The sequence below is a fragment of the Lethenteron reissneri genome, chromosome 61 (genome assembly GCF_015708825.2).
Source record: "Lethenteron reissneri isolate LAM-NWPU_2019-01 chromosome 61, ASM1570882v1, whole genome shotgun sequence".
Lineage (NCBI taxonomy): Eukaryota > Metazoa > Chordata > Hyperoartia > Petromyzontiformes > Petromyzontidae > Lethenteron > Lethenteron reissneri.
This window is the reverse complement of record NC_083839.1, coordinates 6,406,096-6,468,417: the sequence shown is the minus strand read 5'-3', so window position 1 is coordinate 6,468,417 and position 62,322 is coordinate 6,406,096. Positions and strand designations below refer to the sequence as shown.

The window sequence follows — 62,322 nt, the reverse complement described above, 5'->3', positions numbered from 1 at the left end:
CACGCCACTTGAAATGGAGTCACGCCTTGCTGATGCTGATGCTGCTGATGATGCTGCTGGTGATGCTGCTGCTGCTGTTGGTGGTGGTGATGCAGCTGGTGCTGATATCGGCTGGAGTCCCTCGTCGGTGCCATTGCGTTGGCGCCAGACATCTGCACAGCGAGCAGCACGCGTTAGTGGCCACGTTTGTACGTTGTGTTTAACCGAAGACCTTGCGCCATGGGCGGCGAATTACTTGGTGCACTCATTATTGGGAGGTGATATGTGTCAGCTTCGAGGTACTATCTCGAGTTCGCTCCATCGGCATGCTCTCTCATGAAGCCCTCCGTGTGCGACTGTGGTCATCCAGGACAGGCCGTACAACGTACCACGACGCAATGCCCGATCCACGAATACGAAGGGGACTATCCCGTTTGACCACCGCGACTATCCCGTTTGACCACCTGAATGTGACATTGAAGTCGTTGCTCTGCATCTACCGCCACTCTCCCTGTCGAATGAAATGACCGTACACACAGTACTGCATTGTACTGCATGGTGTTGTACTGCATGGTGGTACATTGTTGCATTCCATGCTATGGAATGGTACTACATTGCCCTGGGTGGTATTGCACTGCATCGCACTGTGTGACACTGCGTTGTATTCCATTGCGTGGCACAGCGTGTCACTGCGTGGCACAACGTGGTACAGAGTGGCACTGTATCAATGCGTGTCAGCGTGGCTCTGCGTGGTATTTCGTGTCACTGCGTGTCACTGTGTGGTATTTCGTGTCACTGCGTGTCACTGTGTGGTATTTCGTGTCACTGCATGTCACAGCGTGTCACTGCGTGTCACTGCGTGGCACAACGTGGTATAGAGTGGCACTGTATCACTGCGTGTCAGCGTGGCTCTGCGTGGTATTTCGTGTCACAACGTGTCACTGTGTGGTATTTCGTGTCACTCCGTGTCACTGCATGGCACAACGTGGTACAGAGTGGCACTGTATCACTGCGTGTCAGCGTGGCTCTGCGTGGTATTTCGTGTCACAACGTGTCACTGTGTGGTATTTCGTGTCACTCCGTGTCACTGCGTGGCACAACGTGGTACAGAGTGGCACTGTATCACTGCGTGTCAGCGTGGCTCTGCGTGGTATTTCGTGTCACTGCGTGTCATAGTGTGGCACTGCGTGTCACTGCGTGTCACTGTGTGGTATTTCGTGTCACTGCGTGGCTCTGCGTGGTATTTCGTGTCACTGCGTGTCATAGTGTGGCACTGCGTGTCACTGCGTGTCACTGTGTGGTATTTCGTGTCACTGCGTGGCTCTGCGTGGTATTTCGTGTCACTGCGTGTCACAGCGTGGCACTGCGTGGTAACTGCGTGGTACTGCGTGGCTCTGCGTGTCACTTCGTGGTATTTCGTGTCACTGCGTGTCACTGTGTGGTATTTCATGTCACAGCGTGTCACTGCGTGTCACTGCGTGGCACAACGTGGTACAGAGTGGCACTGTATCACTGCGTGTCAGCGTGGCTCTGCGTGGTATTTCGTGTCACTGTGTGTCACGTTTCGTTATTTCGTGTCACTGCGTGTCACTTGGTGGTATTTCGTGTCACTGCGTGTCACTGCGTGTCACTTGGTGGTATTTCGTGTCACTGCGTCCCCTGTGGGGGCCCTCCCTCGCGCACCGGCCCGCGTCTCCGACGCTCGTGTCCACGAATGGGAAGAGCTCCTCCAGCAGCTGCATGCAGTCCTCCAGGCAGGGCAGCGGCCGGGCCGGGGGTGGCGCTGCGTGGCCTCTGCGAGGTGCAGTGTGGGATGGGGGGTGGGAGTGGGGTGGGGGACGTGAGGGTGGCATCCTGGACCTCCGGGTCGTCGTCGGCTGTGAGATCTTCGTGTGTGGGAGGTGGCGCGGGTGGGTTTGCGGGGACGGGTCAGCGCGCTGCGCTACGAACCCGCCGCCCGAGTTGGATTCCCGCTCACGGCCAACACCGTTGACGATTATCTCTCCCGGTCTTGGGCCTCCCCTAGGTCGACTCAGCCTCAAATGAGAGTCAAAGGCGGCCGGGCGTGGTGCTGGCCACCCACCCCCTCGTGTGCCCTTACTGACCTCCGTCGTGCTACCCGCTAACAGCACTTGCCCCAACAGTGTGTTCAGGCTACACGGGGCGTGTGTATGATTGTGTGTTTGTGTGCGAACGGGAGATTGTGTCGATTCAATTTATCGTGGTAACAACAACGAGATCCGCTCTCGCCGATGCTGCCACGCGAGATGCACTGACACTGTTTTTGTGCGTTAATTATGGCGCTGTCAGATGGCTGTCACGAGTCCGCATGGAGGGCTCGTTAATTAAACGAGGGCTGACAGTGGGGGTTGTGACACGTGCGACACAGCCGTATAGCGCGTTCCCCGCTTCTCATCGCTGCATTGGTTCACGGTTCTAACCCGGCGGCCCGCCCTGGATATTACCGCGGTATCAACCTTAAAGAACTACTCTGGTAAGTCCTCGCTTAACGCCTGGTGTTCACACTATAACGCGTTTTGGCTGGAACGCGGTTTTTCCGTTCGGGAACGCTTTTCGTACAACACGGAAGGCGCGGAGTGATGCAGCAACGTGGCCGCGTACCCTCAGTTATTGCTACACCGTATCTCGCCACACTTTATCACTATATTATGTATGGAGAAATAGTTTTTTCTGAACGCTTTTTTCGCGTTAAACGATGGACTTTAATGATTTCACTGCACTACTACGAGCCGTCTCCTTCAAGGTGGAAGTTAAAACGTGCCGTGATGCCATTTGCAAGAGTAATCCATCATGTGCCTGCGTCACTGGTCACACATTTGGAATAATGACACCGCAAATGCAGTGGCGGCTCCTGCAAAATCTCTCAGGGGGGGGGGGGCAAATGTCTGGATGATTGATAAGGATAAGGTCCACCCATGCAATGGATAAATTAACAGCTTAAGCATGTAAAGGCAACTTCACTTCTTTAATATTAATGAAAAATAAAGTGACTCTTACAATACATCTTGTTTGTTTCTATACTCACTATTATTACAATCCACTCAGTATCTTTTATTAAAGATTCCACTTGGTAGCGACAAATAATATTGTTGACTGAAACGTGCTTACGTATGATGATATAAGCACGTTAGTGCGAGCCCTCCCGGAAGCCATAGAGAATGCATTGCAGCGCCCGCCGTTCGAAAAAAAACATCTTGAATGTAAGTCTATGGGGCCACTCGGGGCGATTCTCAGCCAGAGTGAAATCGCCCAAAAAGAGGCGCCACTCCACAGAACGTGACATGACGCTGATTGGACTATATCCAGAGGCACAGTAACGGCTGAGATTGGTGGTGCGTCGCCCAATCGCCCTAAAGAAGAAACCGCCCCTGAGCAAATGACTCGACGTTGACTACACGTGGCAACTTCGCCTCCCGTGCGCCGTCCTTCACATGCGCTCGCTTACAGCACTTGCCCCAACAGTCTCTTGTTGAAGGCTACGCGGTGGATATTTGTGTCGTGACAGAATCGGTCACGTGGTAGCACAACGCTGGCTGCTGGCAGGGGATCTGCAGCTGAGAGCAGCCCTGACTGACAGCAGGCCACGTGACAGGGTCGTGCTGGACGATTAATTGATTTCAAATTGAAATCGCAATTTGAAACAATGCGATTACCAAATCGCAAAGCCTGCGATTTTAAAAAGTCCTCTTACTTCTTGGAATTATTTCATTTTTATTATCATAACTTGTCTTATTTAACTTAACAATTGTTCTATGTTTAATTGTTCTATTTCAATTAAATGTTTTAATAAATAGATGTTGTATGCAATTCATATCTTTTAAGTTCTTATCCTTGCATTAGAATATATAGAGCAGGTCAAATTTTGATGGTATCATGTGGTTCCATCAAAATATTGAACTGAAGCTTGACCTTAAAAAATGTGATCGCAAATCAAATCAAATCGCAATATCTGTCAGAAGAATCGCAATTTGATATTTTCCCCAAATCGTTCAGCCCGAATCTAGGGGCAAGGTCACAGAAGGGGCACATCCGGGAATCCGCTGGAAGGTTCCAGAAGGGGGCGTAGCCAGGGCGGAGTCAGGCCACGCCCTCCAGTAGAAGAGGGGTCCCGGGAGGGGACCTCGGGGCTGTCGGCTGGAGTGGGATTCTCGCCGTCGTTGCTGCTGAAGATCGTCACCGTCGTCATCGTCACCGTCGTCATCGTCATCATCATCATCATCGTCACCGTCGTCACCGTCGTCATCGTCATCATCGTCACCGTCGTCATCGTCACCGTCGTCATCGTCATCATCGTCGTCATCGTCATCATCGTCACCGTCGTCATCGTCACCGTCGTCATCGTCATCGTCGTCACCGTCGTCATCATCGTCACCGTCGTCATCGTCATCATCGTCACCGTCGTCATCGTCATCATCGTCACCGTCGTCACCGTCGTCACCGTCATCATCGTCACCGTCGTCACCGTCATCATCGTCACCGTCGTCACCGTCGTCATCGTCATCATCGTCACCGTCGTCATCGTCATCATCGTCACCGTCGTCACCGTCATCGTCGTCACCGTCGTCATCGTCGTCACCGTCATCATCGTCACCAGCGTCATCGTCATCATCGTCATGGTCGTCATCGTCGTCACTGTCGTCATCGTCATCATCGTCACCGTCGTCATCGTCGTCATCGTCGTCACTGTCGTCATCATCGTCACCGTCGTCATCGTCATCATCGTCACCGTCATCATCATCACCGTCGTCATTGTCATCATCGTCACCATCGTCATCGTCGTCACCGTCGTCATCGTCACCGTCGTCATCGTCATCATCGTCACCGTCGTCATCGTCATCATCGTCACCGTCGTCATCATCGTCACCATCGTCATCGTCATCATCGTCACCGTCGTCATCGTCGTCATCGTCAACGTCGTCATCATCGTCACCGTCATCATCGTCATCATCGTCACCGTCGTCATCGTCACCGTCGTCATCATCGTCACCGTCGTCATCGTCATCATCGTCACCGTCGTCATCGTCACCGTCGTCATCGTCATCATCGTCACCATCGTCATCATCGTCACCGTCGTCATCGTCATCATCGTCACCGTCGTCATCGTCACCATCGTCATCGTCATCGTCGTCATCATCGTCACCGTCGTCATCGTCATCATCGTCACCGTCGTCACCGTCGTCATCGTCATCGTCGTCACCGTCGTCATCGTCACCGTCGTCATCGTCATCATCGTCACCATCGTCATCATCGTCACCGTCGTCATCGTCACCATCGTCATCGTCATCATCGTCACCGTCGTCATCGTCACCGTCGTCATCGTCACCATCGTCATCGTCATTATCGTCACCGTCGTCATCGTCATCATCGTCACCGTCGTCACCGTCGTCATCGTCATCGTCGTCACCGTCGTCATCGTCATCGTCGTCACCGTCATCATCGTCACCGTCGTCATCGTAATCATCGTCACCGTCGTCATCGTCATCATCGTCACCGTCGTCATCGTCATCATCGTCACCGTCGTCATCGTCGTCATCGTCAACGTCGTCATCATCGTCACCGTCGTCATCGTCACCGTCGTCAACGTCGTCATCATCGTCACCGTCATCATCGTCATCATCGTCAACGTCGTCATCATCGTCACCGTCGTCACCGTCATCAATCGTCACCGTCGTCATCGTCGTCATCGTCAACGTCGTCATCATCGTCACCGTCGTCATCGTCACCGTCGTCAACGTCATCATCGTCACGGTCGTCATCGTCGTCACTGTCGTCATCGTCATCATCGTCACCGTCGTCATCGTCGTCATCGTCGTCACTGTCGTCATCATCGTCACCGTCGTCATCGTCATCATCGTCACCATCATCATCGTCACCGTCGTCATCGTCATCGTCGTCACCATCGTCATCGTCGTCACCGTCGTCATCGTCACCGTCGTCATCGTCATCATCGTCACCGTCGTCATCGTCATCATCGTCACCGTCGTCATCATCGTCACCATCGTCATCGTCATCATCGTCACCGTTGTCATCGTCAACGTCGTCATTGTCGTCGTTGGCGTCACCGTCGTCATCGTCACCGTTGTCATCGTCAACGTCGTCATCGTCACCGTTGTCATCGTCATCATCGTCACCATCGTCATCATCGTCACCATCGTCATCGTCATCATCGTCACCGTCGTCATCGTCACCGTCGTCATCATCGTCACCGTCGTCATCGTCATCATCGTCACCGTCGTCATCGTCAACGTCGTCATCGTCACCGTTGTCATCGTCAACGTCGTCATCGTCACCGTTGTCATCGTCATCATCGTCACCATCGTCATCGTTGTCACCATCGTCATCGTCATCATCGTCACCGTCGTCATCGTCACCGTCGTCATCATCGTCACCGTCGTCATCGTCATCATCGTCACCGTCGTCATCGTCACCGTCGTCATCGTCATCATCGTCACCATCGTCATCGTCGTCACCGTCGTCATCGTCATCATCGTCACCGTCGTCACCGTCGTTATCGTCATCGTCGTCACCGTCGTCATCGTCATCGTCGTCATCGTAATCATCGTCACCGTCGTCATCGTCATCATCGTCACCATCGTCATCGTCATCATCGTCACCGTCGTCATCGTCACCGTCGTCATCATCGTCACCGTCGTCATCGTCATCATCGTCACCGTCGTCATCGTCACCGTCGTCATCGTCATCATCGTCACCATCGTCATCATCGTCACCGTCGTCATCGTCATCATCGTCACCGTCGTCACCGTCGTTATCGTCATCGTCGTCACCGTCGTCATCGTCATCGTCGTCATCGTAATCATCGTCACCGTCGTCATCGTCATCATCGTCACCGTCGTCATCGTCATCATCGTCACCGTCGTCATCGTCGTCATCGTCAACGTCGTCATCATCGTCACCGTCGTCATCGTCACCGTCGTCAACGTCGTCATCATCGTCACCGTCGTCATCGTCATCATCGTCAACGTCGTCATCATCGTCACCGTCGTCACCGTCATCATCGTCACCGTCGTCATCGTCGTCATCGTCAACGTCGTCATCATCGTCACCGTCGTCATCGTCACCGTCGTCAACGTCGTCATCATCATCACCGTCGTCATCGTCATCATCGTCACCGTCGTCATCGTCATCGTCGTCACCGTCGTCATCGTCACCGTCGTCATCGTAATCATCGTCACCGTCGTCATCGTCATCATCGTCACCGTCGTCATCGTCATCATCGTCACCGTCGTCATCGTCGTCATCGTCAACGTCGTCATCATCGTCACCGTCGTCATCGTCACCGTCGTCAACATCGTCATCATCGTCACCGTCGTCATCGTCATCATTGTCAACGTCGTCATCATCGTCACCGTCGTCATCGTCACCGTCGTCAACATCGTCATCATCGTCACCGTCGTCATCGTCATCATCGTCAACGTCGTCATCATCGTCACCGTCGTCACCGTCATCATCGTCACCGTCGTCATCGTCGTCATCGTCAACGTCGTCATCATCGTCACCGTCGTCATCGTCACCGTCGTCAACGTCGTCATCATCATCACCGTCGTCATCGTCATCATCGTCAACGTCGTCATCATCGTCACCGTCGTCACCGTCGTCATCGTCATCGTCGTCACCGTCGTCATCGTCACCGTAGTCATCGTAATCATCGTCACCATCGTCATCATCGTCACCGTCGTCATCGTCACCGTCGTCATCATCGTCACCGTCGTCATCGTCGTCATCGTCAACGTCGTCATCATCGTCACCGTCGTCATCGTCACCGTCGTCAACGTCGTCATCATCGTCACCGTCATCATCGTCATCATCGTCAACGTCGTCATCATCGTCACCGTCGTCACCGTCATCATCGTCACCGTCGTCATCGTCGTCATCGTCAACGTCGTCATCATCGTCACCGTCGTCATCGTCACCGTCGTCAACGTCATCATCGTCACGGTCGTCATCGTCGTCACTGTCGTCATCGTCATCATCGTCACCGTCGTCATCGTCGTCATCGTCGTCACTGTCGTCATCATCGTCACCGTCGTCATCGTCATCATCGTCACCGTCATCATCGTCACCGTCGTCATCGTCATCGTCGTCACCATCGTCATCGTCGTCACCGTCGTCATCGTCACCGTCGTCATCGTCATCATCGTCACCGTCGTCATCGTCATCATCGTCACCGTCGTCATCATCGTCACCATCGTCATCGTCATCATCGTCACCGTCGTCATCGTCACCGTCGTCATCATCGTCACCGTCGTCATCGTCATCGTCGTCACCGTCGTCATCGTCACCGTTGTCATCGTCATCATCGTCACCATCGTCATCATCGTCACCATCGTCATCGTCATCATCGTCACCGTCGTCATCGTCACCGTCGTCATCATCGTCACCGTCGTCATCGTCATCATCGTCACCGTCGTCATCGTCACCATCGTCATCGTCATCATCGTCACCGTCGTCATCGTCACCGTTGTCATCGTCATCATCGTCACCATCGTCATCATCGTCACCATCGTCATCGTCATCATCGTCACCGTCGTCATCGTCACCGTCGTCATCATCGTCACCGTCGTCATCGTCATCATCGTCACCGTCGTCATCGTCACCGTCGTCATCGTCATCATCGTCACCATCGTCATCGTCGTCACCGTCGTCATCGTCATCATCGTCACCGTCGTCACCGTCGTTATCGTCATCGTCGTCACCGTCGTCATCGTCATCGTCGTCATCGTAATCATCGTCACCGTCGTCATCGTCATCATCGTCACCATCGTCATCGTCATCATCGTCACCGTCGTCATCGTCACCGTCGTCATCATCGTCACCGTCGTCATCGTCATCATCGTCACCGTCGTCATCGTCACCGTCGTCATCGTCATCATCGTCACCATCGTCATCATCGTCACCGTCGTCATCGTCATCATCGTCACCGTCGTCACCGTCGTTATCGTCATCGTCGTCACCGTCGTCATCGTCATCGTCGTCATCGTAATCATCGTCACCGTCGTCATCGTCATCATCGTCACCGTCGTCATCGTCATCATCGTCACCGTCGTCATCGTCGTCATCGTCAACGTCGTCATCATCGTCACCGTCGTCATCGTCACCGTCGTCAACGTCGTCATCATCGTCACCGTCGTCATCGTCATCATCGTCAACGTCGTCATCATCGTCACCGTCGTCACCCGTCATCATCGTCACCGTCGTCATCGTCGTCATCGTCAACGTCGTCATCATCGTCACCGTCGTCATCGTCACCGTCGTCAACGTCGTCATCATCATCACCGTCGTCATCGTCATCATCGTCACCGTCGTCATCGTCATCGTCGTCACCGTCGTCATCGTCACCGTCGTCATCGTAATCATCGTCACCGTCGTCATCGTCATCATCGTCACCGTCGTCATCGTCATCATCGTCACCGTCGTCATCGTCGTCATCGTCAACGTCGTCATCATCGTCACCGTCGTCATCGTCACCGTCGTCAACATCGTCATCATCGTCACCGTCGTCATCGTCATCATTGTCAACGTCGTCATCATCGTCACCGTCGTCATCGTCACCGTCGTCAACATCGTCATCATCGTCACCGTCGTCATCGTCATCATCGTCAACGTCGTCATCATCGTCACCGTCGTCACCGTCATCATCGTCACCGTCGTCATCGTCATCATCGTCAACGTCGTCATCATCGTCACCGTCGTCACCCGTCATCATCGTCACCGTCGTCATCGTCGTCATCGTCAACGTCGTCATCATCGTCACCGTCGTCATCGTCACCGTCGTCAACGTCGTCATCATCATCACCGTCGTCATCGTCATCATCGTCAACGTCGTCATCATCGTCACCGTCGTCACCGTCGTCATCGTCATCGTCGTCACCGTCGTCATCGTCACCGTAGTCATCGTAATCATCGTCACCATCGTCATCATCGTCACCGTCGTCATCGTCACCGTCGTCATCATCGTCACCGTCGTCATCGTCATCATCGTCACCGTCGTCACCGTCGTCATCGTCATCGTCGTCACCGTCGTCATCGTCATCATCGTCACCGTCATCATCGTCACCGTCGTCATCGTAATCATCGTCACCATCGTCATCATCGTCACCGTCGTCATCGTCACCGTCGTCATCATCGTCACCATCGTCATCGTCATCATCGTCACCGTCGTCACCGTCGTCATCGTCATCGTCGTCACCGTCGTCACCGTCGTCACCGTCGTCATCGTCATCATCGTCACCATCGTCATCATCGTCACCGTCGTCATCGTCACCATCGTCATCGTCATCATCGTCACCGTCGTCATCGTCACCGTCGTCATCGTCACCGTCGTCACCGTCATCGTCATCATCGTCACCGTCGTCACCGTCGTCATCGTCATCGTCGTCACCGTCGTCATCGTCATCGTCGTCACCGTCGTCATCGTCACCGTCGTCATCGTCATCATCGTCACCGTCATCATCGTCACCGTCGTCATCATAAGGGTAAAGAACCAATTATCATATTTTTACTGGCAAATGAGGTCCCCATAGTGAGATCATAATCATCGTCACCGTCGTCATCGTCATCGTCACCGTCGTCATCGTCGTCATCGTCAACGTCGTCATCATCGTCACCGTCGTCATCGTCACCATCGTCAACGTCGTCATCATCGTCACCGTCGTCATCGTCATCATCGTCAACGTCGTCATCATCGTCACCGTCGTCATCGTAATCATCGTCACCGTCGTCATCGTCATCATCGTCACCGTCGTCATCGTCATCATCGTCACCGTCGTCATCGTCGTCACCGTCGTCATCGTCACCGTCGTCAACGTCGTCATCATCGTCACCGTCGTCATCGTCGTCATCGTCAACGTCGTCATCATCGTCACCGTCGTCATCGTCACCGTCGTCAACGTCGTCATCATCGTCACCGTCGTCATCGTCACCGTCGTCATCGTCACCGTCGTCATCGTCATCATCGTCACCGTCGTCATCGTCATCATCGTCACCGTCGTCACCGTCGTCATCGTCCACCGTCGTCACCGTCGTCATCGTCATCGTCGTCACCGTCGTCATCGTCACCGTCGTCATCGTCATCATCGTCACCATCGTCATCATCGTCACCGTCGTCATCGTCACCATCGTCATCGTCATCATCGTCACCGTCGTCATCGTCACCGTCGTCATCGTCGTCACCATCGTCATTGTCATCGTCGTCACCGTCGTCATCGTCACCGTCGTCATTGTCATCATCGTCACCGTCATCATCGTCACCGTCGTCATCATAATCATCGTCACCGTCGTCATCGTCATCATCGTCATCATCGTCACCGTCGTCATCGTCATCATCGTCACCGTCGTCATCGTTGTCATCGTCAACGTCGTCATCATCGTCACCGTCGTCATCGTCACCGTCGTCAACGTCGTCATCATCGTCACCGTCGTCATCGTCATCATCGTCAACGTCGTCATCATCGTCACCGTCGTCATCGTAATCATCGTCACCGTCGTCATCGTCATCGTCGTCACCGTCGTCGTTGTCATCGTCACCGTCGTCATCGTCACCGTCGTCATCGTCAACGTCGTCATCGTCACCGTCGTCATCGTCATCATCGTCACCGTCGTCACCGTCATCATCGTCACCGTCGTCGTCATCGTCACCGTCGTCGTCATCGTCACCGTCGTCACCGTCGTCATCGTCACCGTCGTCATCGTCACCGTCGTCACCGTCGTCATCGTCACCATCGTCACCGTCGTCACCGTCGTCATCGTCACCGTCGTCATCGTCACCATCGTCACCGTCGTCATCGTCATCATCGTCACCGTCGTCATCGTCGTCGCTGTCGTCTCGCCGCCTTCGTCGCTGTCGCCGTCACTTGAGACATTGCGCTGTTGGACGGGAGTTGGCTGTCTTCGTTCAGCGCCGTCAGTGTCAGACGGCGAGCGTTATGTGCAGGCTGGCGACCTCAGCAGAGTGGCGTATAAGCGAGAGACGGAGGAGTGTGTAAGCGTGTAGGATGTGTTTTGTACAAAGTGTGCTCGGTGTTGATTAAAGAACTGCCTCCAAGGACTTAGTCACGACATTTGTGTGATCAGCGCGCTGCGCTACGAACCCGGCGACTCGGGTTAGATTCCCGCTCATGGTCACCACCAGTGACGATTATGTGAACCTCGTCCTGGGTCTCCCCTAGGTCGACTCAGCCTCAAATCAGTACCTGGTGGGGTGTATAACACATCAGCATTGGGGAGACAAAGGCGGCCAAAAGTGGATCTGCGCCGTACACCCCTCCGAGGCGGGTTCTCGCGAACGGCAAAGTCCGTTTAACATCCTTACGGGGATCTTTGTTTTGTGCCTCGCATAATGATTTGGTCATTTGAATATGTTCATTAATGTAACGATCACTCCGCCACTACGTCTCCTCCCCCACTCCTCTCCCCTTCACCACTCAACCATCCACCCACCCCTCAACTGGCCAGCGCTCCGCTAGATAATTAATGATCGGCAATGCAATACCTCTTCTCAGAGCCACGGAGAAGAGAAATCCGTGGAAGCCGAATTATCCCCGTGAATTAAAATGTTATTTATTTATACACTCAAATATAATACAGGCTACGACAAATTGTCATCATCCTTCGGCCCCGGTCAATCCACTGCTGGATGAGCGTCATCCAAACCGTTGCCACCGCATGTATGTTGAACTTCTGTCGCACCGTACGTAGCCAAACCGTGCTCATCGCGATGAACATTCACTTCATCGCCTGCACTCGAACTGCTTTCCGTGATTCGTCTCGACCACCACGCCATCGGTCCCTTTTGCCCAAGGCCTCGCTCGCTCCTCTCAAAGCCTCATCACAGCGGAGGGTGGGTGGGTGGTGGTGGTGGTGGTGGCCCCCGCCCCCACCCTGTGTTGAACCCCCACCTCCGAGCCCAGGTAGAGAAACATTTCTCCCTCGTGCCAAGCGAGCATGAGTCAGCGAAACCCCGGGGAGAATGTGGACACCAATAAAAGTGCCAATCAAGTGGTGGCGAGTGGAGGGGGAGGGTGGGGGCAGAGGGGGGGGCGGGGGTTGTGTGGTCGAAAGTGAAAGTTTTGTATTTAAAGACTCCATAGACACTTGAGCATAGATAAAAGTCCTCCGTATAACCTTTTAAAGACTGCCAGGGGCAAGTGCTGTTCACGAGTAGCGCATATGAAGGCCGGTACGGCGCATGTGGAGGTGCGTGAGTAGCCAGAACTACGCCCGATGGACAGGCGTGGTGAAGTATGGTCACGAACCTCCTCTCATAACCGCTAACCACTGCACCACCGCTCCCCACACAGGGTAACAATATCCCCCATATAGCCTGGACGGACTGTAAGGGGCTAGTGCTGTGAGCGAGCATCTATGAAGGCCATCACGGCACACGATGGGGGGGGGGGGGTTGTCTAGGAACTGATGTAAGGTTGAGTCGACGTACGGGGGAGGCTCCATGACTGGATAAGATATTTGCTTTCACTGTTATTGGTCGTGAACACGTCTGGAACGCGGGTGGCCAGGTTCGTAGAGCGCAGTGCGCTAACAACTACACTACCACTCCCCACCATCAAGACACACCAATACCAATATCCGCCATTCACCACTAAGTGATGGTGGCATCGCTACGGCGCCTGTGCAAGGCCAGATGCACTTTGAAACCACGTGAAGTGTCGAAGGCTCGCTGACAGGTATCGGGACAGACCCTGGTACCATGGGTTGGCTGACTGAGATGACTGGTAGATGCACCAGCTGTACCCTCTACTGTGCTAACTTGCTGGATTTTAGCCACCCGCCACCTCCGCTCATTGTTGTGAGCGTCGCTCCTCCGCCCTCCGTTGTTGCTGGAGGGCGACTGCCTCCAACTGCCCAGTAGCGTCCTTCACGAGGCTCCTCCATAGAGGCCGATCTTGACAACGCTGGTACCAGTCGTTGGCAAGAACCACTCAGCTCCACATCCTCCCGTACCGCATCAGTCCATCTCTTTTCCAGCCCATGTCGTGCCCGTTTAGCCCCCTCTATGCGGCCAAACAGAAGCTCCTTGGGCAGGCAGTGGCTGGAAATGCAGGCTACATGACCCAGCCAACGCAGCCTTGCCTGCCAGAGGAGGTCACTGATGGGAATGTGTCTAGATCTTTCAAGGATTTGTGAGCTCCTCACACAATCCAGCCTGATTAAACCCAGGGTGGATCGTAGGCATGCCAACCTGAATGTTTCTAACTGGCACCGATGTCCCATTAGAGGGGTCACGTTTCGCAAGCGTAGAGAAGGGAGGGCATGGCTGTGGCTGAGAAGACCCGAAGCTTCGTGCGGAGCGACAGACCAGGTAGCTTCCACACACCATTGTACAGCCGATGAAAAGAAAATGCCGCCCGACTGATTCGGAGTGAGACCTCTAATGTCAAACCAGAGCTGGTCATAAGCACACTGCCCAGGTATGAAAAACTCTAAATTCTCTCCACAACTGCTCCATCACTAATGGGGAGCTGAGAGGGTGGAGTGTTTGGTGGCACAAAATATCGTAATTACAAGCCCATGGGCTGCACGAAGTCTAGCAACCTCCTTCCGTTATTATTGAGCTGATCTGGCCCATGCCTTCCAATCACTCCAACCCAGGTGTCAGCGTCATGACCCACTCGGGCATTAAAGTCACCTAACAGGATGACTATCCCGAGGGGCCACTTTAGCTTGCACCTGGGAGAGGAGGTTATAGAAGGCATCTGACTCATCGACCTTGTCAGCATCCCTCCATCGATTGGGCCGGAGGATGACATCATGGCCAAAAGGGACGATATTCCGATTCACGAAACCAGTGATGGGAATGCCAGTTGGAGTAGAAAGAAGAGTTTTCGGGAAGGACACCTGCCGTGGAGACAGAGCGAGGAATTTGAACTCTGGTCAAACTCGATGACTAGCGGCTTTTGGCTGCTAGTCATCAAGACTGTCAAGACTGTCATCGCGTCGCGCACTTTTGAATGTGCTTCTGCGGCCATCTGGAACACTCTTCTTTCCGATATTAGGGAGGCACTGGAGCTATGCACGTTTTAAACTAGACTGAAAGCCCTTTTCTTTAGAAACTATTTTTTGCGTTTAGTTTATTGTCCTTTCCCCACACGTCCGATTAGCACAGTTGGTTAAGTACTGTGCGGAAGAAGTTCAACATATGTACATGGTTATGTTTAGATCTATTTCCCAACAATTATTTTCATGTGTTCAGCGAAACTTTTTGTACAATATTTTATGTTGTGTTAATGTTCTCAAATTCATCCTGAGCCCCGCGTTGCAGCCTTCTCTGTGATGTTCTGTAATCGTTGCCTGCAGTTCATTACCAATTGTCATCACAATCACTGTGGACGCCAGCAAACTGAGATGCTTAAACCTCTATTCATACGTGTTAAATTAAAGCGAAAACATTTTTAATCCTTTATATTAAGTTCGCTTGCTTGCTTGCGTGCTTGCGTGCTTGCTTACGACCGTGCAAATCTTTCGGTCGTTTTTTAACCCACTTCCCGTGATCCAATCGAGCTGACATTTTGCACACAGACTCGTTGTGCGAGACAATTAATGTTCGTGAAAATTTTTTTCCAAAATTTTACACTGTTTAGGGAAAACAAATTAAATATTTAATTACCAATTGCTTAATACTGGCAGACAATCATCTGACCCATAGGTGGCAGCCATCTCAAGCCAGAGGACGAGAGGACTCTAGCCGCCACGCATATACAGGATTTATAGTGAAAAACTTTGTTTTTACGGGTTATACTTGCTATTTTACCATGTAAGGCCCACTGAGTGAAATATCTCTTTATCAGAAGTGACTTAGCCACAAATGATAGCTCAATGAAGTGGCTTGTCACATGGAAATGTATAGCAGCCAAAAACTCGTTGATTTTAAATGTGGAGGGAAAAACCAGAGGACCTAGAGAAATGTCCACGCGACCACGGCCTTGATTATTGTAATCTTAATGATAATAATGACGATTCTACTACTGATGCTGTTGTTGCTGCTGATGTGACAATGATGTTGCTCATATTGATGATGATGCTGCTTTTGCTGATAACGATTGTCTCAACTCTGAGCATTGCGTGCGCGTGCAGACACTCCTACTTCAAGCTGCTGCTGTTGCTGATGCTGATGATGATGTTGCTGCTGCTGCTGATGATGTTGTTAATGACGATGCCCTCTCACCTTGGGGGGCAGGCTGCCCGTGCCCACGCTCAGCTCGTCTGGGGGCAGCGCCTCCCCCGTCTCCCCGTCCACGGCTCCCTGCTCCCCTCCCTCTTCCCCCTCCTCCCCCTCTCTCTTCTCACTGCGGGGCCCAGGGCAGTGGCAGGCGCAGGGGCACGGCCCGAGGCAGTCGAAGGGGCAGGGCCCACCGGGGCACGGACCGCCGGTGACAGCCCGCAGCGCTGCGGCCCCCCCCACGATGGGAGGAGGGCGCTTGCGAAGCGGAAGGGTGGCGCGGGGTTTGGGGCCCCCGTGAAACAGGTCTCGGTTCGCGCCCAAGTCCTCGTCTTGCCTCCACAGCACATCCGTCAGCAGCTCCATCGCCTGCGAGGCACACCCCCCCCCCCCACACACACCATCATCGCCAACAGCAGCAGTGGTAGTATCATCAGCAGGAGGAGCAGCAGCAGTAGGAGCAGCAGTAGCAGCAGCAGTAATAGCATCATCATCATCATAAGGTTACACACAAAGTGCTTGCCATACAAGAACCACAATACCTTGCCGATCTCGTCAAGGAGCGTAACCATCATGCAAGCTCCGGTCACACTCGCAGCAGCGGATTTTGGCTAACCATCAAACGAAGACGTTTACCACATGATGCGCTCTGCGGCCGTCTGGAACGCTCTGCTGACACGAGGAAGCCACTGGAGCTATGCACTTTTAAATCGTCGAGATTGAAACTGCTTTTTGTGCTTCGTCTGTTGTCCTTCCCCGCACCTCCGATGACCACGGTTGGCTATGTACGCTACGAAAGAAGTTCAACATATGATAATTGGTTCTTTACCCTTCTATCTGGCAACAAAACTGACACCTTTTTACAAGGAGTCATGTTTGCATAGACCGCAATACCTGCAGTCATAAATACAAACAAAAGACATAACTCTGACAGTGCACATTATCAGAGTTATGTCTTTTGTTTGTATTTATGACTGCAGGTATTGCGGTCTATGCAAACATGACTCCTTGTAAAAAGGTGTCAGTTTTGTTGCCAGATAGAAGGGTAAAGAACCAATTATCATATTTTTACTGGCAAATGAGGTCCCCATAGTGTAGAAGTTCAACATAGAGCAGCAGTCAGAGTAGCATCAGCCGCAGCAGTAGTAGTAGTAGCATCAGCGGCAGTACCATCATCAGCAGTTGTAGTAGCATCATCAACAACAGCAGCACCATCTGCTTCATCGTCATCATCATCCTGAGCATCAGCATTGTCAGTATTGGCTGAATCTCCGTCCTCATCAATAACAGCACCCGTGTTATTATACACCCGCCCCATAGCAATGACACACCACCATCAGCATAAGAAGTGGCAGTGACAGCAGCAGCGGCAACATCATCATCCATCATCAAGAGCAGATGACATCACGGCCGTCGTCATCCATGTTCGATCCACTGCTGGATGAATGTTTCTGTCTCATCTTCACGGATCTCACCTTAGCATTGGCCAACCCATGACATCATCATAAACGCGAGCCCGTGTCCTCTGCGTCTGCCGCTCCATGCAGAAATCTGTGAGACACCAGATTAGATATTTATTTTTAAACTTCATTTTACCTTTTTTTTTACCTTCCCATTATTTTATTCCAACTGCGCCCTTCGACCTTCGTGTCACGAGACGAAGAATCCATCCGGAACTCTCGCGGACCAGTGTATTATTGCCACGTCACAGAAATGGCCCGTGGAAGTGGATAACGCAGAAGCACTTCTGAGGTCCCTTACCAAAGTGTCCCTGTTTATTCCACACGCTAGGAGGCGCGGCGCTTTCCCCGCTAGCGCTGCTTCAGAGAGAAATGCTCGTGGCACTGAGCCAGTGATATACATTCCACATTCCTATGGCGGGGGTGGGGAGGGTGGGTATATTTATATCGGTCAACAACAGCGTACACAACGCGTAAACATTTCACGAGGATCGAACGAGCAACCGGCCTGTTGCGGATGAATGCTTTTAAGCAGCAAATCTCTCGACCGGTCTCGTCAGCAGGGTTGTAACCCGTTGTGCAAACTCTGCTGGGTTTATAAGGTTACACTCGTTACACACAACGTGCTTGCCACAAATGAACCCCAATACCTTTGCTGACCTCGTCCAGGAGCTGAAACTATCACCACGCGAACTCCGGGCATCCTCACAGCGGATTGTGGCAAGTCTTCTTGGTTCTTTCGGTAAAGTCACGTAGAAGGGAAGTAATAAAATAATAAAAATAAAACATAATAAAATAAAATAATTCTCACGACGTTTCACCTGAGGACGGCTGCTTGCGTTGTGGCCGAAACGTCGTGAGAATTATTTTATTTTATTATGTTTTATTTTTATTATTTTATTACTTCCCTTCTACGTGACTTTACCGAAAGAACCAAGAAGATGAATCCCTGCAGTCACGAAAGCTTTAAATCGAAATGTGGCAAGTCATCGAACGAAGACGGTTACCGCATCGCGCTGCGCTTTCAGACGCGCTTCTGCGGCCGTCTGGAACGCTCTTCCTTCCGATATTCGTAAGCCACCGGAGCTGTGAACTTTTAAATCATCTCGATTGAAGACTAATTTCTATCGAACTGCTTATTGTGTGTATTTAGTTGTCCTTCCCCCGCACCTTCGATGAGCATGGTTGGATAAGTGCGGTGCGAAAGAAGTTTAACATACGTACATGCAGCGGACTCAAATACGTTATTCAATCCATCAATGATTCGATTCCACCATTCCACCCTCACGACGCAATCATAGTAGCCACGCCTCCTCCTCGCTTTTGACATTCCACCTCAAAGACACTGGTGGTGGAACCGTCAACCACATCATCAGAACATCACCACCAGGCCGATGATGCACCTAAACTCCTTCATTGATTGAACATGGAAGATGCAGCCACAGTGGTGCCATGCAACCAAAACGATGGACCCATTTATTAAACCCAAAGAGATACATAGAGACTCATAGAGATATATAGAGACTCATAGAGATACATAGAGACTCATATAGATACATAGAGACTCATAGAGATACATAGAGACTCATAGAGATACATAGAGACTCATAGAGATACATGGAGACTCATAGAGATACACAGAGACCTATAGAGATACATAGAGACTCAGAGATGCACAAGGCGCCCAGCTTATATATATGCTCCAAGCTCGTGTGCTGTTTCATTCAGACGCTGTCGCCTCGACGGACCTGGTTTTCACTTGAGGACGGCTGCTTGCGTTGTGGCCGAAACGTCGTGAGAATTATTTTATTGTGTTTTATTTTTATTATTTTATTATTTCCCTTCTACGTGACTTTACCGAAAGAACCAAGAAGACGAATCCCTGCAGTCACGAAAGCTTTAAATCGAAATGTAACAATTTTTGTTAACTAATATAGGTAACATATACGTGTCTAGCGACTGTTAGCTCATGTGCTGTCACGTAAATAGGTGTGTGTGTGTGTGTGTCATTAGGCAATGCGGTACGGTACTCACATTCTCACTTCTGTGCCTTGTAAGCGGCTGTACGAGTCCGAGGTGACGTTGAGCCCCACGCAGTCAAAGTCTTGCAGTGACTGCCGGGGCAAGTGCTGTTAGCGAGCACCTATTGATGCGCCAACAGAACTCGCGGTACGTAATGGACACACGGCCACGCAATCTCCGCACGCTCACACGCACGTGCGCACGGAAACCACAAGGAGAGAAGTCGCCCCGTAAAGAGTGTTGAGAGGCTGTGATGGGGCAAGTGCTGTGGATGTCGCACGGCTCGAGATGGAGGTGGCGTGGCCAACGTCACGCCCCGGTCGCCTTCGTCTCCCGCAGTGCTGACGCTTACAGATCGCACTCATTGATGGCACACACACATACACACACATACACACATACACACATATACACATATACACACATACATACACACATACATACATACATACACACACACACATACACACATACATACACACACACACACATACACACACATACACACACACATACACACACACACATACACACATACATACACACATACATACACACATACATACATACACACATACATACACACATACATACACACATACACACACACATACACACACATACACACATACACACATACACACACATACACACACACATACACACACATACACACACACATACACACACATACACACACACATACACACACATACACACATACACACACACACATACACACACATACACACAACAACAACCGCCATTCGCCACTAAGTGGCGGTGACGTCACCACGATGCTTGTGCCAGGCCAAGTGCACCTTGAGGCCACGTGAAGTGTCGAAAGCCCGCTGGCAGGAGGTCACGGGGCAGACCCAGGTGCCACGGGTCGACTGACCGAGATGACCGAGATGACTGGCTGATGCACCACCTGTGCCCCCTACTGTACCAACTTGCTGTGCTTTAGACACCCGGCGCTCTGCTCGTTGTTGTGAGCGTCGCTCACAACAACGAGGGCGACTGCCTCCAACTGCCCAGTAGCGTCCTTCACGAGCCTCCTCCACAGAGGCCGATCTTGACACCGCTGGTACCAGTCATCGGCAAGTCCACTCAGCTCCACGTCCTCCTGTACCACATCACTCCATCTCTTCTCTAGCCCGTGCCACGCCCGTTTAGCCCCCTCGATCCGGCCGAACAAAAGCTGTTTAGGCATGCGGTGGCTGGGCATGCGGGCTACATGACCCAGCCAATGCAGCCTTGCCTGCCGGAGGAGCTCACCGATGGGACTTTGCCCAGATCTTTCTAGGATTTGTGAGCTCCTCACACAATCTAGCCTGGTTAAACCCAGGATGGATCGTAGGCAGGCCAGCCTAAATGTTTCCAACCGACGAAGATGCTCCATTAGGGGGATCCACGTTTCGCAAGCGTAGAGAAGGGAGGGAATGGCTGTGGCCGAGAAGACCTGAAGCTTCGTGCGGAGCGACAGACCAGGTAGCTTCCACACAGCGTTAACAAATACACCCACATACACACCTGCAAAGACAAGCACACGTACGCTACATGTATATAGATGCTGTACACATACGAAGACAAATATTCCCCGTGTAGTCTTAACAAACTTTTGAGGCAAGTGCTGTTAGCGAGCACCTATGCAGGCTGGAAAGGCACACGCGGGGGTGGGCTAACATTACGCCCGGCCGCCTTTGTCTCCCCAGTGGCGATGTTTTTACACACAACAGGTACTCATTTGAGGTTGAGACGACCCAGGGGACGCCCAGCACTGGTTCAGAAAATCGTCACCGGTTGTTGACCGAACGGGAATCGAACTTGGGTCGCCGGGGTGCATAGCGCAGCACGCTAACCGCCGCTCCCCCACACGTACACACGCACTGACACATACACACGGACACACCGCTACACACGCACAAAGCACTTCCATGCCCCAGGTTCCTCTCTGTGTCGCTTGCAACAGAGCGACGTTGAAGGGTCAGACACTCCAGAAAACCACAGCCCAGGGTTCGAGTTCTCCTTTGGGGCTCCCCCGTCCTACAAAGTCCGGCCACACCACGAGCAGGTGGTGCCGTGCGTGAGGCAGTACAGCAACTAGGTTGTTGAGGTGTGGCACCTGCATACCGAGGTTGAGTGAAAACCGCCCAACGCCGCGTCCTTCCACCTCCGTACTTTCACCCCAAGATCAAAATAAATGTATTGCTTTCCAAACTAAAACTATTTTTTTTAATAAAGGAATTAGACAAATTTTCCAAGAAGACATCAGGATCCTCGTGAAAATTAGGCTAGAGGGAGAAAAAGGGCAATTTCCCGAAACGCCGCCAACTCTATACTATATAGATTTCGTTTAAAGGTCACAGGCGTGCTACTGATGAACGTGGATTTGGAGAATTACACCGACAGAGAGAGGGGCACACGTATGGGTGAGCACACACAGGTTGAGACAGCCACATCATCTTCACGTGGCAAGAAGCGTGAGTGAGTGAGCTTGGGGTATGCCCCGTCGTGAGAAGGGACGAGGAGGCCCTGTGACCGAGACGTCGTGAGAAGGGACGAGGAGGCCCTGTGACCGAAACGTCGTGAGAAGGGACGGGGAGGCCATGTGACCGAGACGTCGTGAGAAGGACGGGGAGGCCATGTGACCGAGACGTCGTGAGAAGGACGGGGAGGCCATGTGACCGAAACGTCGTGAGAAGGGACGGGGAGGCCATGTGACCGAGACGTCGTGAGAAGGACGGGGAGGCCATGTGACCGAGACGAACGCTGGAGTGGCAGCCAAAGTCGGGAAACATGCCAGAGAGAGTTTGGCCACCGCAGAGATGAAGCGATGAAATCAGCCGGTGTCGAGCAGCGAAATTGATCATTACATGGCGAGATCATGCGAGATGGCTAGGGGAGGTGTTAATTCAGCAAGTTCAATAATGGCTTGATAGTTGCTGATAACGCTGATGCTGCTGCTGATGTATGGAATGCTCGACTTTCATCCGGAAGCTTGTGAGTTTAAATCCCAGTTAGGGGTGTTAACCCAACCCACCATTCCACTATGGTCGCTAAAACGATTACCACTTTTTTTGCACATTCTTTTTGTTAAGGCGCTCTTCCACCTCCAACCCAGCTTATATATAAGCTCCTAGCTTGGCAGTGTCTCATTCTTCACCTGAAGACGGCTGCTTGCGTTGTAGCCGAAACGTCGTGAGAATTATTTTATTATGTTTTATTTTTATTATTTTATTACTTCCCTTCTACGTGACTTTACCGAAAGAACCAAGAAGATGAATCCCTGCAGTCACGAAAGCTTTAAATCGAGATTACCACTTTACCATAGCAAGGTTCTTTTCATTTTGTTGGACGGTGGGTTCGTGATTACAGCCACCGAACCAGCATCGCTGAGATCCTGGGTTGGAATCCGGATTTCAATCGCTCGTGATTCAACCGGCTTCTCAAGTGTATAGCGAGTTGATGGCTACAGTCATATCGGACCGATCATCTTTGAGAACGTTACCATGGCCTCCCCAGTTACGGACTCAACTCGTGCATGATCGCTTCAACTCTTCATTTTTTTTAACAATGAAAAGCGATTGTCCTCAATAGTCCGCTTGGTTGTAAGAGAGACGCCGCGGTGCCTAGATGTTCACTACCTCGCCTGGTACACAAGAGGACACAGGAGGTCACAGGAGGACACAGGAGGTCACAGGAGGTCATCGGATCGATCCCGACCCTAACGCCTGCTGCTAGATATATTTGGAGTCTGTGTGCGTTGCGAGTATTTCCACGTGATAAGCCACTTCGTGGCCAGGTCGCATCTGAGAAAGAGCGATGCAGCTCAGTGGGATTTAGTTGGCAAAATACAAATATTTGAGAGTTGTAGATTCACCGCTCCGCATCTCAGTCCCCACACCCCACCCTGCCCTGGGAACGTGGAATTTACACCGCTCTCTCTCTCTCTGAGTCAGGTAGACAGACCACTGCGACTTGACTCTGGTTACTGCAGTAATTCAACGCTGCCGGTGCGTCATGGTGAGCGCACTCCACTCGCAAGTGCAGAGGTTACCGGTTCGATTCTACCTCCCGGCGCGGCAGTTGAAACAGCTGTGCAAGGTCCCTTAAACCCCCGCCGCCTCTGTCCGCCCGACATTGTAAATGGGTTCACCGGAGTTAGTCCATCGCCAGGGTCGTGGGGTAAAGTGTGGGTACACGTGGGTACACGTGGGTACACGTGGGTACACGTGGGTACACGTGGGTAAAGTGTGGGTACACGTGGGTACACGTGGGTAAAGTGTGGGTACACGTGGGTACACGTGGGTACACGTGGGTACACGTGGGTAAAGTGTGGGTACACGTGGGTACACGTGGGTAAAGTGTGGGTACACGTGGGGTAAAGTGTGGGTACACGTGGGTACACGTGGGTACACGTGTGTACACGTGGGTACACGTGGGTACACGTGGGTACACGTGGGTACACGTGGGTAAAGTGTGGGTACACGTGGGTACACGTGGGTACACGTGGGGTAAAGTGTGGGTACACGTGTGTACACGTGGGTACACGTGGGTACACGTGGGTAAAGTGTGGGTACACGTGGGTACACGTGGGGTAAAGTGTGGGTACACGTGGGTACACGTGGGTACACGTGTGTACACGTGGGTACACGTGGGTACACGTGGGGTACACGTGGGTACACGTGGGGTACACGTGGGTACATGTGGGTACACGTGGGTACACGTGGGTACGTGTGTACGTCGTATTGCGTTTTTTGTTTGAACGGGGCGTGCCTCCATGGTTTAACGGAGTGCTGTAACGAACATCATCTGGATTGTGTTTAACATGCCACGCACTGCTGAGGAGACCCAGAACATCTATTTTACATGTTTATTTTTTGTCATTTGATTACCTTTCCTATACATTGAACTCAAATAGTTGTTTTGTATTGTTTGTTGTCATTTTCTGACCCACCCCGAAGGACATCAGTGAAAAACTGCTTCATACCTCATCGGATCGAGTCTCTAGGGGCAGTCTATGGAGAGCGTCTTTAGCAGTGGTTCTCCACCTAGAGCTCCCTCTAAATGGAGCCGGCTTCCGCCAAGCAGTGGCGTGAGCAGGCAATTGCAGGGCCGCGCCTTGACCCAGTGATTGGACGCAATCCGCGGTGCGGTCTGCATGGGCCGCTCTCTACTACCGTCATTGCGGGGAGGGGGGGGGGCATCACAGAGCTGCGGTGTAGAGAACGGGCCGAGCAGATGAGCGCCTCTGTAGGAATACCGACGATGATAATAATTATTTCATTAAACTAAGGGCAGAGAAAAGGAGAACTCTTGTCAGCTTCCTTGCGTTATCTTCAGGATACATGGTGATGCATGGTTTGTCCCAATCACTGCCCCAGAGACGCATCCACTCCCCACTGTGTGTGTACGCATGTGTGTTTACGTATGTATGTGTGTAGGTGTGTGTGTATGTGTCCTCAAGGTGCACATGGCCTGGCACAAGCGTCGTGGTGACGTCACCGCCACTTAGTGGCGAATGGCGGTTGTTGTTCTGTATGTGTGTAGGTGTGTGTGTGTGTTTACGTGTGTATGCGTGTGTATATGTGTGTAGGTGTATGTGTGTTTACGTGTGTATGCGTATGTATATGTGTGTACGTGTGTGTGTGTTTACGTGTGTATGTATATATGTGTGTAGGTGTGTGTGTGTTTACGTGTGCATGTATATGTTTATAGGTGTGTGTGTGTAGGTGTGTGTGTGTTTACGTGTGTATGCGTGTGTATATGTGTGTAGGTGTATGTGTGTTTACGTGTGTATGCGTATGTATATGTGTGTACGTGTGTGTGTGTTTACGTGTGTATGTATATATGTGTGTAGGTGTGTGTGTGTTTACGTGTGCATGTATATGTTTATAGGTGTGTGTGTGTAGGTGTGTGTGTGTTTACGTGTGTATGTGTATGTATATATGTGTGTTGGTGTGTGTGTGTTTACGTGTGTATGTGTGTATGTGTATGTATATATGTGTGTTGGTGTGTGTGTGTTTACGTGTGTATGTATATGTGTTGTAGGTGTGTGTTTTGACGTGTGTATGTATATATGTGTGTTGGTGTGTGTGTGTATGTGTGTATGTGTATATATATGTGTGTAGGTGTGTGTATGTATATGTGTGTATGTATATGTGTGTAGGTGTGTGTGTGTGTTTACGTGTGTATGTATATGTGTGTAGGTGTGTGTGTGTTGGTGTGTGTGTGTTTACGTGTGTATGTATATGTGTGTAGGTGTGTGTGTTTACGCGTGTATGTGTATGTATATATGTGTAGGTGTGTGTGTGTTTACGTGTGTATGTATATATGTGTGTAGGTGTGTGTATGTATATGTGTGTATGTATATGTGTGTAGGTGTGTGTGTCTATAGCAAAGGCGACCAGGCATGTTGCTGGCCACCTACCCCCATGTGTGCCGAGGCGGCCTTTATCGGTGCTACTCGTTAACATCACTTGCCCCAACAGTCTGCCAATGTTACTCGGGGCATCGTTGTCTTGTCTATAAGAGCGGTGGTGGAGCGGGTTGCGTGCTATGCTGCCAACTCGGCGAACCAAGTTCGAGCCCCGTTCGTGGCCACCAACACCAGTGACGATTACCTTGGTTCTTTCTACCTTAACCGGCCCTGGGCCTGCCCTAGGTCGAGTCAGCCTCAAATGAGTACTTGGTACGATGTGTAACACACCGCCAGTCAGGAGACAAAAGCGGCCAGGCGTGGTGCTGGCCACCCACCCCATCGTGAACCGTTCCGGCCTTCGTAGGTGTTCGCTAACCGCACTTGCCCTAAAAGTCCATTAAGGCTACAAGGGGAATATTTGTCTTGTGTGTTTACATGTTGTGTACTTGTGTGCTACATGTTGTGTACTTGTGTGTGTACGTGTTGTGTGTACGTGTTGTGTGTATTTGTGTGTGTACATGTGTGTTTGTGTTGCTTGAAGGAACTGGACTGGTAAGGGAATGGCAGCCAAAGGAGGGAACGCGTTCCAGGGAGTGGTGACGGTGGTGGTGGTGGTGACGGTGACGGTGGTGACGGTGGTGGTGGTGACGGTGATGGTGGTGACGGTGGTGGTGGTGACGGTGATGGCGGTGACGGTGACGGCGGTGACAGTGATGGTGGTGACGGCTGTTGGCGATGGTCGGGATGATGACGACGATCACGTGCCGTTGTTGTTCGCACACAAAGCGGGAAGGCAGCAGCAGCCAGGCGGTGGTGCGCCGGCGCTACCAACAATTGCCCAAGCTCTGCGGTCCGCTATATATTCAGATGTTTTCAATCATTTAATGAGCGTTTAAAACTGGGATTATATTTGTATGACGGCCTTGTTGGTGGTCATAGTAGTCGTGATAATGACGATATACTTGATGATGACAACACATTAACTACAAAGTAACCTATGAAGGCCGGCACAGCGCACGAGGGGGTGATTGGACAGCACCACGCCCGGCCGCCTTCGTCTCCCTAGTGACGGTGTTTACACACCAGGTACTCATTTGACGCTAAGTCGACCTAGCGGAGGCCTAGGACAGGTTAAAATATCCACAACTGTTCATTGGTTGTGAGCGGTGTCTGTGTTGCTCACGCAGCGCGCTAACCACTTGCACCGCACAACACAAAGATGATGCCGCGTACTGTGGGGCAAGGGCTGCCGGAAAGTAGCACACGAGGTGGATAGGTGGGTGGTCAGCATCACGCCCGGCCGCCTTTGTCTCCCTAATGGTGGGCTCAGTGTCCCCCCCCCCCACCTTGTACCTGGGCGCCCGTGGCCGCATATTTGCGTCTAATGGCGAGAGCGGCACAAGGGGGGGCATTGTGAGCAGAGGCTCCCACTGGGGGAGGGGGCGCGGGGGGTGGAGAGGGGGGTCAAGGGGAGGGGCTGTGGGGGGATATAAAACATGGGCAGGACCACAGATGGCTGTTATTTATTTATTTGTCTGTCCTATGGAAGGCAGCGACGTGGTTCTTCTTGAGAAATGCGTTGAGGTTTTCGACAAAGAGGGGGGGGGGGTAAGAAGGAAGTTTGGAGGCCTCGTGTAAGGCCGCGGCTTGCTCCTTGTTGTTCATCAGGGACACTATTATGATTTCGCTCGTTTACCAAGGAAAGCCTCACTGAGTCTCAGGGCTCATTTTCAGGAGGGTCCTGCCCAGATTTCCCAGACAGGGGAGGGGGTTGACGTTGCTGCTACTTTTCTGTGCGTAAATCCCAATGAAGAGATTTGCTGGGGAATTTTTCAGAATTATTTGGCCAATAACAGTTTTCAATACCAGTTACCAATACCAGTTCCATAGTGTGGTTGTGTTTGTAGATCTGGGAGCAGGACACCGGAGGGAAACCAGGGGAAACCAACACACACAAACACGGGGAGAACAAACCCCGCGCGGAAGGCGCCCGAGTCGCGATTCGAACCCAGGAGCTCCTTGCTGTGAGACACAAACGCCAACACTGCGCTGCCACGCTGACGCCCTATCCAAGTAAACAACCACAAACTCGACACATTCGTCAATAGCACGCTGGCCTTGAAAGGAAACAAATGGGCAACATTTCGTGTAATGTCGCTTGCTTTGAAGAAGTCGATCATTGTCTGAATGTATGCGCTACGAACCCGGCAGCCCGAGTTCGATTCTCGCTCACGACCAACAACAGTGGCGAATATTTGAACATTTCAAAAGCCTCCCCTAGGTCGACTCAGCCTTTAAATAAGTACCTTGTGCGGTGCGTAAACATCAGCACTGTGGAGAAAAAGGTGACCCCGTGTGGTGCTGACCACCAACTTTCTCGTGTGCCGGCCTTCACAAGTGCTCGCTAACCCGCACTTGCCCCAAATGCCTGTGGAGGCTACACGGAGGGGTCTTTGTGTTTGGCTTTGTCTCATAGATAGGTGATAGGTGGGAGTAAGCGAGCGGGTCCCAGTGAGTGGCACGTGGTCTACACAACACCCTATTTGGCAAGCGCTGCCTTCCATATCGACTCTTCAACAGCAAAACTCAACGCATTAGTTCAGCTCAATAACACCGCGGCTATTACATATATTACGTATAGGAAACTACACTACTCTATAGATATACACACGTGTCACCTTGCGGGCAATGGCTCCTCCTTCGTGGCACGTATCCACTCACGGTCGCCGGATGTATAATAGTATAGTGCAGTGCGCTAACCACAGCGCCACCACTCCCCCCTCCCCCCCACTCTGCTTAAGAACATTCCACTCAAGACGTCTCGTGAATCCATCCACCGCCTCTTGAGCCTTCTGCTTCAGAGGCATAGCCTCGCTTGTTGAATTAAACACGCTTGCCAATGATAAACACCCCTTAAACGATGATGGAAATGGCACTTTTGGTTATATAATGCAGTCCCCCGTCGAGTCTCAAGACTTCTTGGCCAATTCCTGCCGGAGGAGGGTTTGGTCGATTCGTTTTGTCAGCAGTAATATATTTACTCGCTTATGAGAATAACGCAATGTGTCAACTTCGATGATGATCATGATTACTGTGGTGGTAATGGTGATCGTGGTGGTTGACGATGACAATGATATTGTGGAGGTGATGACGGTAGGAGTTGTGTGGGTCACTTATGTGATTATATTGTGTAGAAGTGATGTTTGTGACGATGGCGGTCTGCTCAGGCTATGATAGTGAGTTGGGGGGGGGGGAGCGGTGGTGCAGTGGTTAGCGCGCAGCGCTATGAACCCGGCCACCCGAGTTCGATTCTCGCACACGGCCAATACTGGTGACGATATATTCAACCGGTCCTAGACCTCCCCTAGGTCGACTCAGCCTCAAATTAATACCTGGTGCGGTGTGTAAATATCGCCACTTGTGTCCCGTTACAGCCTCGTGAACAGCACTTACCCAAAAGTATGTTAAGCCTATACGGGGGATCTTTGTCTTTGTGTGAGATGGTGACTATGTATTGTTGACTTTGATGATATTTGTGGTGGTGGTGGTGATGTTTAAGATTATGATGGTGGCGGTGTTTATGTTATAAGTGATTAAAACTGGAACAAATATTCACAAGAGTGGCACCGACAAAGACCACGGTCTCCTGTATAGCCTACGCAGACTGTTAACCTGACCGCCTGTGTCTCCCCAGTGCTAGGTGGAGGCCCAGGAGCGGTTAAAATGTTCGTGAGCGTAAATAAAACTTGAGGTCGCCGGGTTCGTAGCGCAGTGCGCTAACCAGTGCGCCACCGCTCCCCACGACTACAACTGCACGCGCAGCGACATCCAGAGCGCAGCTTGCACGAGAAACGCAGCTTCACCCCCACCCCTCACCCCCCCCCCAACCCCCCCCAACCCCCCCAACCACCCCTCACACCCCCCTCCTCACCCCCCGCGCCCCCTCCCCCAGTGGGAGCCTCCGCTCACAATGGCCCCCCTTGTGCCGCTCTCGCCATTAGACACAAATATGCGGCCACGGGCGCCCAGGTACACGGGGGGGGGGGGGGGGGGTGACACTGAGCCCGCCATTAGAGAGACAAAGGCGGCCGGGCGTGATGCTGCCAACCCACCCACCTCGTGTACCGTTGCCGGCCTTCATAGACGCTCTTCGCTAACACCGCTTTCCCCAAAAAGTCCGTGAAGGCTATACGGGGGATCTTTGTCTTTGCGTGTCACTGTGTGTCACTGCGTGTCACTGTGTGTGTCAGCGGCGTGTTGAGGCCACCTGAGTTCGCTTCCTGCTCACCATGAACATCGGCGACGAATATACGAACTGGTCCCGGGGCCTCTCCGAGGTCAACTCGGCCTTAATTGTGCGCGTCACAAGTGACCTGTAGTATTACTCTGTGCTTCTTTCGTTAAAGTCACGTAGGTAGAAAGCTAAAAATAGATCTTCAGGTGGAAGACGGTCGCTTGTTGTTGCGATCGAAACGTCGTGATCTATTTTTTTCTACCGACGTGACTTTATCGAAAAAACCAAAGAGTATAGATTCCTGCAGTCACGAAAGCTTCAAATCAAGATTTTACACGGATAATTATTGAGTATCTGGTGCGATGTATAACCAGCAGCATTGGGGGAGATAAAGGCAGCCTCGCGCGGTGTTATCCACACCACCTGCACATGCGCTGTTCCTACCCCTTTAGCCAGGGTAACGCATTGGGACCCCTTTAGCCAGGGTAACGCATTGGGACCCCTTTAGCCAGGGTAACGCATTGGAACCCCTTTAGCCAGGGTAACGCATTGGGACCCCTTTAGCCAGGGTAACGCATTGGGACCCCTTTAGCCAGGGTAACGCATTGGAACCCCTTTAGCCAGGGTAACGCATTGGGACCCCTTTAGCCAGGGTAACGCATTGGGACCCCTTTAGCCAGGGTAACGCATTGGAACCCCTTTAGCCAGGGTAACGCATTGGGACCCCTTTAGCCAGGGTAACGCATTGGGACCCCTTTAGCCAGGGTAACGCATTGGGACCCCTTTACCCAGGGTAACGCATTGGGACCCCTTTAGCCAGGGTAACGCATTGGGACCCCTTTAGCCAGGGTAACGCATTGGGACCCCTTTAGCCAGGGTAACGCATTGGGACCCCTTTAGCCAGGGTAACGCATTGGAACCCCTTTAGCCAGGGTAACGCATTGGGACCCCTTTAGCCAGGGTAACGCATTGGGACCCCTTTAGCCAGGGTAACGCATTGGGACCCCTTTAGCCAGGGTAACGCATTGGGACCCCTTTAGCCAGGGTAACGCATTGGGATCCCTTTAGCCAGGGTAACGCATTGGGACCCCTTTAGCCAGGGTAACGCATTGGGACCCCTTTAGCCAGGGTAACGCATTGGGACCCCTTTAGCCAGGGTAACGCATTGGGACCCCTTTAGCCAGGGTAACGCATTGGGACCCCTTTAGCCAGGGTAACGTATTGGGACCCCTTTAGCCAGGGTAACGAATTGGGACTCCTTTAGCCAGGCAGGGTAACGCATTGGGACCCCTTTAGCCAGGGTAACGCATTGGGACCCCTTTAGTCAGGCAGGGTAACGCATTGGGGCTCCTGTAGGCACGGTAACGCATACGGGACTCCTTAGGCCCGGGTAAGGCAGGTAAAGGCATTGTGTTTGTGTATTGATCCTTGGAGAGGCGAGTGGAGAGGGTGGAGAGGGGGGGTCGGTAATGAAGATCCAGGAAAGACGCTCTAGCCCCCACCCCAACCCCCCCCCCCCCCTTAACACCAAAGACAAAGAAAGATCCCACGTATAGCCTGAACAGACTGGTGGGGCAAGTGCTGTTAGCGAGCAGCACCTAAGAAGGTCGGCACTTGGGCATACGAGGGGGTGGGGTGGCCAGCAACCACGTCCGGCCGCCTTTGTCTCCCCAGTGGCGATGTCGACATTGCACCAGGTACTCATTCAAGGCTGAGTCGACCACCGGTGTTGTGAGCAGAAATCGAACTCGCAAAATCGGGGTTATAGCGCAGCGTGCTACGAATACACGAGTACATTTATACTCACACACAGGTATCCACTCACACGTGTATACTCACACAAGTATAAAGATAAAGATCCCCCATGTAGCCTTAACAGACTGTAGGGGCAAGTGATGTTAGCGAGCACCTATGAAAGCCGTGGAACGGTACACGAGGGGGTGGGTGGCCAGCACCACGCCCGACCGCCTTTGTCTCCCAAGTTGCAATGTTTACACACCGCACCAGGTACTCATTTGAGGCTGAGTCGACCTAGGGGAGGCCCGGGCCCGGCTCAGATAATCGTCACTGGTGTTGGCCGTGAGCGGGAATCGAACCCGTGTCGCCGGGTTCATAGCGCAGCGCGCTAACCACTACACTACCGCTCCCCACACTCACACACAAAGATCCCCCGTATAGCCTGAACAGACTGTAGGGGCAAGTGCTGTTAGCGAGCACCTATGAAGGCCGGAACGGTACACGAGGGGGTGGGTGGCCAGCACCACGCCCGACCGCCTTTGTCTCCCTAGTGGCGATGTTTACACACCGCACCAGGTACTCATTTAAGGCTGAGTCGACCTAGGGGGGGCCCAGGACCGGTTCAGATAATCGTCACTGGTGTTAGCCGTGAGCGAGAATCGAACCCGGGTCGCCAGGTTCATAGCGCAGCGCGCTAACCGCTACACTACCGCTCCTCACACACACACACACATCTATACACACATCTATACTCACACACAGGTATGCAATCACACACAAGTATACTCACACACCTATACTCACACACCTGCACTCACACAGGTATCCACGCACACACACAGGTAGCCACTCACACGTGTATACTCACACATCTATACTCACACACAGGTATCCACACTCACACAGACACAGCTCTACTCACACACAGGTGTATACTCACACACAGGTATCCACACTCACACAGACACAGCTCTACTCACACACAGGTGTATACTCACACACAGGTATCCACACTCACACAGACACATCTCTACTCACACACAGGTGTATACTCACACACAGGTATCCACACTCACACAGACACATCTCTACTCACACACAGGTGTATACTCACACACAAGTATCCACTCACACACATCTATACTCACACATCTATACTCACACACAGGTGTATACTCACATAGGTATCTATCACACAGACACAGACACATCTATACTAACACAGGTATCCACACTCACACACAAGTATACTCACACACACACACAGGTATACTCACACACAGGTATACTCACACAGGTAGCCACTCACACAGGTATACTCACACGTGTATACTCACACATCTATACTCACACACAGGTATCTACACTCACACAGACACATCTCTACTCACACACAGGTGTATACTCACACAGGCACATCTATACTCACACACACTCACACACAGGTATCCACTCTCACAAAGACACATCTATACTCACACATCTATACTCACAGGTGTAAACTCACACACAGGTATACACTCTCACACAGACACATCTATAGTCACACACACTGACACACAGGTATATACTCTCACACAGATACATCTATACTCACACGTGTACACTCACACACACTCACACACAGGTATCCACCCACACAGACACATCTATACTCACACACACTCACACACAGGTATCCACTCACACAGACACATCTATACTCACACACACTCACACACAGGTATCCACTCTCACACAGACACATCTATACTCACACACACTCACACACAGGTATCCACTCTCACACAGACACATCTATACTCACACACACTCACACACAGGTATCCACTCACACAGACACATCTATACTCACACACACTCACACACAGGTATCCACTCACACAGACACATCTATACTCACACACATCTATACTCACACACACTCACACACAGGTGCCCACTCTCACAAAGACACATCTATACTCACACACATCTATACTCACACACAGGTATCCACTCACACAGACACATCTTCACTCACACATCTATACTCACACACACTCGCACACAGGTATCCACTCTCACAGACACATCTATACTCACACATCTATACTCACACACAGGTATCCACTCTCACACAGACACATCTATACTCACACATCTATACTCACACGTTTACACTCACACACAGGTATCCACTCTCACACAGACACATCTATACTCACACACACTCACACACAGGTATCCACTCTCACACAGACACATCTATACTCACACACACTCACACACACTCACACATAGGTATCCACTCTCACACAGACACATCTATACTCACACACACTCACACACAGGTATCCACTCTCACACAGACACATCTATACTCACACGTGTACACTCACACACAGGTATCCACTCTCACACAGACACATCTATACTCACACACACTCACACACAGGTATCCACTCTCACACAGACACATCTATACTCACACACACTCACACACACTCACACATAGGTATCCACTCTCACACAGACACATCTATACTCACACACACTCACACACAGGTATCCACTCTCACACAGACACATCTATACTCACACGTGTACACTCACACACACCTATACTAACACACACGTGTATACTCTCACACAGACACAAGTGTAATCCGTGCAGGCAAAGCGACTGAAGTGGGAGCTCCTGCACTCTCGCTCGAAATGTCAAGAGCCGTGGGCCCCCTCCCCCAACCCCCGACCCAAGCCCTCCATCATCAACATCTCTGGCAGCCATGGTCAATCCACTGCTAAACTATGGCAGTCGCACATACCTGATGCACACATTGAAAATTTAAAACTCTCCATGTACGTACGAATGTTGAATTTATTTCGCACCGTACGGAGCCAAACGTGCTAATCGGAGGAGCGGGGGAAGAACAACAAACTAAACACAAAAATAAGTGTAACCCGTAAAAACAAAGTTTTTCAATATAAATCCTTTATATGCGTGGCAGCGAACTTAATATAAAGGATTTAAAATATATTCGCCTGTGGAGGACGCGGGGATCGATCCCGCGACCTTTGGCATGGGAAGCGAGGGCGCTACCAACTACGCTACTCCGCCACGGCCTGTGGACGGGTTACGCTCTGGGCTCTTACACTGTGACGTTCAGCCAAAGCCATAAATGAGTTCTATTTGAATATATGTAAAATACATTTTTTTTGCCTAAAAAGTGTAAAATTTTGGGAATTTGTTTTCACGAACATTAATTGTCTGGCACAACGAGTCTGTGTGGAAAATGTCAGCTCGATTGGATCACGGGAAGTGGGTTAAAAAACGACCGAAAGATTTGCACGGTCGTAAGCAAGCAAGCAAGCACGCAAGCACGCAAGCAAGCAAGCACGCAAGCAAGCAAGCATGCGAACTTAATATAAAGGATTTAATAAGTTATATTAAAAAAATTATTTTCCATCGAGGTGATTTAAAAGTGCAGAGCCTCCAGTGGTTTCCGAGCATCGTAAGCAAGAGAGCGTTCCAGACGGCCGCAGAAGCAGCGCATCTGAAAGCGCCACGCTACGCGGTGACCACCGCCTTTGTTCGATGGCAGCAGCCAAAATTCGCGACTGCAGCGAGTTGATGTGGTGGTTGTCAATACTCATTGACGAGATCAACAAGGTATCGTGGTTCATTTGTGGCAATCACTTTGCGTGCAACGAGTGCGACTGTCATCATCCACAGCAGACCTGAAAAGCAGAACGATACACTCAGCTTGTCCCGTATGAATTGTGTTGAACTTCTTTCGTACCATACGTAGTTAATCGTGCTAATCGCAGAGGCTGTAATTATAAGATGATGAATTTCCCAGATGAACGACATTGACCTTTATTAGTATTGTACTTAGTTTGTTATCGTTATTAGTATTGTACTTAGTGTGTATTGGTTATTAGTATTGTTCATAATCAACGTTTTTGGGTTTAGATCGCGTTATTTATAAATGTGTCGTAACCCTCCACCACCCGACACGGCCAATCAGTAAAAAAGTGTCACGTTGACAAAAGACAATTAGTTCACTGCTTTAGCCCACCTGTGTGTTGAAGTTTGAAATCACAACAATTTACAATTTGAGTACGACGTTTCGCCCGATGATGCTGGATGCAATTACCAGCGAAACGTCGTACTACTCAAATTTTAAATGTTGTGGTTTCACGCTTCAACACACCGGTGGGCTAAAGCAGTGAACTATTTGTCTTTTGTCAACGTGACACTTTTTTACTGATTGGCCGTGTCGGGTGGTGGAGGGTTACGACACATTTATAAATAACGCGATCTAAACCCAAAAACGTTGATTATGAATAATATTGGTCGCGAAAGCCTGCTACGTGCTAAACTGATTAGTATTGTACTCAGTGTGTTATGGTTATTAGTCTTGTTCTAATCAGTTCGATTCCCGGCCAGCACTTACACCGTCCTAGGACGCCCTCTTCACTGACCAGCGTGGTGAAGTATGGTCAAACAACTCTCGTGATCGAAGGGCTTTGGGACGCCTTCATCCAGCAGTGTATTGATAAAAGGGCGACATTTAGGTTACTAGACTAATCAACATATTGTGAATAATGATATCAATGACTTGTGCTTTCCCATAATTAACATTTTGTTCAATAGTATGTTATAGATGATTAAATATTGTATTATACACTGCGCAGCATTAATTACACATTAACGCTAATTCTTGTCATGTATACTGCACCACCAAAGTATTTGCGACAATTGTTTTGGGCGGGGTATACTGTAGTTGGCAAAGTACAAACATGAATGTCTGTGTCTCCAACTCTCTGTACTCCACACTGTCAGTCGCTACTCTGTCAGTGATTCTGCATCATCATCTGTGCGTGTCTGGTAAGATAACAAATAAGTATAACTCGTAAAAACAAAGTTTTTCACTATAAATCCTTTATATGCATGGCGGCTAGAGTCCTCTCGTCCTCTGGCTTGAGATGGCTGCCACCTATGGGTCAGATGATTGTCTGCCAGTATTAAGCAATTGGTAATTAAATCTTTAATTAGTTTTCCCTAAACAGTGTAAAATTTTGGAAATTGTTTTTCACGAACATTAATTGTCTCACACAACGAGCCTGTGTGCAAAATGTCAGCTCGATTGGATCACGGGAAGTGGGTTAAAAAACGACCGAAAGATTTGCACGGTCGTAAGCAAGCAAGCAAGCACGCAAGCAAGCAAGCGAACTTAATATAAAGGATTTAAAAATAGGCTCGTTTTATTTGTATATGTTAAGCGATTTGCTAACCTTCCCTATACTTCGCATTCCTATCGTGTTTTTCTATTGTTCGTTGTTATAACTTCCTGACCCACCCCTACTGGACCTATGTGAAAATAACTTTATAGCTCCATGGATTCCTCCAGAATCTATATATATAAAATCGCAAATCTGTCTGTCTGTCGGTCTGTCTGTCTGTGTCTGTTTGTCTGTGTGTCGCCGGACCATACGCAGTTTCATTGGACGAAATGTGAGGGATTTGCGAGACGCGATTGGTCCATTTGGTTTTCCACAGCGGTTGCCCCTGGAAACGGGTAGCAACGCATTCGCTGCGGGGTGGGCGCCATTTTTAATTCCCGTTAAAAATATGCGCACGCATTAACACGCGACTCTGAGGTAAATTCATCAAAGTTTCACGTCCTCTTCACTCCCCCCCCACCACAATGTGTGCAATTACTATTATAGGGTCGGTAGATAATAAAATTATAGCGATTAAACAGTATTATTGTAGCGCGGGGGGGGGGGGGGGAATGGCCCCCGTACCCAGCCTCAGCCGGGGGGGCAATTTAGGCGAGGCCGGAGGCTCTGCACGGTACTAGGCCTCGACACCCCACCACACTATAGGCCGTACATATTACTGCACAGCGGCCGAGGAGATCGTGGCTGGGGGGGGCAGGGGCAGCAGCCCATCTGTGTATATATGTAAGGTTATTAAGAAATATATTTTTCACCCGGGCAACGCCGGGTACTTATGCTAGTAAACTAATATTCTGATTCTGTGTGTCGATGTCTCATTGTCCCTTTGTGTGTCTCTGTATCTCTGCCCTCACCGTGTGCCCCTGATGTGTCTCTCTTCTGTGTCTCCGTGTCACTATTTATGTTGTTATTATCAAGGAGCATAAACCATCACGCGAACTCCGGTCGAACTTCTTTCGCACCGTACGTAGACAACCATGCTAATTGGAGGTAAGGGAGAAGGACAAACTAAACACAAAATAAGTTCAAAAGAAATTGGTTTTCAGTCTCGGTGATTTAAAAAATGCATGGCCGCCAGTGGTTTCTGAACATCGGAAGGAAGAGCGTTCCAGACAGCCGCAGAAGCGCATCTTAAAGCGCGCGATGTGGTGGTTAGCCAAAAGTCGCTGCTATGAGGATGACGACCGGAGTTTGCATGGTGGTGTATGCTCCTTGACGAGATGAGTAAGGTAAGTTTTGTGGCACCAGTGGTACACCTGCGCCACCCTGCCTCTCCCACGTGATGTGCGAGTCTCTGTCGTTTACCTGTCCACGTGTCTCTCCACTTCTCTATTACCCCTCTTCCCACCCTCACACTTACCCCCGCACCCCTCCCCCGACCCCCCAACCATTATCCCAGCCCTGGCTCCACTGGAAGCAGCAGTGACTTGCATATATTCAGACTTTTCCGAAATGTTATTATTTTCACTCGATCCGCGAAAATGTTAAATAAATACTGTGTGTAGAGATATGTTTAACCATGTATTATCACCATCAACCATGACCTATCAAATAACGATGTGCGCCCGATTTCCAGAATCATCTGAAATACCCGAAAAATCTTTACATCGAGAAGCATCGATACAAAATGTTAGTCAATCCGAATGTTTTTTAAATCCTTTATGTTAAGTTCGCTTGCTTGCTTGCGTGCTTGCTTGCTTGCTTACGACCGTGCAAATCTTTCGGTCGTTTTTTAACCCACTTCCCGTGATCCAATTGAGCTGACATTTTGCACACAGACTCATTGTGCGAGACAATTAATGTTCGTGAAAAAAAAATCCAAAATTTTACACTGTTTAGGGAAAACAAATTAAATATTTAATTACCAATTGCTTAATACTGGCAGACAATCATCTGACCCATAGGTGGCAGCCATCTCAAGCCAGAGGACGAGATGACTCTAGCCGCCACGCATATAAAGGATTTATAGTGAAAAACTTTGTTTTTACGGGTTTATACTTGTTTAAATCTTTTATATTAAGTTCGCTTGCTTGCTTGCTTGCTTACGACCGTGCAAATCTTTCGGTCGTTTTTTAACCCACTTCCCGTGATCCAATCGAGCTGACATTTTGCACACAGAGTCGTTGTGCGAGACAATTAATGTTCGTGAACAAAAAAGTTCCTAAATTTTACACTGTTTAGGGAAAACAAATTGAGAGGACTCTAGCCGCCACGCATATAAAGGATTTATAGTGAAAAACTTTTTTTTACGGGTTATACTTGTTTCGGATTAATCCGAAAAGGAGACGTCACTTCCGCTACTTTATAGCCAAACAAGTGGCACGCGGCATCGGATGACGCCATTTTTGTGAGCCCGAGGACACGTGCTTCGACGCAGCCTCACACAAACGGTCGAACCGAGATCCGAAAATACGAAATGTTTTATTCCGATACAAATACCCAACACATACAACGCATAATCACACGCACATTAAACAATATCTAATTTAAACTGAACTATTTTGGATTTTACCAGTTCAGGCCCACTGAGCTATACAGATATGTTTCAGAAGCGACCTGGCCACAAATGATAGAGCAACGAAGTGGCTTATCATCATGTGGAAAGTAAAAGCATCCAAATATTCTACACGCGTGACGTTGATTCTAAATGTGGAGGGAAAAACCGGAAGACCCGGAGAAAAATCCATGCGACCACGGGGAGAGACATGCAAACTCCAAATACACAGGTGTTAAGGTAGTTAACGTCTCGCTACTGTGACGTCAATTTAACGCACATATAAAGAACTTGGCAATATAATAGACACTGTTTGGTTCTTTCGGTAAAGTCATGAAAGTAGAATAAGTATAACCCGTAAAAACAAAGTTTTTCACTATAAATCCTTTATATGCGTGGTGGCTAGAGTCTTCTCGTCCTCTGGCTTGAGATGGCTGCCACCTATGGGTCAGATGATTGGCAGCATTAAGCAATTGGTAATTAAATATTTAATTTGTTTTCCCTAAACAGTGTAAAATTTAGGAATTTTTTTTCACGAACATGCATTGTCACGCACAACGAGTCTGTGTGCAAAATGTCAGCTCGATTGGATCACGGGAAGTGGGTTAAAAAACGACCGAAAGATTTGCACGGTCATAAGCAAGCAAGCAAGCACGCAAGCACGCAAGCACGCAAGCAAGCGAACTTAATATAAAGGATTTAAAAAATAATAATAAATCACGACGTTTTGATCACAACACAAGCAATCGTCTTCAGGTATAAAGCTATGGCAGGAGAACTGCTGAACAAGAAGGGGCTGCTGCAACAAGAGGCTTTATGTTGGTTTGAGGTGGGTGTCACCCAAGGGTGGTAAGTAGGCGTGGTCAGAGATGGAAAGGAGTCCCATCGCCGTACACACGCACAACAGCTGAGCCGGAGGAGACGGAGTGATGATATCCACTCGTGTGCGGGTGCTGGGTTGGATTGCTACTTTTTAGGATCATGAGGGGATGGCAACGGATTGGGGAGGGATTCATCTCGCAGTGGATTGAGGAAAGAGCCTGCACATTTACAATTAATATATAGCAGATATAGGCATAAACATTAATACTCCAATTTACGTCTCCCCTTTGTACGTCTTTTCACAAATACGTTGTCACTTTAATAATGCCGCGACCCGATTAGCGTCGCCTCAACCCACACTAACGTCGCTGACAGCATCGTCCGTCCTTTCTCGTTTTTCCGTCGCCTCTCAACCGTCGCCTCCACCACGCACCCACTACAATCCTGTACGTCGCTTTGATTTACGTCGTTTCGATATACGTCGTCGAACTTTTCAGGAATGCATCTCCGACGTGAACCGGGGTATTGCTTCATCACATTATCTGGTGATGATGCTGCAGCATTGTCATTCGTCAATAATAACACGATGTGTGGCATTAAAAGGAAAAAAAAATTTAAGCGACGTATCAGGCAATCTTCCTTCCCCAAAGCACATGCAATGTTGATTTAAAGCTTTCGTGACTGCAGGAATTCATACTCTTTGGGTCTTTCGATTAATCACATAGACAGAAAAATAATAGATCACGACGTTTCGATCGCAACACAAGCAATCGTCATCAGGTGAGGAAGACGATTTCTTAAACCACGCACATTTTTTGTTCACTCACTGTATACTCAAATAATGTTTATATGATATGTGGAAGAGCTATTGCCCGAAACGTCACCGAGTATCTATAAGCATGTGTATACACGTGCACTAAAGATTACTTAGGTTCAAATACAGTCGCATTAAACTCCAACAAACATGCATCAGTCCGTTGTTTGTAATGTTTTTATATAAAAACGATCTTACAATTACTGTACTATACATATGCCTTTCAAGACAAATACAAAGATCCCCCGTATAGCTTTTGTATCTATGTATGTATAACGTCACGTAGGTAGAAAAAACAATAGATCACAACGTTTCGATCGCCACACAAACGACCGTCTTCACCTGAAGACGGTCGTTTGTCATCTATTATTGTATCTACCTACGTGACTTTATCGAAAGACCTAAAGAGTATGAATTCCTGCAGTCACGAAGCTTTAAATCGAGAAAACGTTGTTCGCACCGTACGTGCTGATCGGAGGTGCCGGGGAATGAAAACAAGCAGGAACAGAATGTTGGGGAAAGTTGGCGAGTAGCAGCAGCACCTATGAAAGTTGGCGAGTAGCAGCAGCACCTATGAAAGTTGGCGAGTAGCAGCAGCAGCACCTATGAAAGTTGGCGAGTAGCAGCAGCACCTATGAAAGTTGGCGAGTAGCAGCAGCACCTATGAAAGTTGGCGAGTAGCAGCAGCACCTATGAAAGTTGGCGAGTAGCAGCAGCACCTATGAAAGTTGGCGAGTAGCAGCAGCACCTATGAAAGTTGGCGAGTAGCAGCAGCACCTATGAAAGTTGGCGAGTAGCAGCAGCACCTATGAAAGTTGGCGAGTAGCAGCAGCACCTATGAAAGTTGGCGAGTAGCAGCAGCACCTATGAAAGTTGGCGAGTAGCAGCAGCACCTATGAAAGTTGGCGAGTAGCAGCAGCACCTATGAAAGTTGGCGAGTAGCAGCAGCACCTATGAAAGTTGGCGAATAGCAGCAGCACCTATGAAAGTTGGCGAGTAGCAGCAGCACCTATGAAGGCTTGAACGGCACGCGAGGCGGTGACCAGCGCCACGCCTGGCCGCCTTTGTCTCCCCGAGTGCTGATGCTTTCACACAGCACCAGGTACTCATGTAGGGCTCTGTCTAACTTCGGGAGGTCCAGGGCCGGTTCAGATAATGATCGTTACTTGCGTTGGTTGTGAGCGGGAATTGAACTCGGGTCGCCAGGTTAGTTTCACAGTGCGCTAACCACTGCGCCCCCGCTCCCCGTGTAAAACTAAACTATTTTACTTGATCAGGTAAAACCCACTGAGCTGGGAGCACTTTCTCATAAGGAGCAACTTGGCCACTCGTGATGATGATGACTCATCATCGTACTGGCTGATATCAGCACCACACGTGGGAATTTATAGCAACAGCAGCAGCAGCAGACACATATTCTGTCCGCGTGTTGATTGTCAATGTGGAGGGGAGGGCGGGGGACCGGAGAAGGAACGCGGAGAGCGATCCACGCTGGGACCACCACGGGGAGAGCGACAGAGAGAAGACGCGAACCCACGCCCTCGTGCGTGCCGGGCGAGGGAGGTTAACATCTCATCGCCACCGCCGAGACGACGTCTCTGCCTACTGGTTAATGAACACGCGTGTGGCTACTGTAGTCGAACGTGCACGAGTGTGAACTTGTTCTAATTCATCTTCTTGTTTTTTTCGGTAAAGTCACGTAAATGAATCCCTGCAGTCACGAAATTTGTTCTAACTCAATTAGTGCATGCTAACATTTGAGACACGTACAGCATATGTATACTTTAACACATATATAATGTATACGAAGCATTAATGTCAACATACACACATATTAAAGTTTGACTTAAAACGTTCGTGTCTGCAGGAATTCGTATTCTATGATTCTTTCGGTAGTTCTACTGCTTGTGTTGCGATTGAAGCGCGAATTATTAATTTTTCACCGACGTGACTTTACCGAAAGAACCAAAGAGTATGGATTCCTGCAGTCACGAAAACTTCAAATCAAGATTCTTTCGGTAAAGTGACGTAGATAAAAAAAAATTAAGCGAATAAAAAATAATAAAAATATCACGACGTTTCGATCGCAACACATTGTTATGTTTTATTCCCTTTATTTGTATTATTTTATTATTATTTTTTTCTATCTACGTGACTTTACCGAAATAACCATAGAATGCACACAAATTAATTAACATTACCAAATAATTGATGTTATATCACATTATTTAATGCGTATGGTAATGTAATGCTATCCGGTGGGTGTTGCAGTGATTTCTACAATTATTTAAATCGCAGTAAACCAGCATTGACCGGCATGGTAACGTATGGTCAAACACCATGTCATGGCCGACACGGCGTCTTGTGAAACACACACCAACACCAAAAACATAGATACAACACAAACCATCAATGTTTAAGTTAATTAATCGATTAAGTAATCAATTCGTATACCGTATAATGCATTAATTACTGTAGTTGATGTATTACCCTGTATTAATGACCAATAAGCATACAACAAACATATACTGTCTATATCATAGTCACAAATATAACATATATAGGTAAGATATGCAGATGAGCACGGAATCCGAATGTAATGACAGTAGAATCTCAAGAAAAGTGTGAAGTCGTCATTACACGGACATAAATACACAATTTAAATCGATACGCAATTGACAATATAAATACACAATATACGAATGCGTTCTTTCACAATTAAATTTAGCAAATAAAATCGTGAACGCAAAAACAAAACATATCTTCATAAAACAAAACGACAAAGAGACCCCGTGTATTCTAGATTTGAAGCTTTCGTGACTGCAAGGATTCATATTCTTAGGTTTTTTCGTTAAAGTCACGTAGGTAAAACATCAAAATTAATAAAAAAAATAAAATAAAATAAAGATCACGACGTTTCGGAGGTGTTGACGACGTTGATGACGGAGACTTGTGTTGCCTCCGAAACGTCCTGATCTTTATTTTATTTTATTTTTTATTAATTTTGATGTTTTACCTACGTGACTTTACCGAAAAAACCTAAGAATAAGACCCCGTGTAGCCTGTAACAGACTGTTGGGGCAAGTGCTGTGAGCGAGCGGCACCTATGAAGGCCGGCACGGCACACGAGGGGGTGGGTGGCCAGCACCACACCCGGCCGCCTTTGTCTCCCCGGTGGCGACGCTTACACACTGCACCAGGTGCTCATTTTAGGCTGAGTCGACCGTAACGCCACATACACACGTATATGCTAATGCATTCGTCAATTGCACAGTATATGTGTGGCCTTAATGGGAAATATACAATAGGCAACGTTTCGGGCAATGACCCTCCTGGATTGCAAATACGTAGAGAGACCAATAGAGAGAGTGGATGATAATAGTTGCAGACTGCACCTATTTACTGACAGTATGGATGTGGCCTGAAGATGAGAATCAGATTTTAAACATGTTTTCTGATGAAGGACTGTTACATGTACTTACTCTTACATATTTACTAATAGCAGGAGACAAATAGCTTCAATGCCCGTGGATGTAATCTCCAGCGAGACGTCGGTATACCTTGAATGTAAATGCCCTGAGATCGCTCTCTGACAACGATACCTATGGTGCTGCTGAAGCATGACACCTTTGCTAACTGGCTGTGTCGGGTGGAGAATGGTTTACGACACACATTTTTTACACAACGACCTAACCATTTTTAAATCCTTTATATTAAGTTCGCTTGCTTGCTTGCGACCGTGCAAATCTTTCGGTCGTTTTTTAACCCACTTCCCGTGATCCAATCGAGCTGACATTTTGCACACAGACTCGTTGTGCGTGACAATGCATTTTCGTGAAAAATCTTTTCCAAAATTCTACACAGTTTAAATATTTAATTACCAATTGTTTAATGCTGCCAGACAATCATCTGACCCATAGGTGGCAGCCATCTCAAGCCAGAGGACGAGAGGACTCTAGCCGCCACGCATATAAAGGATTTATAGTGAAAAACTTTGTTTTTACGGGTTATACTTGTTTTTATTTATAGAGCGCCGTATCTGTCTTAGCTCACTCAACCCACTCACTCATCCACTCACTCAGAAAGTAAACGGCCAGAACCAGTGGTGGGAGGGGGGGGCAATTTAAGGAGGTGAGTTTTCCACAGCTCTTACGACTCTGATCGTCTTCTTGGCCAAGTCGATGCGTCCCATAGTCTGTGAGCTGCGCGGTGAAGACAAGTCCTCGCTCACATCACGACCGACTGCACTCTACGCCTGCTCTGCGGCGGACTGGAAAGCGTTCGTCGCGATCCTCTTGTAGTCTTAATCACATGGCGGCTCGCAAACGTAAACCTGGACTTGTAAAAACATTTTTTTTACGATTAAACTATTCTTCATTTTACCAGGTAAGGCCCACTGAGCTATATAGATATTTTTCAGAATTTACCTGGCCACAAATGGCAACTCAACGAAGTGGCTTATCATCATTTGGACATGTTTCAGAGCTAAACACTCTCAACGCATGGATCTAAACATGGAGGAAAATACCGGAGGGCCCGGAGAAAAATGCACACGATCACGGGGAGAGAGAGAGACACGCAAACTCCAAATATACAGCAGCAGGCGTCAGGGTCGGGATCGAATCGCACGACCTCCTGTAGACCACGCGAGGTAGTTAACATCTCGCCATCGTGGCGCCCGTTATACTTGCCACGCTGTTAAACATAACGAGTCGAGTACACACCTTGCAGGCGGCGCAGGTAGACATGCCACTGCTGCTGCTGGGAAGATTACAGCTCAGTGGCGGTGCACTCACGTGTCGCGTCACCTACCTCCTTCTCCTCTCCATCTTCTCCTCTGTTTGAGACGACGCACTCCGTGGTGAATCCCGTGTGCGCGTCCCGGAACGATCTTGAGCGAGTGGATGTGAATTGTGGAATATTAATTCACTCGCTCACAAGAAAAACCAGCGAGCAGCGGGCGATTCCCTCTGTAGGGCACACAGCCCCACGGCAACTAGACACGCACCCACCTACATCACTCACCCCCGCCTTTTCATCAGCACCCACCTATACACCCCCAACCCATTCACCTCTACCAACCCCCACACCCACCGCCTCCATCTCTACTCCCCCATCAATACACCACCACCTCCATCCAACTCTACAGCCCGAGCCCGTACCCTCTACACGCAGACCTCTGCACCAACCACACATACAACAACACGAGACCACCCCCATCACCTCCGCACACACACCCCACACCCTTACACCTGTCCATACTCACCTCTACATCGCTCACCTCTGCACCACTTCGCCTCAACCCTTTGCAACAGCCGACCCAGGAACCCGCCCCGACACCCACGGGTGCATCAATGCCACTACACCCGACCTTACACCTCGAAAAACACCTCTAGAGCAGTGTTCATGTTCTTAGAGCAGTGTTCATATTCTTAGCGCAGTGTTCTTATTCTTAGAGCAGTGTTCATGTTCTTAGAGCAGTGTTCATGTTCTTAGAGCAGTGTTCATGTTCTTAGAGCAGTGTTCATGTTCTTAGAGCAGTGTTCATATTCTTAGAGCAGTGTTCATATTCTTAGAGCAGTGTTCATGTTCTTAGAGCAGTGTTCATATTCTTAGAGCAGTGTTCATGTTCTTAGAGCAGTGTTCATATTCTTAGAGCAGTGTTCATATTCTTAGAGCAGTGTTCATATGCTTAGAGCAGTGTTCATATTCTTAGAGCAGTGTTCATATTCTTAGAGCAGTGTTCATATTCTTAGAGCAGTGTTTATATTCTTAGAGCAGTGTTCATGTTCTTAGAGCAGTGTTCATGTTCTTAGAGCAGTGTTCATGTTCTTAGAGCAGTGTTCATATTCTTAGAGCAGTGTTCATATTCTTAGAGCAGTGTTCATATTCTTAGAGCAGTGTTCTTATTCTTAGAGCAGTGTTCATATTCTTAGAGCAGTGTTCATATTCTTAGAGCAGTGTTCTTATTCTTAGAGCAGTGTTCATGTTCTTAGAGCAGTGTTCATGTTCTTAGAGCAGTGTTCATATTCTTAGAGCAGTGTTCATATTCTTAGAGCAGTGTTCTTATTCTTAGAGCAGTGTTCTTATTCTTAGAGCAGTGTTCATATTCTTAGAGCAGTGTTCATGTTCTTAGAGCAGTGTTCATGTTCTTAGAGCAGTGTTCATATTCTTAGAGCAGTGTTCATATTCTTAGAGCAGTGTTCATGTTCTTAGAGCAGTGTTCTTATTCTTAGAGCAGTGTTCATATTCTTAGAGCAGTGTTCATGTTCTTAGAGCAGTGTTCATGTTCTTAGAGCAGTGTTCATGTTCTTAGAGCAGTGTTCATATTCTTAGAGCAGTGTTCTTATTCTTAGAGCAGTGTTCATATTCTTAGAGCAGTGTTCTTATTCTTAGAGCAGTGTTCATGTTCTTAGAGCAGTGTTCTTCACGAATTTCGAGAGGGGGGCCACTTTCACCGATAAGACATCATCAGTGTGAGGGCCGCCACATATTTGCAACCATTGAAGTGGACAGCACGATGGGGTGTATCGTCAGATGCCGCACGAAAGGCCACTCGGGGCCGCCAGTGGCGCGCGGGCCTTGCACAGAAGAACGCCGCTCGACACACACACACGCGCACATCCACCTATACGCTACCCTGTTCAATTAATGAGTGACGTGGAACTAATTTCGCATGGTACGCAGCCAATCGTGCTATTCGGAGGAGTCCTACATCCACACCTCCACATCAATCACCTATCAAACACCCACGCCTTCAGCAACCACCAACATCCACCAACATCCATAAACACAACTCTACCTGTACAGGATACAATCAACAACCAACAGCAACGCACCACCCGCTAGCACCCTCTTACAACCACCTCCAGCCAACACCATCTACGAGTCTACATCAATGGTTGCCGGCCCGTGGTTCAGTTCACTCCCTGTGGTCCGCAAGACCATGGGAGGTGGCCCGAGGAACATTTGCAATTCACCGTCTATCGTCATATCGTCAGAGCCGGACATTAGGGGGCGAGCCCCCCCCCCCCAAAGCGCAGGGCCCGGGCGGTCGCCCCGATTTACCGTACCCTAGGGACGGCTCTGTATACATTGTTACATATCTTTCAACAAAATATTGCTTTTATATATTTTACTGCATGATGGCCCTCGAACATGTGTGATGTTGTTGTTGTTGTTGTTATCACCACGCTTGTTTACCCAGGAAAGCCTCGTTGAGCCTCGTCTCGTTACGTCTGACAGCGAGCTGGTCCGCGAAAACACTTATCTACAAATACAAAGATCACTCGTATTGCCCTTTAAAGACTGTTGGGGCAAAACTGTTAGCGAGCACCTATGAAAGCCGTCAGGGGCACACGAGTGGGGTGAGTGGCCAACAGCTACCGCTACCGCTCCGCGCACTGATCAAGATCCACCTCCACACACACCACCACCGATGGGCCCCCGGCACGACCTGCTGCTATTCACCTGCCCACCTTAACACCGACCCCCACCCTCCCCACCTCGCCACCCCCCACCCACCACCAGCCACCCGTCACTCCGAGATGCCCCCGCCCCCACTCCCGATCTCCTGTGTGCAGAATGAACATAATAGGATCTTTGTGAATCGTTTGAGATCACAGCGGTCAGGACGTTCATTTCCCCACGTGGATATTAGTTAGCATCGAGACCCTCGTTTCCCCCACAGTTCTCCTGGCCACGTGAGCCGCTGTGGACGTCTTCGGTCGCGTGTACACGAGACTCACTTTAGGATGTGTGTGAGCTTGGGGACAGGTAAGAGGCCGTTTAGACTTAGATACCATAGAATCAGATACCATAGATTTACACAGACACCCTCGTAGACATACACACAAATATACTCTTAGACTCACAAAGATACTCTTAGACTTATAGATAATTTAACGAGAGCCATATACTTACACAGATAATATAGAGAAACTAAAACAGAGACACAGACATACGCACGTACATGTGAACTTGTATACAGTACTTACAAAGAGACCCATGGACATATACAAAAAGTCATAGACATGCACACATTTTAAATGTAGATTGAAAATATTTTTCTTAAAGTTGCTTTTTGTGTTCAGTTGGCATCGTACGGTGTGAAAAAAAATCAACATACGTGGGGACTCTTCGACTTAACAGACTCACATGGAAGCCGTCATACTTACACAGATACCCACGTGCGTACAGACTAACACAGGGATCCATAGACTTACTTAGATTCACAAAGAGACTCTCAGACTTGCATGGGAACCCCATGGACAGACGGACATAACGTTCCATATACAGAACTTACATATTACAGCCATTTAGAATGAAGTATGTGTCAAATAAATCCGATGGCATGGGGGCGGGATGCATTTATTGAGCAATGAACTGCGTAAAGGCTGTACATGTAGAGTTCTATCTACTTTTGCCTGTTATAGGTTCACTTAATACCAATCTATAGACCGATAGACTGGTACATAGACTTGCACAGAGACCCATAGACCTCCATAGAGACACAGGCAGGGTAGATCATGGGGCTCAGCAGTGTTAGTGCACTGCGCGCTATGAACTCGGCGATGTGAATTCAATTCCCGGCCATGGTTTGACATCCATGGCGATTGATATCTGAACCGGTCCTGACACCCTTCTTCTTCACCACCACCTCACCAGTGTGAAGTATTGTCAAACAACCCCCAAGGTAGACACGGGGTGGCTGCGTGGAGAGGTCTTCACCCAGCCTTGGATTGACAAAGTTCAATAATACACAAAACTGACACCGAAGTAAAAAACAAATCCACTGAATTGATAAAATGGAAATCTATGTGCATGGACAACTCTTTGTTAAATCCACTGCTGGACGAGCCTCCCCGACGCCTTGCGGGTTCGTGAGGGTTATTTGACCATACTTCACCATCAGCGTTATTTTAATGGATTTGACCAAGAGGCATGTACTGAATTTTGAACTTATTTCACACCGTACGTAGCCAACTGTGCTAATCGGAGGTGCGAAGATGATTAGTGTGGAAAAGTAAAAGCGGTGAGCATGGACGTGGGAGGATAAAAGTGCAGTGCAACAATGAATTGTCTATAACCGTTCCCTGCTGACCACAACTTTGTTAAAGCCAATTCGTGAGAAGGGGTGTGAGACACGTGGTGAATGCGTGAGACTTAAGAGTCCCGTATCGGTCTTTAATGGTGAAGTATAGGAGGGGAAGTGAAGATAGATGCAATGTCCTTCTATGAGACTCATTAAATAATGTGTAATAAATATATATAAAAGTCTAAAATGGTAACTCTACAAATTAATTCCCGATAGTTTCAAAAAGTTTGCGCCGGAATTTTGTAACGTTATACAGTTTAACTTTCAATTAACTCCACCAGAAGTGTGTTTCTGCCTGTCCAAAGCCAGAATAAAAGAGGGTTGGCGTCTGGTGGCCACCGGCCGTAAAACCCTAAAGTCAAAACATGGGAAGTCCTTGCAAACAAGTGGCCCTCAGTCCCCCGCAGCCCTTAAGTGTGCAGAGGGTGCGAATAATCTCGGGACCCAATGACTCTGCCTCTGCAGGGAGTGCAGACCTGGACGTTGCACATATCAAGATGGAGCAAGAAAATGTAAATAGCAGAAGGTTGTTCGGGAAGAATATAAGGTTGGCCAGATGGAATATTGAGAGAATGACAGGAAAAGGTCAGGAATTAGCGGACTGCTTGAGGAGGAATGTCGACATCGCATGCATCCAGGAAACAAAATGGAAAGGCAGCAGAGCGAAAGAGATTGGCTGTGGTTTCAAATTATTATACCATGGAACAACATCATTGCGAAATGGAGTTGGAGTTGTCTTGAGTGAGGAGATAAAGATAAAAGTGGTGGAAGTCAGAAGAGTGAATGACAGACTGATGATAGTCAGACTAGTACTGGACAGTGAGGTTGTAAATGTGGTGTGTGCATTTACCCCGCAAATGGGCTGAAATGGGCAAGAGAAGCATGCATTTTGGGAGAGCTTAGACCAGGAGTTTCAGAGCTTACCGGTAGATCAAGCAGTGGTGATGGGAGCAGACTTAAATGCAAGAGGCATGGGAAAAGACAAGGACGGATATGAAAGGAACCATGGAGGATGCGGATATGGCTGTAGGAATGGGGGAAGTGAGGACATTCTTCGAATACCTACTTCCAGAAGCAGGAGGAACATTTGATGACCTACCTGAGCAGAGAGGTGAAGAGCCAGATATACTTTATTTTGGTGAGGAGGAAGCACCTGAAATGAGTGAGGAACTTGAAAGCGATTCCTGGAGAGTGTGTGACTGGACAACATAGACTAGTCGTGAAAGGAGTAACGAAGAGGGAGAGGTGAGACAAAGTGACTGTATCAGGGTGAAGTGGTGGTGATTAAGCAATGAGAAAGAAAACTTATGCAGGTGTTGGCAAGCTATGGAGAACTTAATAAGTATAACCCGTAAAAACAAAGTTTTTCACTATAAATCCTTTATATGCGTGGCGGCTAGAGTCCTCTCGTCCTCTGGCTTGAGATGGCTGCCACCTATGGGTCAGATGATTGTCTACCAGTATTAAGCAATTGGTAATTAAATATTTAATTTGTTTTCCCTAAACAGTGTAAAATTTTGGGAAAAAATTTTTCACGAACATTAATTGTCTCGCACAACGAGTCTGTGTGCAAAATGTCAGCTCGATTGGATCACGGGAAGTGGGTTAAAAAACGACCGAAAGATTTGCACGGTCGTAAGCAAGCAAGCAAGCACGCAAGCACGCAAGCAAGCAAGCGAACTTAATATAAAGGATTTAAAAAGCGTAAGGCCTAGGGGGAGCGTGATTGAAATATGGGAACAACTGGCAAGTGGAATATTGAAAGCAGCAGGTAGTACAGTGGGAGTGAACAAAGGAAGACATGCAATAGAATGAAACATGGTGGTAAGAAGTGACAGAACACGAGAGAGAAGCACCATCTGGATGAATACCTGGCAGCGAGAAGAGAGGCAAAGTGAGTGGTAGCAATGGCAAAGAAAACAGCATTTGCACAACTCGACCAGAAGCTTGATAGCAAAGAAGGCGAGAAGATGGTACACCGTTTGGCAAGAGCGAGAGAGAGAGAAATACCAGGGACATACACCATGTGAATCTCGTTAAGAACAGTGAAGATACGAACAATTTTGGATGAGATAATGGTTAGAGAGAGATGGAAAGATTACTTTGAGAAGTTGCTGAATGTTGAAAACTCAAGATGCAAAACGGTTGAGGAACATCAAAGAGTAGAAGTAGTTGCAGAGACTATTACCAGAGAAGAGGTAGTGGAGGCTCTGGGGAGCATGAAACATCAAAAGGCAGTGGGGACAAATGGAATTTCAATTGATGTGTTTAAATTAACGGGAGAAAAGGGTGTTGAAATATTGATGTGGCTGTTTGTGAAAATCTGGACAGAGAAGAAAATGCCTGCTGCGTCGAGAGAGAGTAAATTGGTTCCCATCTTTAAAGGGAAATGTTACGTACAAGAGTGTGGGAACTAGAGGAATAAGCATAGATGAGTCATACCATTAAACTCTAGGAAAAGATCATAGAAAGCAGACTGAGGAAGCTGGTGGATATTGGCAAGAGTCAGTTTGGATTCAGACAGGGAAGGTCAACAATGGATGCAATCTTTGCACTGAGTATTGATGGAGAAGTTTCAGAGAGACGGGGACCTGTATATGGTGCTTATTGATCTAGAGAAAGCGTATGACAGGTTGCCTAGATAGCGCATCTGGTGGTGTATGAGAATAAGAGTTATTCCTAAGGTATATGTCCGGCTGATCCAGGATATGTATGAAGGAAAATGCACGTGCAAAGCAGCTGTGGAGTGTCGGAGATCTTGCAAGTCGAAGCGGGAGTGAAGCAAGGTTCCCTCCTAGGCCCCTTCCTGTTCATCCTGGTGCTGGACACTAACGAGAGATATTGAGAGGGAGCCCCCCTCGTGTATGCAGTTTGCAGACGACATTGTGCTATGCGGTGAAAGCAGAGGGGTAGTGTAAGATGATTTTAAGACCTGTGTGCAAAAGATTGAAGGCAATGGGTTGAGGATCAGTCAAAGACTGAGTGTATGGTGGCAAATTTCAGTGGAATGCACGATTGCAAATTGAAAGTGACCATTTCGATTTAAAGCTTTCGTGACTGCAGGGATTCATCTTCTTGGTTCTTTCGGTAAAGTCACGTAGAAGGGAAGTAATAAAATAATAAAAATAAAACACAATAAACGTCGTGAGAATTATTTTATTGTGTTTTATTTTTATTATTTTATTACTTCCCTTCTACGTGACTTTACCGAAAGAACCAAGAAGATGAAAGTGACCAGTTAACGAAGAACGAGTTTAAGTAGCTGGGTGCAACGACGTGGTGCTGATGGATCACTAGAAGGAGAGATGAGAACAAGAACAAGGGCTGGATGGCTGAAATGGCGATAGATGACTGGTGTGATGTGAAAAGAGGGTCCCAGTTTGGTTGAAGGGAAAAGTGTCCAAGAAGGCGGTGAGGCCGGTGCTGTTGTATGGGGCCGAGTGCTGGGGCACAAGAGATTAGGACCACGCTATGGCAGTCACAGAGATGAGGACGCTGTAGTGGATGTTGGGTTTAACAAAGAAGGACAGGGTGAGAAATTAAGGAGAGGAAGACTAAATGTAGTAGAAATCAGATGATAAAGTGCTGGTGTGGTTCGGTCATGTTAAGAGACAATAGGACAATTATGTGGGTCAGAAGGTGCAAGTGGAATGAAAGAGATCAAGAGGAAGGCAGAAGGAGAGGTGGGGCGATGTGGTGCGATTGGACATGGTGGACAGAGGAGCGCAATTAGGTTTTTTCGGTAAAGTCACGTTAGGTAAAAAATATTAATTAATAAAAGTAAAATAACACAAATTAAAAAATTCACGACAGCTGTCGTGGCTGTGACGGTTCCACCTGAAGACGGAGGCTTGTGTTGCTTCCGAAACGTCGTGAATTTTTTAATTTGTTTTATTTTACTTTTATTAATTTACATTTTTTACCTACGTGACTTTACCGAAACAACCTAAGAATATGAATCCTTGCAGTCACGAAAGCTTCAAATCTAGAGACTGTTTCATTTTAATTGCATTGCATTTGATATCTTTTAGTAAAACGCTGGTGGAATTTTGGCCACATTTAGCTTACATGGTTTGTTTTTAATTCGTGCAAATAAGTATAACCCGTAAAAACAAAGTTTTCACTATAAATCCTTTATATGCGTGGCGGCTAGAGCCCTCTCGTCCTCTGGCTTGAGATGGCTGCCACCTATAGGTCAGATGATTGTCTGCCAGTATTAAGCAATTGGTAATTAAATATTTAATTTGTTTTCCCTAAACAGTGTAAAATTTTGGAAAAAAATTTTCACAAACATTAATTGTCTCGCACAACGAGTCTGTGTGCAAAATGTCAGCTCGATTGGATCACGGGAAGTGGGTTAAAAAACGAGCGAAAAATTTGCACGGTCGTAAGCAAGCAAGCAAGCACGCAAGCAAGCAAGCGAACTTAATATAAAGGATTTAAAAAGACCATTGTTTTCAATACATCTTCGTTGATGTAGAAAATAAAAGTGGTACAAAACAATACATTCTAGATTTGAAGCTTTCGTGACTGCAAGGATTCATATTCTTAGATTTTTTCGGTAAAGTCACGTAGGTAAAACATCAAAATTAATAAAAATAAAATAAAGATCACGACGTTTAGGAGGCAACACAAGTCTCCGTCATCAGGTGGGACCGTCACAGCCAGATTAACAGGACCCTGCGGGGTGGGCTGGTAGGAATAATACTTAGTACCGGTACAGAGATATCGACCGGGTATAGAGGAGTTAAAGAAAAAAATTACTGTATTCTAGTGTAACGTTAATTAAAAGTGTTTTGACAAGAAACGCTGTGAGATTTAAAGACTCGTAGTCTTTCATTTCCAACACCACCCTCAACACCACCCCTCCCACGGACGGACGGACGGATACATTAATCTATTGGTGGTCTGGTCCACTTCGTTCCTACCAGATTAAAACAATACATGCCACGAGCACGTGACGTTGGAAACATTTCGACCAATAGCAGAGCGCGTTACTCAGCGCGACACTCGCATTACATGGGCGAGGTCACTCGCCATTGGCTGACGGGTCGCGCGCGATCGGGAAGAACGCGATGCGATTGGCTGTCGGCTCAACCAATGGTGTGGCGGGACGCGGGACCGGTCCCCGGTTCCTGGTCCCAAGGCCTGGTCCAGGCGTCATGGTAACGCAGCCTCGCTGGTTTCGCGAATTGTCATTGTTTAAGATTATAATTGTGATTAAATTTGGTGTCGTTAATGAATGCTTAAGCTAGACGTCACGTTGTGCTTGCTACGCCGTTGTTTTATTTTCGCTTTGCTGTTCAATTATCGAAACATGGTTCGTGGTATCCGGTCACGTTGTGTCAATTGGCGAGTTAAAATTATTATATTTTAAAAGATTCGATTCATAGTCACTGTACTGGCTTATACTAACTAGTGGTTCATAGTTATTGAGTTCTTACTGGATCGTGAGCCATTAACTAATTCAGCGCCGTACTGTATACTTCAACTCTAAAGCACGGCATCACAACTCGGTCCAGACGCTATTAACTCTACACATCATCACCAGAGGAATTGTAGCTCGGCGCATTCACATAAACTAATCGCAATGAGTTAAGCCGACGTGTTAAACTCATCATCGTAACATCTCTATGTGCTCCTGTCGCACAGGGTCCTGCATAGTGCAACTATAACTTGTAATTGTACAACGCGTTGTTACTGTGTGTGGCGTCCCCTCGCTCAGGACGCCGCTCGGTGTTGTCGTATGACAGAGGAAAAAAACAATTATAAGAATGTACTTCGTTTACCCAGTAAAACCTCACTGCGTATCAACAATGTCCTTATGGGGGGGGTTGTCCTGCATGGGCCTGGTTTTTCCAGGTCCCTTTTAATGATGTCGCCAAGAACCTGGAGAAACCTGGAGAAACCCACCATGCTCACGGAGATGATGACACATTGAAAGCTCACCACAGATTTATTCAAGAATCCATTTGTTGTACAGCCATTCATCTTTCTCCCGACAGTGTCTCGTGACCGCCATCAAGCCCAGTGGGTTATGAAGTTTCACGAATCTCTACGTGATCCACTAACCCTCCTCGCCTCCTAAGCGCTGGAGCGCAGGCGTGTGCATCGTGTATGTGTGTATGTTGAACTTCTTTAGCACCGTACGTAGTTTTACAAGTGAATAGCTCCAGTGGCTCTCTAATATCGGAAAGAAGAGCGTTCCAGACGGACCCAGAAGCACATCTGAAAGCGCGCGATGCAGTGACCGTCTTTGTTCGATGGGTAGCCATCATGCATCAAATCTGTACTTGACGAGAAAACCCGATTATAACGGAATAATCCATATCATGCTCATAACAATCGGTTGCACTATTGTCCCAGTGGCTCTTGGTTTATCAGTCTGACTTGGGAATATTCCCTGGTCCACTCGGCCTCATCAGGGATAATACATATCGATGAGGTCTCACTCAGCAGAAAGCCTAAATGATAAGCCTTTGTTGCCGTCTTTTTGCATGTGTCTCACTGTCTTTATCAGTCCGGATAACCGATTGCCTGCCTGGTTGTATATCCGGTTATGTCTGGCAGTCACAATTTGTCTACAATATTTGGCTCTCTCTGTTTACATTTGTGTTTGTTCCTGCCAGCCTGCCTGTCTACGCGTCTTTTTGACTCTGTCTTGTCTTTTTTTTTCTCTCTTTACCATATATCTATGAGTGGCTCTGCAAAGAGCAGTCTCTCTTTTGTATTTGACTGTCTGTTTTTCTGTGTGGCTGTCTCTTTTTGTCTTTGAATATCTGACTATCTATGGGACCTTTTTTGCCAGTATCATATCAAACTTAAGAATAGGGTTCGCTCTTTTTGACAATAAAACAAGTGTTTAGATGCTCAAATACCTTTTGCGAGGCATCAAGTCTGCATTGTCCACACGTACTCGTGTTTGGATGTTTTGCCACAATTACGTGTGGTTAATTCAGACTTGATGCCCTGGAAAAGGTGCTGGTGTTTGAACATCTTAACACCTGTATTATTGCCAGAAAGGGCAAAACCTATTCTGACTGTGCCTCTCCAACCAATTATTGTCTGACATTGTGTCTGCCTGTCTTGATGTGTCCTGACAGGAGCCCTCTCTGTACACCGTAAAAGCCATCATAATCCTGGACAATGATGGGGAACGACTCTATGCGAAGGTAAGCTCACTCGGGAACCCAGAAGCAGCATCGGCTGGGTATTCATCTGAGCAAAATGTGCAACTCGTTTGACGCTGGTTTGTGGTCTTAATATAGAGGTGGATAACGTTTTCCGTACTGAGCGCAGAATACTTTTGGCGGGCAACTACACATTAACATACCTCGCTCACTTCTGTCACTGCAAGAGGGCCTTGCAACTACAGAAACTGTTTTAACCTGAAAATTTAAAACACATTTTTGCCAAGTCGAAAATATTCACCTGGAATACCGGATTTGTGTTTGCAATGACTGATAAATATGTGGGCCTTTTAGACGAGGCAGGCTCCAAGCAGCCATGGGGTGTATGAAATAAAGCCTCGGGCAATATCCAGCCATGGGCCAAAGGTTCCCCACCACTGTCCTAGCCTGTTTCTTAAAGGTTGCATAATATTTTAAATAAGGCATATATGTATTGTCCTCCCACTGACCCTTGTATGCCAAATATTTGATTTCAGCCAGCTTGTTAAACCCAAAACTCTAACCATTCTTAAAACTAAAACGAACATCATCATACTAAAATGTAATTTAAATTGTCACCTATGTTCTGTACAATGTGAAATGTAATCACAACGTTTAGCTGTTTCATTTTACAATACCTTTATATTCTGCACTTTATAATTTTTTTAGGATATTTATCATTTTTCTATGTTTGGGCAGCAGAGGGCATTGCAGAAAAATACATTGTTGCACAGTACAGTATTGTATTTATCTAACATAACGTCTGTGGTGTTCATTTTAGCCAACCCGCACTGACCATTGTGGTGAAGTATGGTCAAATAAATCTAGCAATTGAATGACAAAAGTGTTCTGGTAACTTAATTTAATTAGTTTTCTTTTGCTAGTCTAGTTTCATTTACAATTTTTTGCACATCATTTCTGTATCACAAATTTTATATTTTACCCTAACTCGCCCTTCCAATTGAGACGCTCAAAATGATTTCAGCTGATTCTAAAGAGCAGTTATTACTGGGTTAATAATGTTATATAACACATGCTATTAAAGGCGTGGCCAGAAGGTAACTCTTGGAGCTTGGTATGTGAGCGATGCATCAAAAGGATGCTGCACTTACACTGACTCGCCCGGGATCCATCATTGGGAAGTAAATGTGTGTGACGTGAATTCCCTCTGTCTGTGTGTGCCCGTGCTTGTGTGCATTCCAGTACTATGATGACACATACCCATCGGTGAAGGAGCAGAAGACATTTGAGAAAAACATTTTCAACAAAACACACCGCACTGACAGTAAGTGCTGTTCACATTGTACCCTAACCCTCAGGACACAATACAGCCTGCACCAAATCGTATTTTTTTGCAGCAACAGCCACGATCTAGCCACTGCGAAGGCCTCTGTAAGCTATCGCTATCTCTTCTGGTCTTGTGATGCAACAAACCATCTAGTTCCTGCACGCTAACCATTATTACACCTCCATGGCGGACAAACTCGGACATGTTCCTTCTCTTGACTGCGGCTGTGTCGGTAGTCTCGACCGTTGGCCGTAAGCCCTGCTAGCGACATCAATGTAACGTCTCTAACGTGTGCTTCCTGGTCAGTTTGTTCCTCTTTGTCTCCTAGTATGGTCCCGAACATGCACATTTGCGTGCTTCTTTGCACACTTTAAATATGTTTAATTTGCTGCTCATGGTAGAAATCTCACCTGCCGCGCTAAATATATTTGTTAAAAAGTAATAACTGCCGTTACGCAGGGTACATCTCAAGAGCATTCCTGAAGTAAAGTAACCATGTTACTGAGAACTTCTGTACAATATATCACCTAAATTAATCCTCACCTTGTTCAAGTTCTATAAGACAGCACTTCTGCTTGCTCCCACGCACACAAAATATGCTCCAACAAAAAAAATTGCCAATCGTCCACAGCAGGTTGCTGCAGAAAAACAAGAGACTCGGCAAAGCGTTTTTGGGTAAACAAATTAATATGTATTATATGTTCATCGCAGATAAGACCAAATCATCTGGAATGCACTCAGTCAAGCAGGGGAGAGCCTGGATAGTGAGAATAGGTTTTCCCTTTTTGTTTCTGGCAACAAAACAGGTGTTAAGATGTTAAAACACCAAACTGAAAGGTTTCAGTACTGGCAATGGAGGGCCCATAATGTAGCCTGGATAGTGCTTGGATGGGTAACCATTGTGTACAAAACAGTTTTTGTGGACTCCTGTTTTATCAGCAGAGGGCAATGCAACAAATGTATGTTCTTGCTGTACTGTGCTGCAACATTTTTGCTCCCCGCCTTCACCAACCAGCACTGATCAGCACAGCAACGTATGGTCAAATAACCCTCATGACCCGCACAGAAATAGGGAGGCCCTCATCCGGCAGTAAATTGACCAAAGGGTTGGTTGTACATGAACATCATTTGTTCAATTTATTTCTATAGCTAATGGCCGCCACCCAGTGGCTGTGCCTTCTGCCAAATCTCTCAGTCTGTGAAGCCTACATGGGAGATCTTTTGTTTTTTGTTTCTGCATGCACATGTGCGTGCATGTTAGTGCATGCATGTTAGTGTGTACCTGCCCATAGGGGAGCGTTCGGCGAGCTGCGCTACGAACCCGACGGTCCGAGTTCGATTCTTGCTCACAGCCAACACAAGTGACGATTATCTAAACGGGTCTTGGGCCACCCCTAGGTTGACGCAGCCTCAAATGAGTGCTTGGTGTGGCGTGTACTTATTGCCACTAGGGAGACAAAGGCGTGGTGCTGGCCACCCACCCACTTGTGTCCTGTGGCAGCCTCGCACGTACAGCTTCACACGTACACGCGTGTGTGCGCGTGTGTGCGCGTGTGTGCGCGTGTGTGCGCAGGCGAGATTGCGCTGCTCGAAGGCCTAACCGTCGTCTACAAGAGCAGCGTCGACCTCTACTTCTACGTCATCGGGAGCCCCCAGGAGAACGAGGTGACCACACAACCCTCTGACCCCATCTCTGCTTGTACTTGGATGTTGAGACTTGCCCACCGACACAGGGATGCAGAGCCCCGTTGTGGGTGCCATGATGGCGAGATGTTAACTACCTCGCCTGGTATACAGGAACTCGTGGTTTTGATCCCAACCCTGATGCTTGTATATTTGGAAAATGCGTGTTCTCCCTGTGGTCGTGTGGATTTTGCTCTGGGTCCTCTGGTTTTCCCCTCCGCATTTGGAAACGTGTTTAGATTATTTGGCTGCTATAAATGTGACCATGATAAGCCATTTGATTGAGCTATCATTCGTAGCTAGGTAGCTTCTTAATAAGTATAACCCGTAAAAGCAAAGTTTTTCACTATAAATCCTTTACAGTATATGCGTGGCGGCTAGAGTCCTCTCGTCCTCTGGCTTGAGATGGCTGCCACCCATGGGTCAGATGATTGTCTGCCAGTATTAAGCAATTGGTAATTAAATATTTAATTTGTTTTCCCTAAACAGTGTAAAATTTTGAAAAAAATTTTCACGAACATTAATTGTCTCGCACAACGAGTCTGTGTGCAAAATGTCAGCTCGATTGGATCACGGGAAGTGGGTTAAAAAACGACCGAAAGATTTGCACGGTCGTAAGCAAGCAAGCACGCAAGCAAGCAAGCAAACTTAATATAAAGGATTTAAAAAGAGCTAATAGCTCAGTGGGCCTTATCTGGTAAAATAAATAATTTAATAGTTTTTTGTTGAATAGGTTTGTCTTCAGGGCCAGATCAGTAGTCTGCTCAAAGTAAACTTTAATATTAAAATGTCTGAAAATACTGTGAATAAAGTTCCACATCCATACAACTCAACACAATATAACCTAGTTTAATTATGAGGTGGATACCCAAGCAGTGCTGTATCAGTGCCGCCATCATGATGATGATGATCATCATCATCATCGTCTATTACCCATGATCTATCCACTGCTGGATGAAGGCCTCCCCAAGCCATCCCACATGGTCTTGCTACGCAACAATCCCATCTGTCTAGCTCCTGCACGCAAACTGATTGCATCGCTGGATCTGCTCTGCGTACATCCTGTCGACATGTTGTCTCCTTTGGTTGCCACTCCCCCGTCAGTCTTGACCACCGGGTAGCATCCCTCTTCGCGATGCGTCCTTCTCAAGCCTGTTTACTTTTCTTAATCCTTTCCCGTTCCGATGACATACATGTACATCATCAGTTTTTCTTCTGACGTACATGTTCGTACACGTACATCATCGGAATGGAATCGGAGGTAAAAGGTCATGCAGGAGGGCGTGTGGCACATTTTGGCGCCAGCTATCGTAGAGTGCGATAATGTCGCAACAATTCTCTGCGGTGAGTACAAAGTCTATTAAAACAAGGGCGCTATGCATCTAAATACAATTAACGTTCACCGTTCGCACGTTCCGAGATTCACGATGAACGGGACCCACCATGCAATTTGTAGACGTCTCGAACGGGAAAGGGTTAAGTCAGTGTGATGTCATTGACTTGTAGTTGCTCTGTGATCCGTGTATTCCTCTTTCTGTCCAAGTGTTCCTCTTTCTCGGTGTAATCTCAAGCGTGCACCTCTTCAGGCTACTGTTTGTGCCATTTGGCTTTTGTTCTATATTCTGTTCCAAATGCCATAGTGGGTAATTGCACTCATTTA

At 48.4% G+C, this 62,322-nt stretch overlaps 1 protein-coding gene and 1 long non-coding RNA gene across 5 annotated transcripts in view; one reads left to right on the top strand and one right to left on the bottom strand.

The window, feature by feature from the left end:
* Nucleotides 1–16,327: 16,327 nt before the first annotated feature.
* Nucleotides 16,328–46,381, bottom strand: LOC133358412 (uncharacterized). Of its 2 annotated transcripts, none has more exons than XR_009757056.1 (3): nt 46,238–46,381; nt 17,668–17,743; nt 16,328–16,561 (listed from the first exon to the last, which is right to left on the bottom strand). It is a non-coding gene; the product is annotated as an uncharacterized LOC133358412 (long non-coding RNA). The 2 variants fall into 2 exon arrangements; XR_009757055.1 differs by lacking the exon at nt 46,238–46,381 and adding an exon at nt 19,687–19,886.
* Nucleotides 46,382–55,590: 9,209 nt separating this feature from the next.
* LOC133358396 (coatomer subunit zeta-1-like) overlaps nt 55,591–62,322 on the top strand; it is a 17,236-nt gene continuing 10,504 nt past the window's right edge. For all 3 annotated transcript variants that reach the window (XR_009757051.1, XR_009757050.1, XM_061576714.1), the window contains exons 1-4: nt 55,591–55,687; nt 57,626–57,694; nt 58,895–58,976; nt 60,553–60,644. Coding sequence is in view for 1 of the 3 variants with exons in the window: in XM_061576714.1 (XP_061432698.1) it covers nt 55,598–55,687; nt 57,626–57,694; nt 58,895–58,976; nt 60,553–60,644 (333 nt within the window). In the remaining 2 variants the exon portion in view is untranslated. The remainder of the gene's footprint in view (nt 55,688–57,625; nt 57,695–58,894; nt 58,977–60,552; nt 60,645–62,322) is intronic.